Raw genomic sequence first — 69326 nt, forward strand, 5'->3', positions numbered from 1 at the left:
GGCTGGACACCCAGGAGACAGAGGATGTGCCTCTGGTGGCTGTTCAGGGAGAGAAATGTGGGACCCTCACTACAAAGAAGGTCTCAGGGGAGCAGGACCCCCACCAGCAGGAGCTGGCAAGTGGGGGAGCGTGGGTGCAGAAGCCAGGCAGGGAAGGGAGCCAAGCCTGCTGGGGGTGGAAAGTGACAGCATGTCCCCCACAGTGTGACCCCCATGGGCATGTCCCCCACAGCGTGTCCCCCGCAAGCGTGACTCCTCAGTGTGTCCCCCATCGTGAGACCCCCCAGCGTGTCCCTGCAACGTGCCCCCCCCCGCATGTCCCCCTGCGTGCCCCCCACAGTGCCCCCCACAGTGCTCCTGCGGCTCCTGGCTGCAGGTGCTGGTAGGCATGCTCTCCTGGGCTCCCCAGTGGCCCTTCCCCAGGAGACGCAGGAGCCCAGCCCCACTGCTGCCTCTCCTCCCTCCTCACCCCTCCTCCACCTGCACTTCTGGGGTGCACTCTGTAAGCCCTTGCTTCCTGGGGTGGTTTGGGGGAGCCCAGCCTAAGGCCGGCTTCTGTGCGGGGCCATGATACGCACGTGCCTGGAGTAGCAGCTGGGGCCCAGGCCCGGCCGCCTGCTCTGCTCGGGGATGCTTCTCCTGCTGAGTCATACTTAGAAGGCCACCAGCCAGGAGGGACGGGGCTGGGCTCTGTGGGGACACAGAGCTGGCACCTTACTTCACCTCAGATGTATGGGGTGGTACCAAGCAAACCCTGTTTTCACTTCCCGAAAGCAGTCGCTGCCCACCTCCCCTAGGGCCCCTCTTGGCGGGCTGCCCTGCCCCCAGCCTTGCCCTCTCCATCCACCTTGTGCGAAGCTGGTGGTCCCTCTGAAATGCACTTCTCATCCCCTCTCCCCCGTCCAATCGGTCGCATGTCGCTCTGGAGAAAGTCCCAGTTCCCTGACGTAGCTCCCAACACAGACTTCACAGAACCTCGCGGCTTCCCCACACGGCCCCCACTCTAGCCTCCCCACAGCCACCAGCAAGGTGCCGCCAAGGACCCCTGGGATCCAGGGATCAAGGGCGGGGCTTGGTGCTTATCTCCCTGGTCCTCCCCACGCCCAGCACACTGGGTTGCTGGGTCCCAGAACTGGTGGGTCACCCCCAGGCCTCCTCTGAGCTGTTTCCTCTGGGAGCCCTTCCCCTTCCATACATTCCAGAGACAGCTCACACATTGTCCAAAATTCATGCTCAATGCTGCCCTTTCTCGTCAGCCTTGGCAGAGCCCCCCGGTGGAACCAGTCTCCACAGTCGCCCGGCCGGCTCGGTCGGAAGAGCATGAGACTTGTGGTCTCCAGGTCATGAGTTCAAGCTCCACACTGGGCATGGAGCCTACTTAGAATAAAATAAAATAAAATCGAGAACCAGTCTCCAGCTACCCAGACGCCCACGGAGGGCCCTCCATAGAGCTGGGGCCAACAGGCCATTAGATGTGCATGGTTTTGCCACGGGGGCGTTCCACCCCCTGGCCTGGCCTCCCCAGGGCCCTGCTCGGCGTGTCTGTTTGTGGCCCCCTGGGACACTGAGTTCCCAGAGCAACTGGCTCCCAGAGCGCAGCATGGCCTGGAGCTCTATGGGAGATCAATCGGCTACTGAACTGGGTGCCCTGGCACTAGTCAATGCCACCCGGCTCCACGGTGACCCACATTCCAGCGGGGGCAGCCAAGGCAGGACGCTGGGGCAGGGGCTGACGGACGAGGCAGAGGGGGCCGGGCTTCAGTTTCCCCATCTCTAAAGCTTGGGAAGCTACATGTCTGTAGCTGTCTAGCGGGGAAGGAGGAGCCCAGGCAAATCTGAAGCCTTGAAAAAGTCTCGCAGTTCGCAGCTCGCGGGGAGAGCGGGCCGGCTGCGCAACCTTCTGGAATCCTGGCCGGAGTGGCACCCACCCCTTGGAGGCGTTCGTGGATCTGGTCTCCTCCCCAGCTGGACCCTGGAGTTGGGGCCAGCACCTCCAGACTGGCCCCAAACCAAACTTGAGCTTTGAAGGTTTGCTAGAAATCCAAAGGTCAGCTGTTCTCATGTTTCCAGAACGTATTGATTTTGTCTGGGCTGGAAAGGCAACAAAAAGGCTTTTTCTGCTCGTTTCTGTGACTGCTTCAGGGGCGCCCAAGAGGAGTGGCAATGCCCCCCCCCCGACCCAGCCCAGGGACCCCTCAGGCCAGCATTCGGACCAGGGCTGCCCCAGACTCTGCTCTCCCTGCCGCAGCGCGTCTGTCCCTCGGCCCTCCTGCCCCGCCCGTGTCTGTGAGCTAACAAGACTAGCTCTGCGGTACTTGGAGCAGGGGTCTACACCCTCTCCGCCCCCCTCCCCGGTTGAGCTGCCAGACAGAACGGGGTCTGCACCCTGACCTCCTGGCTCCCCCATCAGCCTCCAAGTTCTCTCAGGGGGCCCTTGCTAGCCCAGAGTGAGGGGGGCTCAGGATGCTGGACCCCACCGATGAGAAAGGGCTGGTGGAGAGGAAGAGAAGGGGCCGAGGGTGGGCCAGTGTGGGGAAGCCTGGACAGAGACCGGCACCCCGCTGGCATGGGGCCCCGAAATATCACTCAGTCACCCCCAGTCTTCCCACCCGAGAACCTAGGGCCGGGCAGCCTCCTGGGGCCCCTGTTCTTCCGGGTCAGCTCCTCGGCCGCATCCTTCCAGTCACAGGCCGGGCTGCATGGAGGAGCTGCCCTGGGGCTGGTTCTCCGTGTGTTTCTTTAACGTTCTCGTTAAACACACAGCCGGGGCCTGGGGGGCCGGGGCCTGGGGCCTACTCATCCCCACGGGGCCAGCTGCGGATTCTCACTGTTCGCCAGGTGGGCCCAGTGCTCAGCAGCACCCTGGACGTGCCTGCAGTGGCTGGGGTCAGGGGCGGGTGGCAGCTCCCGTGCTGTAGCCGGGCCCCCTCCTCCTGAGTCCCCTCCTTCCTCTGTGAAGTGGAAGAGGGCTGCCCCGGGCCCCTCTGACCCCTCTGAGCTGCTGATTCATGTGAGCCACTGCAAAGGACTCGCTGACCAGGAGCCAGGCCTCCCGTGGGGGGCAGCGGCGCCAGCCTGGCCCGGTGCACCTCCCCTCCTGGCAGCCTCCACTCAAGCCCCCATCAGCTTCCCGGAATTTCCCCAAGCCGCTTGGCACAGAGGCTCCTGACACCCAGTCCTCCTTCCCTCTCATGGGGTCAGGTCTATGTCCCCATCGGAAGGTGCTCCCTGCCCCCACCTGCTACTATCCCTTCATCACCGGTCCCCCCTGGACATCTAATCTCACACACCTGATTCCTCCCTGCATGTGCTTCTCGGGGGACCCACGGTGAGCCAGCGCAGGACAGCCTCCAGAGAGATGACAAGACTCGGTCACGGGCCGTGGGATGGTGCCCACGGGGAGCGGGTCACAGCCCAGCAGCTGCGCCCCCGCATGGGGTGCTGTCTGCTCAGTACAGCAGGTGCAGAGCCCTCCAGCTGGCACGGGGGGTCTGCTCCCCACCAGGGCAGCCCCTGCCTTGAGCCGGTGTCTGCCAGGCCCCAGCACAGGGCCTGGCGTTGAACAGATGCTCAGTAAACTCGTGTTGGATCGGGAACAGTGGGGCCAGGAGCTCAGCGGCCTGAACGTCAGACTGTCCGTCTCCAGAGTCTCGGCAGTGGGCCGCACCGGCACCGGTGAGCACCCCATCGCTGGAGGCGTGGAAGAGGGGCCTGAGGACCCTCTGGCGGGGACGTCGAAGGAACAGCTGTGACATGCGGGTCGGCACAAATCTTGGCTTCTTTAAACTGTCTTTCTTGGTTCAAAACAACAAAAAGTCATTTGCTGACTTAGAGTAGCCAAAAATCATAAAGACAGAAACTGCCGTGGTGGGTGCCGGGGGCTGGGGGGGCGGTGGGGAGAGGAGAGCTGGTGTTTATGGGGACAGACTTTCGGTTTTCTAAGATGAATGCGTTCTGGGGGCGGCTGGTGGTGGTGCTTGCGCGAGAACATGACTGCTTAATACACCGGAGTGTGCACTCCAAAACGGCGACGGTGGTAAATTTTATGTTATGTGTCTCTTACCACAATGAGAGAAAGTGCTGTGCTGGGCGCGTGGGTCCCAGAGGAGCAGTGAACGCCAAGCATGAGATCCTGCGACGTGGCCGCTGGCAGATACCATCCCCAGCCGCACCTTCCTCCCTGAGCCTAAATGAAAGCTGTTCATTAGGGACGACAGGTTTACCGTTCTGCAGTGGGAAGAGCACTCTCCCCGGAGGAGAGCGTGCAGGGCTGAGCAGTGCGGCGGGCAGGGTGGCGCTCCAGTGCCGGTCTGGTGGGAGCGCGGCAGGAGGGATGCTGGGGCCGGGAACCGTGCCCGTTGTCAGAGCCGAGCATTCAGCCCTCGTCGCCGGGTGCTGGCAGCCCAGCCGGGGGGCTCATGTCAGGGTCATCCTGAGGTTCCCGGGGAGGGGGGACAGCATGGATCCCTAACAGGCCGCGTGGCTGGGAGCCCAGCCTCCAGCAGCGTCCACCCCGGCCTGGAGCCCAGCAGAGCCTCAGCTCTAGGGAAGGAGAGAAGCATCCGAGAGGGGAGGTGGCGGCAAGGAGCCCAGCCCCAGGGGAGGTACCAGCGGTGTGGTCTGAGAAGAACCCTGTTCCCGCAGAGCTGGTGCAGAGACAAGCAGGGGCAGGCCGGGCCTTTCTGTGCACGAGGAAGAGCACGACCCTCCCAGGGGCTCAGAGTCCTGCCCTCGTGGAGCACATGAGGGTAGGGAAGGGACTGTGGGCAAGGACATCCGGACCCACAGTGGTGCGGGCCCCTTGAGGAGACAGCCCACAGGTGCTCCTGGGAGCCGGTGGGCAAAGCTGGGCCCCCGCGCGGCAGCCTGACCTCTGCGGCTGTCTGTCACCCTCCTGGCCAGAGCCCCTGGCTGTGCTGTGCAGAATCATACCCATTCCCACCCTTGGTCCCTGCGCTCGAGGGAGGCTGACCCCCTTCTGCTTCTAGGCCATGCACGGGACCTGATCTGACCCTTGCTTCCTGGGATTACTGAGCTGGGGCGGGCACATCACGCCGAGGCTGCTGATGGCCGTCCTGCCACCTTGAGGAGGGGACTCTCAGGAGAAAGCAGGCAAGCAGAAAGGGGCCTGGAGAGGGACAGGGCTGCCGACATCACATCTGACCACGGTGTGCCAACCCCAGCCCACCCCGGTCTGAAGCTGGTGCGAATGGAATTTCCTCCCGGGAGTCCCCACCCCAGCCTGGATGCACAGCGGACGCCTGTCGCAGACAGTCGCTGAGCTGAGCCTTATACCCAAGCCCTGTTTTCTAGCAAGCAGTCAGCTCCAAGGGCTGGGCTCCGAATAGGCCCGAAATCCAGGCACGCCAGAAGAACAGGTCACCAGTCTCCTCCGCCCTGAGCTCTCCCTGGAGCCCATGTCCACAGACGCTTCCCAGGAACTCTGCTCATTGGCTGAGCCCCCCCGCCCAGGCAGCGGTGGCCTGCAGCTCTGGGGGTACGGATCTAGGGGACAGCCCCATGCCTCCCTCGGCGTCCACCCCAGCCCCCAAGTCAGCAGCCCAGCTGGGAGACCCGGGGAACGAGGGGGCAAGGCACCTCCTGCTTCAAGCGCCAATTCCCAGGAGCAGGGGGCCCTGGGGTCACGGGTCAAACCCCAGCTTCCGTGTCAACGAGCCCAAGGGACCCCTGTTTGCCTGCTCGGTGCCTGGGCGAGTTTGTGGGGACAGGTCGGGGTGAGGCGCACGCGGGTCTGCTCGGAGTGTTCGCTGCGCTCCAACCTGGCTGTTGGAGAGATTCATTCAGAGACATGGAGGGAGGGGCTAAGGTCACACAGCTGGGCAGTGACCACCAGGACGTGAGCACTGGTCCCCAGGACAGGCCACCCCAGGCTCTTCTCCCAGGTTCCTGGGGCCCACCCTCAGCTGTTCTGTGTGGGGGCCCGGCTTTCGCTGCCCCTCATGGACAGACTGGTAGTTTTCCATCACAACAAACCTCACAGGAGGCCAAGCTGGCCTGGAAGATCCGTCAGCCTCAGCTCTGGCCAACCTGACTGGGGCGCCTTTCCAGAACCCACTGGGCCGGGCTCGCGGGCTGGCCTCTCCCACCATCTGCAAACCTCGTGGCCGGGCAGCCCTCTCTACTACGTGTTCACTGAGCCTCTGAGAATCACTCCGGCACATGACCGTTGATGGCGTTCCCATGGCCACGGCCTGGTCGGATCCCCCACCCCTGCCAGGCCCACGTCTGTCCGTCCGTTGTTCACCCCTTTACGGTTGCAGAACCCACACCGGAGAAGTCACCAGGTGCCCAAGGAGGCACACGGGACTCGCTGTGCTCTCTGCTCAGCCACGTCATCACCCAAAAACCTCTCCAAATTAGAAAGTCTAGAAAACAGAGCGTCATGGGAGTGGAGCCACTGAGTGGGGAGCCTTGGGTCCGGCCTCTCTCACACCCATGCTTCCTGGACACTCACATCTCCACGGCATCCACAGCGTCCACAGCAGGTCCTAGGGTGGCTGAGTCACTCTGCGCGGTTTGAGTGCACCATGAGGTCCTCCTCCACTTACCAGCGGACTTTTGGGTTGTTTCCAGGTGTTTGGCTATTATAAATAAAGGTGTTTTAAACATCAAAAAGAAAAGAAAAAAGAAAAAACAGCCAAGGTCTGCGGAGCCTCGCTCCCCAAGGAGCAAACCTCTAATCACACGGCTGGGGCGGCCTCGTGCTGCACGGTCCACGCAGGGCACGGCCACAGAAAGAGCGAGGAGGTGGACCACAACCCCACGGCCCCGTGTACCTGCCCTGGGGTTGCACCCCGGGTTGAGGGACCTCGCGGGCCCCCCCAGGCCCAGGGCCACGAGCACTTTTCCACACTGTGTCCTGTTAGCTCAGGGACAGGTGTGTGGGGCTCCCCGGCCCTGCCCCACTGCAGCCGCCAGTCCTGGCATTGCTCGCCGGCTCCCAGCCCCCCACCCCTGCAGGGTTGGTGTGTGGACTGAGAGCTGCCAACGATGGAGCCCAACCTCCCCTGAGGGCCGACTGTGGGCCAGACGCTCTCCCAGGACTTCCTGTGACCCTGTGGGATGGCACGTACCAGTCCTGGGGCTACAACTGGAAAAGCAAGGCAGGAGAAGAGGGGACCTTGCCCGCACCACAGCCGTGTGCGGGGCCGGGAAATGGACTCAGGGCATGTTGTGGGCCGACCTGCCTCCAGTTCCTGTGTTGAAGTTATGACCCCCAGGACCTCAAATGTGACTGGATTTGGAGAGGGTGTTTAGAGGTGATCTAAGTAAAATGAGGTCATATGGGTTTTATCAGTCTGACCAGTGTCCTTATAAGAGGAGGGGATGGGGACACAGACACATTGATGCACGGAGGGATGACCACGTGAGGACACGGGGAGAAGACGGTATCTACCCAGCAAGGAGAGCGGCCCCTGGAGGAACCAGCCCTGTGCACGCCTGGGACCCTGACTCTCCGTGTTCGGGACAGGGAAGACGCGCACTTCTGCTGTGCGAGCCTCCAGGCTGGGGCCCCGGGACACTAACAGGGCTAACCCTGGGGCGCTTGCTCCCAGCTGCCCCACCTGCAGGTGAGACTGTGTCCCAAATCCCTGTGCCCCGAGGAGATGGCTCACGTGTAGCCCCCGCCCTGGCCCCAACCCTCCCGCAGCGGCAGGTCACCCGCACACAGCCGCCCACGGTCTGTGATGCTCCATTCGCCTGCGTGGGTCTGTGGCCTGACCCCCCACGAGACGGCTCCACAGTCCTCGTGGGCAAGGGCGTGCCAACCAACCCCGTGCCAGGTGGTCCGCGCTCCACAGACGTTGTTGAAAGAATTGCCAACATATGTTGTTTTCGCCTGAATAGCAGTAATAACGACGGGGGCATCACACCCTCGTGGGGTCTCATCGGCGATGAAGCTCCTTGGGGCTGCGCCCAGGGGTCCATGCCTGCGGCCTCTCGGCCTTCTTAACCGCGGTCTGCGCGGTGTGCCGTGTGGCGCGAGCGGAGTCCGCTGGGGCAACAGAGGCTCCGGAGGCTGAGGGCCCGCCGAGCGTGGAGCACCTCAGGACAGCACAGAGGGGCACCGGGCACATCGGGCATGCAGGTCGCAGCTCCCTGGGGCCACTCAGCCACCTGCACACTAGGGCCCTGGGCCCACGGGGAGGGGAAACGAGCCCCCCACCCTCCCCACGCCTCATGCCAGCGTCTTGTGCTGCGCGCACGAGCGATGCAGCAGGCCCAGCCCTGTCGCCTGCGGCTGGTCAGCCTCCGTGCCCCGAGCACGGCCGTGGCTCTGCAGCCCACTCCTGCGGGCCGGCACCACTGCTCCCACCTGACCGGAAAGGACACGAGGCCCCAAGAAGGCAGGGAAGTCATGCAGCTCAGCCTTCCTTTCTCCCACCGTGTCCTCCTAGAGCCCAGCAGAAGTCAGGAATCTGAGAGCCTCATGACAGCAGGGGCCTGACAGCAAGCAGGCCCAGCCTGGAGGCCACTGATGACCCCATCACTGAGTCAGGGGACCGCATCTCTGAAGCCCAGGGGACCCCATCACTGACACCAGGGGACCCTATGTCTGACACCAGGTGACCCTATCTCTGATGGCCGGGGGGTCCCATCTCTGACACCAGGTGACCCCATCTCTGACACCAGGTGACCCCATCTCTGACACCCAGGTGACCCCATCTCTGACACCCAGTTGACACCATCGTTGATACCCAGGGGACCCCATCTCTGACGCCCAGGTGACCCCATCTCTGACACCCAGTTGACACCATCGTTGATACCCAGGGGACCCCATCTCTTACACCAGGTGACCCCATCTCTGACGCCCAGGTGACCCCATCTCTGATACCCAGGTGACTCCATCTCTGAAACCCAGGTGACCTCATCTCTGACCCCCGGGGTACCCCATCTCTGACACCCAGGTGACCCCACCTCTGGTACCCAGTTGACACCATCTCTGATACCCAGGTAACCTCACTTCTGATGCCCAGGGGACCCCATCTCTGATACCCATGGGACCCCATCTCTGACACCCAGGTGACCCCATCTCTGATACCAGATGACCTCATCACTGATGCTCAGGTGGCCTCATATCTGATGCCCAGGTGACACCATCTCTGACACCCAGGTGACCCCATCACTGACACTCAGGTGACCCCATCTCTGACACCAGGTGACCCCAGGTTAGGGCTTTCTCAGGCCTCCTGGCCACCCTGGTCTCTGTCCACTCCCACCGGTCAGCGGTGTGAGCCCCACCGACAGCCAGGGTGACTCCACTCTGGGTCATGACCTCTCCTGGTCTCCCAGCAGACTGTGTGCTCCCTGGTGCCTTTATGGGGTGTAAGCCCATGGCTTTCATTCCCACTCCCCAGAGCCAGTGCCCGGCAGAGCACGGGCTCATGCACAGTTAAGGAAAGCAGGGGAGGGGAGACACATACGTGAGTTCGGCCAGCTCTTTGCTGGCCTCGACAGTGTCTGTGGAAACTGCTCCTGACATCTGGGGTTGGAAGTTCAGGGGGCAGATGGCTTCTGTATAAAATGGAAAGGTCAGGGCAGTGCTTACAAGGACGGGACCATCCCAGGGGGGTAGTGAGCTCTCAGCCACCAGAGGTATGGAAGGGGAGGATCTGGGCTATGGGACCTGTGTGTCTCTTCCAGCCTCAAGGAAGCCTGTGCTCTTCTCCCCATCTTCCTGCTGTGGTCTCACACTCCCCATGTGGAGGCCACAGGGCCCCTCCAAGCCCACTCTGTACTCCCCTCTGTGGCTTTTCTGATCCTCTAGAAAGTCAGCTGGGGGAACGGGGAGGAGGACAACCCCCTGGCCTTGACGCTCCCTGAGTGCATATGTGGCCTTTAGACCAGGTCTCCCTGAGCCTCAGTTTCCCCATCAGTAAAATGGGTCCAGGTGGTCTCTGGAGGTTTTGAGCTTCAATCGTCCACAATTCTCAGGAAACCAGGGGCATTCTCCTCCTGAAAGCACAGAGGAGAAGAGAGGGCCCCTCATGAGCAGTAATCCCCCAGGTGACCCAAAGAGATTCTTGCAGCATTTAGTAAGCACCCACTGGGTGCTGGCCTCTGTGTGAGGTCTGGAGATGAGATGAAGGGACCCGACCCAGGCTGTGCTGGAGGAGGCTGGTGGCCCGGCCTGAACACCCCGTCCTGTCCTAGGACTTGGCCTGAGCCTCTGGCCACACGGGCTGTCTGGTCCGAGGGGCTGGGCCCACCACTGGAGCTGAAGGCCCGTCAACCCTGCACCCCCAACCTGTGCCCCAGGGCTCCGGAAGCCCCTCGCCTCCCTCCATGGTCCCAAAGCCCAGTGGCGGCCAAGGGGGAGAACCTGTGGGCCCGAAACCGGAGGGAAGCCCAGCTGAGCACCGGTCTCTGAGCCGGGCACTCTACAGCTGTCACAGGGCCCCCCCAGAAGCCGTGTGAGGTAGGAAGGCCAGCACCATTGCCTGTGCCCACTACCCAGACAAGGGATCCCACCGCTCTGTTCCCAGCCGGGTCAGGGCCCTTCGAAGCCTGAAGTCACCCTGAGTGCCCAGCCTCAGCGATCAGGAGAAACCCACCCCGGGCCAGCTGACACAGGGGTCACCTTGAGGCCACGCCCCCCACCATGCTATGGGGGTCCCCGCAAAGGCGTCGGTGCACCCAGACCCCGGGAGGGGGAGGCCTAGCCTGCCTGGGCATCGCTGACAGGTTGTCATTTCCAGCCGCTCCGGGCACGTCGGGCACCATCACTGGGTACTCAGTGTCAGCTGGTCGCACGGGCGCTGGGCCGCGGGCAAACCCCACCGTGGCCGCGAGGGCCGGGCTGGCGGCACCCCCAGCGGTGGAGCGGCGTCCACGGCAGAAGGGCGTCCTGGCTTGGCCTCCTGCGCGAGGCCGCGGCGACCCACCTGCTGTGAACAACAGCTTCGTTTGAACCAAGTAGAAGAGGGCTCGCTTTGCTTTAAATTCGATTTGCGACGGCAGGGCAGTCCAGGAAACGGGTGAGCGATTGTGTTGACAAACATTTCGGCTTCCTATATCCTGGGTGGGGTGACCTGGAGCAGCGGCTCCGGATTCGGAACCGTTTCTAAGACAACAAAATAAAAACAAAGGCGGCCTCTATTCGCATGGCGCAGGGACGGGGACCCTGTCATTTCACGGAGCGGCTGGGGTTGTAGAGCACGGATTACATCAGAAATAATGAAGCAACAGCAGAAAGGTGCAAATCCTGGGCCCGGTCTGACCTCAGCGGCTCAACGTTTAATCTCAGGGCTGCTCTCGGGGGAGAAGGAGCAGAGACCGCACAGAGAAGCAACCCCACTCTGCACACGACACCCAGGGCTCTGGAGGGTCGTCCCGCACCCCGAGCCTGTTTTCTCCTAGGAACATGAGGCTAGTTAACATGGGGCTACGGGTGGCCCATGGGGACTCAGTGTGCTACAAGGGTCTCTTCATTCGTGCCCTCTCTGGAGCTCAGTTTTCCTGTCTGTAAAATGGGACCGTCCTACCCAGCTTGGCAGAAGCGTGAGAAGCAGAGGGAGCGCCCCGCCCAAGGCTGGCAGGCAGAGGGCGCACGGCACACCCCTGCTGCTGGGCCCCCGCTCATGTCCGCTCCTTTTTATCATGATCCTTCATGGCTCCCGTCTCTGGGCCTCTCTGGAAAGTGGGGAGGGGGTTCTCGAACGGGGCCGCCCTTCGGGCATCTTCCATCCAGAGCTCTAGGAGGGCTGCACGGGGTTCTTTGGTTTCTGTGGGTGCTGCAGTCAGTTAAGAGCTAATTAAGTGCAGGGAGGGCAGGAGGGGGGGCCCCGCCCACCAACATTTGAACATGTGGCTTCAGCAGCCATGGTGCACGTGCAGTGGAAAGTCCCCCGCAGCCCCAGAGCCCAGCTGGGCGTGCCTGCCTTCCCTCCGAGTTTCTCCCCAGCGCCCTGAGTGCCACAGCCCCAAATGGCTTGGGACCCAGCACCCTGCACGGTGGGCACTCCCTGGTGGCTCTCGGGTAGGGGATTCAGGGGTGATCCTGGTCCGGCATCTTCGTAGGTGAGGAAGGATGGCCCTGCAGCACGAGGGAGGCCCACTCTGCCCGACCACCTGGCCAGGATGACACACTGTCCCCATGTTCACATCCTCGCTGGGTTTCCTGCGCTGGGACGAGGGGGCAGTGCCTGGCCCAGCCTTGGGGACCTGTGGCTCCAAAGGGCTTTCTGGATGTGAAGCCTGGTCTGAGATGGGACTGCTCCTGGCAGAGGGCACGGCCTGCATTAATAAAGGCTCAGGAGAGGCAGATTGAAGCCATGAGCGGGGGTGGGGTGGGGGGGTGGAGGTTTGGAGGTAGAGGGTGGGGGGTGGGGGTGGAGGAGCTGACCGCCTGCGAGCCCCCAACAGCGCGGGCTTGTCCTGGGGCCTCGGCGGCCCTGCGCCAGGTCAGCTAGGCAGCGCCAAAGCCTCTTGCTGGCACCATGTGTACAGGCTGCTGGCATCGCGGCTGCGTGGCCCCCGTCTCCGTCGCAGGGCCGGTCCCTCCCCAGGGACTGCCATGTTCCACAGCTGTACCCCACCCTCCCCACCCACCCCCCAGCCAGCTAGGGCCTGGCCCAGGGAGGGGCAAGCTCGGGGGTGTTGGTGGCATTCGTAAGGAATAGCCCAGTCGGGGCCCCTGAGCTTCCACTATCCCCCCCAACAGAGACCGGGGCTTGAATGCCCCTCCAGAGATCTCCCCAGGCCTGAAAGCGCCCCTCCAGAGGAGACTCCTCGGGGTCAGGGAGCCCTGTGGGGTGGCCCCCCAGCACAGGCTCGGGCAGGCTTCCACAGCCGCCCTGCCGGTCTCCAGCTCTTCCCATCAACCTGGAGGCTGAGCCTCGGCGCACGACCTGTTTCCTCTTTCTCCATCACTGCTGGGCAGCTCAGACCACATTTTGTGCTCAGCCAGGAGACCAGAATGCCCCCAAACGGGGCTTTCTGGCCCAGCGTTCCCCCTCTGCCCTGCATGGCGATCCTTATCTTGACAATAATAATCCCATTGTACCCCAGGCGTTCCCTGGGAGCAGCCACAAATCCTCTTGGCAAGAAAGAGACACGTTTTTGGTCCCCAGGGCTCTCCTTTGGCCCTGGGCTGGCGGTCAACTCTGCTTCCCAGGCAGACCTCAGAGGCATGGCACCGCACCCCCAGCCCCAGCCCAGCCAGGAAAGGATATGCAGCCCACTTATGGCTGCTGGGAGGTAGGGTCCACCGTGCCTGCTGGGGTCCCTCTCGGGCTTCTACCACCCAAACCCCTCACCCTGCTTCTCTGCCCCACCAACATGTGATGCTCTCAACAGCCCAGCTGGTCAAAGGGGAGGATGACCCTTAGGAATGAGGGAGGCAGCTTGAGGCCCCCTGGATACTCACGGCAGACCCAGGGCAGGGACAATGGTCCTCAGGGTGGGAAACTCTCACTGGGGCCCCTCCCTCCCCCACTGCTCAGCTCTGAGGATCTGGACTTCTACTATCCTGGGACTCACCCCCTCCCATTCCTGTGAGACCCGCATGTCTACATAGCACCCGTCAGATGCCCCCTGGTACGTAGGGGAGGATGCCCATCCCTGCCCACGGAGAGCCACAGGCTGACATGTGGCCAGATGCCTGTGTGGTCCCACATGGGGCCGTGGGGCCTGCGGGCACCCTGGCAGGGCCCAGGGCATCTTCAGCCTGGCTGCCCCCTGCCTCTCCCTTGCATGCGGGGGGTCTGCCTGCGTGAGGGTGGCTGGGGGTGGCAGGGATGCTGCGTTCAGCTTGGCCACGGCTGCCCAACCAGACTCAAGTCGGGCCTGCAGGCGCGTGTGTTTTGATCCGAGGCTGCGCTGGAATATTTGAGTCCTGCCGACGGATGTGATATAAAAACAGCCGGCTGCCAGCACAGCCGGGAAGGACCGCTTCCTCGCCAGCAAGTGCCGCGGCAACGTGTTCTCTCCCGCCCCTCAGCCCCCACCCCCGGAGCCGGGGGCAGCACCCAAAGAGTGGAGTTGCTTTGCTGAAGTATTAATTCTGCCTGCTCCGAGTAATTTTTTTTAAATTCCATACTGAGCTGTAATGGATTATTTGGATTATTCCTTTTTCCCCTTTTCTACAAGCTCAGCAATCGAATTAAAATTCAAGAATTAATTTAAACAAATGTATGTCTCTGTACGTCTCCTAAGAACTGCATCAGCGCTGGGCTGGGGCTGGGTACAGCGTTCGGGCCAACCCCCCACTCAGGGCCCGGCTCTCCTCGATCTTTTTGCGGATGCTTTTTTATTTTGTCTGCGATCTCCCGAGAGCCCAAGGGGAAGCGTTGGGCAGAACGGAGGCTGTGTGAAATGCTTCTCGCCCGGTGAGGCCCAGGGAACACCCGTGGTCACAGGACGTTGGAGCCAGGTGCTCAGGGCCTGGGCTCTGGAGTTGGATGTTTCTGGGTTGCTGGTGTGCCCGCCCCCTCACACCTGCGGTTCCCGGGGCTCCGTGTCCTCAGCCGCAGAACGGGGTCAGCAATGAGCCTGGAGTAGACGTGGAGATGCCCGGACGAGAGGAGAGCCACCGTGTGAGGGAACAGGGAGCAGCGGACTGACCGGAGGTCTGGGCCCCCACTCCGCGCACTGCAGAACAACCCCCCCCCCCGAAGATGGTTTCCGGGCCACGTCAGGAGCGGCCGGTGCTGGCGGGTGCCCTCAGGGAGCCAGCAGTGTCCCCGCGGCACCGTGCCGATGAAGACAGTGAGACTCCGAGCAAGCCGGCTGGCCCAAGTCCCTGCGGCAGGGCAGGGTGAGAAGCCAGGTTCCGGCTCTGTTTATCCAGCTGAAGAGACGGCCTCTCCAGGCGGCAATCACCATCAAGTGGTGAACATCTGCTGGCTGAATGGGGCATTAAGCACCAGGCGCCGGCAGGCCCAGCGACAGCCCTGGAAGGTGCAATTCTCGCAATCAGGGAGCAAGCAGAGCAGGCTGTGCTGACATTCTTCCGTGGGCCGCGTTCCACGCTGCGTGCTCCTGTGGCCGACTCGGAACGCGTGCCCCAGAAGCCCTGCGTGGGGGTGTCATTACCCCACAGCACCGAGGAGGCCCTGCAGCTCAGAGGGATTACCAGCGCCAGCCATGCCATCTCCAAAGGAAGGCCTCCTCTTGAGGGAGGCCCCCCGATTCAGCTGGCAGGTTGGACCACAGTCGGCCAGCCCAGCAGGGCCTGAGCTTCCAACACACACCCCTCCAACTTCACAGAAGGGTGCTGAGGCGCAGGGAGGGCAGGGCTTCGTCCGAGCTAGCTCAGCAACCCTACAACAGAGTCAGGCCTCTGACACAGGCACCCTGCCAGGCCCCTGGCCTGGGGGTGGGTCAGTGATGCCCGACTCAGCCGGATCGGCCTTTCCACGCCCCACCCCGCACACGCTCTCCGTCTCAGCTTCCCCACCGGCCCCTGAGCCTAAACGCAGCAGGTGTGAGTGCTCTCACATGAGTGAGTGTCGGCATGAGCCTGAGGAGTTCTTCCCGGGTGGGGTGTCCTGAGTACCCATAACTTGGGGTGATGGGCGGGGCAGCTGCAGAGGAAGGTCTCCAAGGGACAGCCTCCACACGTTAGACCAGGGAAGGGGCCTGCCCTGGCTCCTGATTCAGGGGATAGGGACTTGGGAATGGAAGGCAGGACCTGGGGCTAAGCCATCCTGGGGACACACGCACGGCCACCCCAGGTCCAGGACAGAGGGGTGGTGATCCGAGAGAGAACTCAGCTGGGCAGGTGGGCTGGCCAGGGGAGGGTGCATATGGAAGGCCGAGGGGAACCCGAGACGGAACGACAGGAGGGTATGACAGTCACGGCGGGGGTCTGCAGAATGGGCCCCCACCAGCCAGGACTCTCCAGGCTCTGTGATGGGGGCTGGAAAAGTCTGGGGGGAGGACTGCGCTACTTAATGCTGGCTTCTTCTAGCCACCCTCCTCAAGCCTCAGTGTGAGTACAGACACCCTGGGACTGTGTAAGGGGCAAGGCCTGGCTACATGGGTGGGGGGGTTGGGGAGGACAGACGGTGCCCGGCCCCCTCCCCAGCCAATGCAGGTGGTCCCATTGTTTTGAGCCTTAATGTTCCAAACAATAAGAAATTGGTAAAGGTGTCTGGTATGGAATAAGGGTCTGGGGACTCGTCTTGGCCTCCACCCCACCCCATATGTGGGTGGGGCCCCCTTCTGGGCAGCTCTCGGCCGCCCTACCTCCTCCAAAGGGGCAAACCCACAAAGTGTTCAGAGGCAGGGGACTGACCCAAAGTTACTGGGGGGCAGGCAGAATTGGAGCCTTGGGTCACAAGAGCCCTGCCTCCCTCCACTGGAGAGGGGCTCCCTGGCCAGGAACTGGATGGGGGGCAGGGATGGTGGGAGGGGGGACAGACCTCTAGGATCTAAATAGGGACCCAATTTGGGGGAGTTCTTGGTTTCTTTTGCATCTCAGCCAATTACGGCACAAGAACTTTAACTTTCCTATTAAAAAAAAAAAAAGACGCCCTTCCTTCTTCTTCAAGAGGAGATGTTGGAATCTGGAGACCGGGAGTGTCCTCCTTCCACCCCCGGGAGGAGGTTAGGCAGGGTGAGGTCTGGAAGGTACCCCCCACCCCCACCCCTACTGGCGGCTTAAGGACACAGCTGCACCCAACACTTAGATTACAAAGGTTTATTTAGAAAATAGTTTGGTTGTTTTGGCTGTCATTTTTGGCAAACATTTAAATACTTTCAATAACCAAAGATTGTCAGTGCCTCTTTCCTCCCCCAAGACAGCCGCCCCCACTAGGTCCTGGGGAGTCAGCCCTTGCTCAGAGGTGGATCTGGGTAGTGGTGTGGGGAGGGGGGGGGCTCCTTTTTCGCCGTTTGGGAGGTTGCGTTCACTTCTGCTTTCTCACAGCCGCACCTCTGCAGGGGCCCCTAGCGCCAGATCCGGGCCTGAAAGCCCAGAAGCAGCCCTTCGCTGAGTTGGGAAGGCAGAGGGATCGCCCCTCTCTCCTCCCCGCCTCCCCGGGGGCCCTGCTGTCTCTCAGCCCACACTCCTGCCTTGCCATACCCTCCCCTACGACCTGGAGGCCAATCCATCCCTGGGTCTCTGGGAAAGCTGCCGCCCGCTTTCTCCTGGGGGGCCAAGCCTTCCCATGCCGCCGCCTAGAGCTGTCCAGGGTCTGCCGGGGGCCGGGCGCGCAGCTCACTGCCTGAAGCCCCTTCTCCTCCGTCGGAAGAGGATGTGCTTAAAGGAACGCCGGAAGTCCTGGTTAAACACGGTGTAGATGACCGGGTTGAGCGAGCTGTTGCAGTAGCCGATCCAGAAAAAGAACTTGAACAGCGGGTCGGGCACCTGGCAGGCCTCGCGGCAGATACCGTACAGGCTGTAGCTGAAGAAGAAGGGGAACCAGCAGAGCACGAACACGCCCATGACCACCGCCAGCACGAAGGTGAAGCGCTTCTCGCGCGCCTGGGCCACCTTGCGGCGGCACACGCTGCTGCGCGCCCGGCGGCGGCGCGACAAAAAGAATTCGACGGAGCGCGAGCTGGCGCGCGACAGGCGCCCGCCAGGACCCGGGGACCTCGCGGCAGCCAGCGCACCCGAATCGGTCGCCCCTGGCCCGGGCCCCGGCATGTCGGCGCCACCCGTCCCGGCTCCTCCGCCTGCGCCCCCCTCTCCGCCCGCGCGCCGCCTCCTGCCCCGCCGCAGCGCACCCCGGCGCCGCCGCCGCTCGGCCGCCGCACTGCTGTCCTCCGGGTCCACGTCGGCGCACGGGCGGCGCGGGGGCGCGCAGTGCCCGTTCTCGCCCGCGCCCGCTGCCGCACCCAGCCCGTTCTCTGTGGTTGGGGACGCACCGTCGGGGCCCGCGGGCGCGCGCTTCTCGCTGAGCGTGCGCGTGCGCAGCTTGGCCACGCGGTAGATACGCGCGTAGACCAGGCCCATGATGAGGCAGGGCGCGAAGAAGGAGCCGATGCAGGAGGACAGGATGTACCACGTCTCGTCGTTGAGGCCGCACTGCGGGTAGGCGGCACTGTCGGGCTGGCGGTAGAGCGAGACAAGCGGTGGGAAGGAGATGACAGCCGAGATGAGCCACACGGCCACGATGGTCGCCTTGACGCGGCGCGGTGTGCGCTTCAGGTTGTACTCGACGGCCTGCGTCACCGACCAGTAGCGGTCCAGGCTGATGGCGCACAGGTGCACGATGGACGAGGTGCAGAAGAGCACGTCGAGCGCTAGGTACACGCCGCACCACACCTGTCCGAAGTACCAGTAGGCCATGAGCTCGTTGGCCAGCGAGAAGGGCATGACCAGCGTGGCCACCAGGATGTCGGCCGAGGCCAGCGACACCAGGAAGAGGTTCTGCGGCGCACGCAGCGCCCGGCTGGTCAGCACGGCGATCACCACCAGCACGTTGCCCACCACGGTGAAGACGATGAGGAAGCCCACCACGGCAGCCAGCCCCGCCACGGCGCCCGCCGAGTACTGGCCCGGGGGCGGCCCCCAGGCGTCCCCCGGCGCTGCGCCCGAGGCGTTGGCGGCCCCACCGCTGCCCCCCTCGCCGGCGCCGCTCGCGTTGGGGCCCGCCGCCGCCGCCGCCGCCAGCGCCGCCGCCAGCGCCGGGGACGCCATGGTCCTCCCGCGAGCTACGCGGTCCCGCCTGGAGCCGGGGCGCAGCCGCGGCAGCTCCGGCGCCCCCCAGCCCGGGTTGGCGCCCGCATCGCCGCCTGCTCCTGGGGCGCGCCCGCCTGGGACCGCGGCGCCCCGCAGCCGGCCCTCGGCCGTGGTGGCTCGGCGGGCGAGCGGCGCGCCGGAGAGCGTGGCTGCCGGGCTCCCCGCAGCTGCCGCGCGCGTAAGTGCAGAGCAGGAGGCTCCCGGAGCGAGCGGCGACGCGGCGGCGGGGGGGAGGGGGGCAGGTCCTGGGGTCCTCGCGCGGCCCCGCCCTCGGCCCCGCTCACGGGGAGCACCCCGGCCGCGAGCCCACGGTGATGCGGCGCCCGAGCGGGCGTGCCCGAGCGGCCCCGCGGCCACGGCACCCGGCCGGGGCGCAGGCTGCAGGCGGCGGCGGCAGCGGCGGCCCGGGCGCTCCGCCTCCCATCCGGCCGGCTAGGGCTGGGCGCACCGGGGCGCGGGCCGCCGCTCCTCCGGGCCCCAGCGCCCGCGCGCAGCCTCGGGCTCCAACTTTACTTTCCCGGGCAGGGCGCCGGCGCCGCCGCGCGTCCTCCTCCTGCTGCTCCGGGCGCGGGCGCCCCCCGCGGTCCGCGTTCGGCCGTGCGGGCTCCGCCTCGCCTGCCTCGCTCGCCTTAGCTGCGCCGCCGCCGCCGCCGCCGCCTCCTCCTTCGCCGCCGCCGCCGCCGCCGCCGCCGCCGCCGTGCGCTCGGCGCGAGTGCAGCCGCCCGGCCTCGGCTTCCAACTTGGGTAGAGTTGCGCAGCGGGGCGGGCGCGCGGGGCGGGGCGCGGGCGGGCGGGGGCGGCCTGGCGGGCAGGCCAGCGCCGCCGGCCCGGGGGGAGCGGGCCCGGGAGCCGGAGCCCGCGGCCGCCTCGGCGAACCTGCCCGCGCGGCGCCGGGGAGGAGTCCGGGGCGGTGGCGCGAGGCGCGCGCGCACGGCGAGGGCGCCCCCTCCAGGGCCGATTGCAGTCTGCGGGACGGGGTTGAGTGCCTGCTGGCCTGGGCGGTGAGTTCCAGAAACCTGCTCTTTCTAAGACAAGAGCCTCCTAGCCTCCCCCGGGCACACGCGCACGCACACGCGGGCGCGCACACTTGCGCGCAGCGCCGGTCGGCTTGGGGTCCGCGGCCTGATTGGAGAGCCAGAGACTCGCAGCCTGGCGGAGGACGCGATGCTGCCTGGGTGCGCAGGGGTCCTGCCGAGTGCAGGTCGGGCTCCGATCTCTGGTCGGTGTTCCAGGGCAGAACCGCGTCCCTGCCCCCGGCCTCAGCTCCCTTCTCTGCCCACTTCCAAGCGCTGCTGGAGCATAAATCATGACGGCGGTGCCAGTGGAAGCCCTGGGCAGGCTCCCAGGCTCTGCATCCATGTTGGCAATTATCAAAGTTTAATTCTCATGCTCCGGGGCCCTGCTTTTAAAGGGTGGGGGGGGGGTGTTCAAAATCACCGCCTCTGACAAACACCCAGAATGAAATTCCCGGATGACGGGCGGGTTTGCGTGGGTGCCTCATTCCTGCGGGCTTAGGGGCAAGCTGTTGGGGTATCTCCCCTACCCTCGGCTTGCGCCTGCCTTGTGTCTCTGTGCATTCCTTCTACGAACGTGCACTGTCGTTCCCCATCGTGTGCGAGCGCTGGTTCCCACCTGCAGGCAGCTCGAAGTCTGCGGGAGACAGACCCTGGGGAAGGGGTTGGAGTTCCCAGGCCTGGCATTTCTTGCTAGCAGGAGGGGAGGGCCTTTCCTCCCAGCAGTCCAGAAAAGCATGCAGGCCGGCCAGCACTTCTCCCTGCAGCCTCAGATGGGAGGATAGGGGTCATTCCTGTGACTGGTGGCCATGGGGTGGGACGCCTTTGGGTTCTAGGAAGGTGTCACAGGGAAGGATTGGAGCATCCCCTGTAGTGATGCCTAGAAATGTGTACGGCTTTGGGGCTGCTTCTCTTTTCTCTGAGCCCTGAGGCTCAAAGGGTCTTCTGTAGGAGAGCGCTGGTGTCTTTGCAGAGATGCCCACTGGGAGCCCAGCATCCTTGTCAGCCCCCTTACACGGAGGAGGGGGAGTCAGGCCAGGGCCAGGCCAGCCATCAGAGATTCTGGAGGGTGGGACTGCCCAAGGAGGGCCACACCTACCTTGCCAGTCCTGGGCTTTTATGCACTTTTTGGTAGCAAAGCCATGACTGCATGTGAGAGGCACGTGGCCCAGAGAAGGTAGGAAGCAACCATCCCCGTGAAAGGGCCCCCTGGTCTGGGAGGCCTGGAGTGTGCTTGCAGGGAAGACCCGCACACGTTGGTATCCTCCACGGTCGGCTTGCACCGGCCCTTGTCTGTAGCAGGCCTTTTGCTGTCTGGGACGGTTGGTGCCCCATGCTGCCATACTGCAGTGAATGCTCTCAGTGCCCTGGAGCTCTTCCCCCAGGCTGGGAGTGGAGCTGTCAAGGAAGGCTTCCTGGAGGAGGTGACCTCTGAACTGCATTTGGAGAATGGAAGAAAGTTACTAGGAATCGAGAAGCCCCTACGGGTTGTGCTCCCTGTGGCAGGGGGATTGGTTTTGTCCTGGAGGCAGGGAGAACCAGAGGACGATCCAAAAAAGGTAGTGGCAGGGGTCAGATGTAGGTTTCGGGGAGTTCCCTCTCCCAGCAGCTGGCCAGCCACGTGGGCCTCCTGCAGACCCTGGGGGTTCTGTCTTGTGAGGAGCACTTTGGGGGATACTTTGGGGGTGTTGGGACATCCAGGGTCCTGGCTGCCCCGGACATCTCACATGTTCATACCCAAGGGCAGCCTAGCATGAAGAAGTTGGAGGAAAAAGGACACAGAGCACCTGGGGCCCAAAGCAGACAGGACTTCCCGCTGCCCAGGAAGCGGCTCGCCAGGCCAGGCTGGGGACATCCGGAGCGCCTGGCTGGCCCAGTGATTCAGGCCCCTGGGGACGCCTGGCTGGCCTTTTGACCTCAGGAATGCTGGCAGCATCTCCTGGCCTAACCCAGGAGGAGGCAGGAGGAAGCGCCTCTCCTGTGGGTCGGGGCCCAGAGGGGGAGAGGAGAGCTGGCTCCCCTAAAGAGTCCTCAGGGTGGAGAAGCTCTGGGCTGGGCTTTGGGGCTGCACTGAACGCAGACCTGCGTGCGTGCGAGGGAGGCCCCAGGGACCGCAGCTTTGCAGCAAGGAACTGGAGAGGCATCTCACCCTAGACATTGAAAATGAGGCTTGACGAACCACTCCTGATTATCCTGTAACAAGCCAAACAGCACGTGCCTGGAAGGCTGCCTGTCCCCGTGAGTTGCTGGTGGGCAGGCCTGGGCTTGGCAGGACCCGGAGGGATGACAGGGAAGGTGTTGTAAGGATTCAGGCTGCACTTGTGGAGGGGGAAGGGGTGAGGGCCCTGGGGAGAGCTGTGGGACCTCTTAGAAGGAAAATCACATAGCTGTGAAGCATCTTGGGGCTGCCGAGGCCGTGTTGCCCTTCCTCCCACCCATGATGAGTGGGGCCCAGAGGGAAGGGTTGGTCCAGCCAGGGCCTCACAGCCACGGGACACTGGGGCCAAGGCCCTGGGTGCTGTGGGAGGGAATCCCGGTACACACCTGGGGGGCAGTGCTCTTGTGTTCCATGAGCGGCCTCTGTCCTGTGGACGGGAGCTTGTCTCCCTGCACACGGGTATGCGTGCACACACACAGACGTGCACACGTATTCAGTTGCACATGCACACACACACACCCATGTGTACGTGTACACACACATTTCCGTGCATGCCTATGCTGGCGTAACCATGTACAACATGGACACATCCGTGCATTCTGCATGCACACACATGCACACACAGCCACGTAAATGACACAGGGCATTCACATGCATATCCATGTGCACACACGCATACAGGTGCATGCTTCCACGAGCAGGTGTGCGTGAACACACGTGTGTGCACATGTATTCACATGCTGCACACGCACATATCTGTGCACACACATACACTCTGCACACATATCCACGCACAGGTTCGTAGACACCTATCTGCACACCCGCATAAGATGTACATGTGTTCTGTACACGCGTGTGCACATACATGTATTCGTGCACACGCACGTGCATATACACACGTGCACACACATTGCCGCACACAGCCACTCACATGTGCATTCACATGGATCAACACACACCTGCTCACGTGTCCACCCCCACATAGAGACACGCATGCGCACAGGTGCCTGCGGCCTTGCTTCCCCCCCCCTTCCCGGGCTGTAGGGAGGGTGCATTTGGCCGCCCCATCGCGGGCAGCTCTTCCCGGTTTCAGGCGGGGTTGTGCCGCCTCAGCCTGCTCACCTCCACCCAGCTCGTTCAGATGGCTCTTCAGCCCACTCCCTCCAGGCTGCAAGGCCATTCATCACTGCCTGCCGTGGACTCCCGGCCTTGGCCATGCTGTTCTCCAGGCTGGCAACCCTTTGTCTCGTCTATCCCCAGGGCTCTTCCCTTCCTTCAGAATGTTGCACGAGATTCCACAGCAGGCTTCCTTGATCTCCCAGGCTAGACCAGGAGCCCCTTCCTTCGCTGGCCTCCTGTGTGCCCATTGGGGGTGGGCCCTCGTCAGACCCCGTCCATCTCCACTGTGGGCTCCTGAGAGCAGGCCGTGTATCTCGCACTGTCTGGGACAGGGCCCAGCTATGGCTTACAGTAGGGGCTCAGTCAAAGCTGGCGCAGGGGTGGGGGGGGAAGGGTGAGGTAAGGAACCCCATGAAGGGCCTGATGTCCTCCGTGCCCCTTGGCCAGGCTGGACACCTGCAGTGTGCTCGGCACAGGTGGTCCCTGGCGGAATGCAGGGGCGCCTCGAGTGGGGAGCTGACGCCTCGACCAGGAGCTGCCAGTGCCAGAGCCCTGACCCCGCCCAGTGGCCCCCTTCTGCCTCGGTTCTGTGGCGGTTGCTCTTGCTGCATGTGGACATAATCTCCTGCTCGTCACTTCCTTGCTGTCTGGCAGCGCAAGAACCCCTGCCTCACCGGGCCTCAGTTCTCCCATCTGTAAGGTGAGGGTATTGGACTGGAGAGTTCTAAGGTCCATGCCAGCTCTGCCCCCACTTGGCTGTGAGCCCCCGGAAGTGGGTGTTGCAGCTGGTCTTCTGGGTCTGCTGGGTGCTTGCAGGGGAGGGGAAGGGCCGGGAGGCAGGCAGAGCAGCTCCTTTCACTTTTCCAGCAGGTGCGGCAACAGAGGGAGACTGGCCTGGCTTCCTGGTTTCCAGACCAAGAGGACTTGTTTCCTCCTTCGAGCTGACCTGAGGACTTTTTCCCCCCATGTTTATTTGAAATTTCATTTTTAAAGACAGGCAGGGAAAAAGGCTCGCTTCTCTGCCTGCCCCTCCCTGAAGAATTCCAGAACCGCTTTGTCTTGTTAGAACATGGCCTGGCTCTGCTGGCCCAGGGCCTGGCTCTCCACGCACTAGCCCGCAGACCAAGTCCATTGCAGTATCGATCACATTGATGGATTTGGCACAGCTGAGTTCTTACAGAGCTGGCAGAAGTCCCCTCCAGAGAAAGAACTGCTTCAGGGACCATCTTTGATTTGCAATGCGTGTAATAGATGAAAACAGTGGGTCAGCATGTCTCCCTAAGCACCAGCTGTGGACCTCACTCAGCCCAGGGCCTGCCGGAGCTCAAGCCCGCACCTGTCCCCAGCCCCTCCTGGCTGCTGCACGACCCTCTCGTGGCTTCCTGCCTCCAGCCAGCCCCTCTGCACCCCCGGGTCCAGGCTTGATGGCGTCCTCCCTCTCAGGCTTGCTGCTGCCCAGATGCCTGAGCCTGGCATTCAAGGCCCTCCTCGGGCTGGCCTCAAGTGCGGACTCTAAGGTCGTGCTGAACAGGTGTCCCCACAAGACCTTGGGAAGCCGCCCTTCCTTCCCAAGCCTCCTGGCCTGTAGACGGCACTAACAGAGTCCCGCCCCTAGGGCGGCCGTGCAGGCTCGGGCAGCAATGTCTGTGGGGCTCTGAGCCCTGGGCCTGCTCACCGCAGGGTCTGGGCCATGTCCGCCACTCTCCTGCCTCTGTTGCTACTCCCTGGGCCTGGAGAACCTGCTCTCACCTCCGCTCATTGCACACCTGGGCAGGTGGAAGACCCACCCCAGCACCAGGCTCCTGGAACTGCCCCCCTCAGGGTTCCCTGGACCACTGGGAAACGTCGAGATCCAGAGTCCAGCCTGGCCCCCCTCCTGCCCTCAACGGCTATGCCCAGGCTCCCAGAGCCCCCTGCCCATTAGGGAGCATCTCCCCCAGGCCGGGCCTGTCCTGAACAGTCCACAGGCCGTGGGCCCAGTTCACCTCTTTGGGGCCCTGCCGAGTATCTGCTACGGGTTCATCCCATTCTGCAGGAGAGGTCAGTGAAGCCCAGGGACCTGCGGCAGTGTGGCTCCCCTCCATCCCACCAAAAGCCCTATGCTTTTGCCTTGAGTCTGCCCCAACAACTGGCTTCTGCTACGGGTTCATCCCATTCTGCAGGAGAGGTCAGTGAAGCCCAGGGACCTGCAGCAGTGTGGCTCCCCTCCATCCCACCAAAAGCCCTATGCTTTTGCCTTGAGTCTGCCCCAACAACTGGCTTCTGTGCCGGGATGGCCTCGGAAGGGTTCTCTCGGGAGTGACCACCAAGCCAAGGCCCCAAGGCCTGGAGTGACCCTGTCCACGGGTCTGCCTGCCCACCAGGGGACCCTCCCCGGCCCCCTCCTCTAGGGCCAGATTTCAGGTCCGGCCCCTCATGTCACTCCCCGGAGATTCAGCATCTGTCCAGCAAAAGTCTACCGGGCACCTGATTCATGCCAAGTGTGGACGGTGTCTGTTGGCTATAGAGAGCAAGGCGCTACACGGGCCCCACACGGGGGACAAGGCACAGGCGGTGACCACCTGGGAGGTGCCAGAAGAGGGAGGAAGCAAGTGGCAGGGCCCGAGGGCTTCTGACCTGCCTGGGGGCTCGGCGAGGACTTTCTGGAAGAAGTAAGGGTTCAGCCCAGACAGGAGGAGGAGAAGGTACCAGCCTGTCCAACAAGAAGGCTGAGGAGTGCGTTCTGGGAGGGCGTGCTGTGTACCCAGCAGCCAGCACTCACTGTCTCCTGGCCCACTGTGCCCCCAGTGACCCAAGCCCTGGAATGATCCCCAGTCCTTGATTGTGAATATGATGGAGTGTCACTGCCTTAGGTCCTAATATGTTGACTGTGAGTTAAAGATTATCCTGGGTGGGCCTGACCTGATCAGGTGAAGTATCAGAGCTGTTCCGCTGGCCTCCAAGATGAAGCAATGTCATGAGAGGGGGTCCAAAGACAGGATCTAAGAGGGCCTCTAGTTGTGGAGAGTGGCCCCTGGCAAATGGCAACCAGAAAACAAGGACCACAGCCCCTGGGAACTGGATTCTACCTACAACTGTGCGAGCTTGGAGGGGCCATGGGCCTCAGGGAAAGCTCAGCCTCGGCTGACACCTTCATCTCGGCCTTCAGACCCCGAGCAGGGCACCCAGCCAACCTGCACCTGGACTCCTGGCCCATGGAAACTGTGAGACAATAAACGTGTGTTGTTTTAAGCTGGTCCCTTTGTGTAATTTGTTACGCAGCCTTGATAACTAAGACACCCCGCACCCGTTTTTTTCTGGTGGAGGAACAGCGATGGGCCCAGGAAAGGGGGACCCCTTCCCAGCACTGAGGGGAAAGCCATGATGCCACTAAGCATGTTACGATGGATCCATCTCCCTTCCCCAGTGGCTGGAGGAGAGGCCGCGTGGCCAGCCCCAGCCAATATCACCTCCCCGAAAATGAGCATGAAATGTACATGGAGGTCAACTGCCTTCCTTCCTGTTTGGTGCAGGGGGCGGGGCCAGAGCGGGCAGCTCTTGAGACCCGAGGAGCTGGACATCATGCTGTCATTCCAGAACTTCCAAGCGAGCCCAGCCCGGAGCCACCCTTGGCCAGGCTTCCTGCGGAAGGGATGCTAAGTGGCCTTGGTGTCTGAGCCCTTGGAGAGGAGGCTCTGTAGCTCAGGGCTGATCGCGTCCTGACCGACTTGCTGTCCACAGCTCCCTGCTGCCTCCTCTGAGAATCACCGTGTCGTTCTGCTACAGACACAATACATACACATCTGTGCCCTAACCACCCCGACTGCGACACGTGACCTGACACGGCAACACGGACCTGCGGATGTGTCCAGCCGAGGACCGTGAGATGGCATATAATCCCAGAGTGGACCCTAAATGTAGTGACGAGGGTCCTGCTTAGTGAAGGAGAGACAAGGCGGTCAGAGTTAGAGCAGATGTGACAGCAGAAGCAGAGGGTGGGTGACGGGAGGAAGAGGCCATCAGCTCAGGTCCCTTCTAGGCGCCTCTAGAAGCTGGGAAAGAACCAGGAAACGGGGTCTCCCCTGGAACCTCCAGGAGGAACCAGCCTGGCCAACCCATTTTAAACTTCTGCGTGAAGAGCCGTAAGATCCTACGTGCGTATCCTTATAAGCTACTCAGTGTCTGATCATTTGTTCCAGCGACAAGAGGGGATGAATACAGAGCCTGTAGGGGTTTGGGGAATGAATGCGTGAATGAACGAGTGAGCAGATGAACGAACAAACACCTGTAGGAGACAGGCATTTAGATTCCTGCTTTATAGGTAAGATCGCTGAGGCCCAGACAGCCCTGAGCCTGACTTCTCAGCAAGCCAGGTTCTGTCTGTCTGCTTTGCTGCCTCTCATTTGCTGAGCACCAAATGTGTGTAGGGCTCAGATGGGGGTAAAGAGTGAGACAGACTCTGTCCTTCACTGTAACCAGAGGTCCCGGGAGCCTGGGCCACGGCCTGCTCTCCCGAGTTAACTGGGGAAATCACAGCCTGGGCAGCGTGGAGGTGGGGCACGTGCATCGTGGGTGCCGCTAACCCATGCGGTATCCCGGCTCTCGCTCAGGGGCCCCCCTCCATCGTGAAGCCTGTCCCCCTGCTCCCTGTATCACAGTGGCCCCATGGGGAAATCGGGGAACGAGTCTGGAGGAAATGGTTCCTTAAATGAGGGCAAGTGCACGCCACCACCTGTGACTCCGCCGGTAGCAGGTACCATGCTGCAGAGGGAGGGGTCCAGAGATTGTTTCGTTTTGGTTGGCTTTGATTTTTTTTTTCTTCAGATTTTCAGAAAATGCAGAAGAACCCTTGAAGTGTTTGGGAAAATAAGCGAAGAATGCTCACATTCAGCCTGACCCTGTGAAGTTTACCCAGCTTCCTACGTTGACCCCGATTGCCGAGTATTTCCGGAAGGCAGGGGGGCAGGCCCAGCAGTGTGTGCCGCTGGTGGGAGCGCTGGAATGTTTGTGTTGGAACCTGGACACCGTGAGCTTGGGCTCGGCAAGATCTGCTATGTTTCATTCTTGAGATTTCCCTTCCCAGAAAGGCTCTGATTTAAACCAGAACTTTGTTAGGATTGTGACTCAGGGTACAGGCGATGCTTCTGTAACAAAGCAGCCCAGAATATAGCGGCCACAATGGGTGGGAGTGATGTCTCCCCCCGAGTCTGGGCAGGACCAGTATGACTGCCTGACGGGGGTGGAGGGTACTTGTGCCTTTGCTCTCTCCTTGGCCGTCCCCAGCAGGCATCTCCCACCTCCAGGTCTTGGTTGGCTGGTCCAGCCAGGGCCATTGCCATGACACCCACGGTCAGCCCTCAACCCAGCGGGATGGGTGGGCAAGGTCCTACAAACGCAGGCCATCCCCTCTGGAAGTTGCACACAGCCCTATGCTGATATCCCATTGGTCAGAATGTGGTCACATGCCCATACCTACTGCAAGGGAGGCTGGGAAATGTAGTCTTTAACAGGGCAGCCATATGCCAAGATAAATGCAGGGAGGGTTTCCAACCTGAGAACTGCTGACATTTGGGGCTGGGATCTCTTTGTTACGGGTGCCATCCTGCAAACTGCGGCATATTTAGCAGAATCCCTGGACTCCTTTGACTAATGCTAGGAGCAGCCCCCAGTTGTGATGACTAAAAATGTCCTCAGACATTGCCCGGGGTCCCCTGCAGGCATCATCACCCAGCCAAGAACCACTGGACCAGATCAAGGTCCCAAACTCCAGCATCCACAGGGCTGGACCAGAGGAGCGCTGGGGCTGGGCTGGGCCCATGGAGAATGCCCCGTGGGGGGCGGGGCGGGGACAGCTACCTCTCGAGCCACCCTGCAAGGTCTCATACAGAGGAGGACAAAGTCTGGATTTTCACGTGAAATACAATTGCTTGCTGATAGCATCTAAGTAAAACAGGAAAAAAGCTGTGTGGTGGCTACTGATTGAATTGTATTCCCCCAAAGATACATCTATGCACTTGCCCCCCGGGGCCCGTGAGGGTGACCTTATCTGGAAATACCGCCGTGGCAGATTTACTCAGGTTCACCAAGGTCATCCTGGACAGGGTGGGCCCTGATTCAATATGGCTGGTGTCCTCATAAGAAGAGACAGTGGAGAAAGGCACTCGAAGACAGAGCTAGCAGGGTGCTCCAATGCCTGACTGAGCCTCTGGGACCCCCCACCCCAGCTTGGCGGGCCAGTCTGCGGGTCTGGCTGCAGCGTGTTCCCAAGCCCCGCTGCACAGAGCAGAACACAGAGCTGTCAGACCCTTCTGTCTGGGGCTCACGGGGACAGTGACATGGGCCAGCTAGATGGCCCAGTCAGACCTCCACAGCCTGAGCCATAGCCCCACAGAGCCTGGGCCGGTGCAGCACGCAGAATTTCCCTCCCGCCTTGCCGCAGCCTGGCTGCGGTACTGCCGCGACCCCCTAGACCTTCGGTCTCCTCATCTAGCATATGCGGAGAATCAAATTTACTTGGGACAGGGCAAGGCCTCTCTGAGTGGGGAGTACTGCTGAGCAAGGGAGCACAGCAACCCACCATCAATGTCGTGCCTGCTGTTCACAGGTGACCTGCGGTGACCCACGGAGTGCCTGTGAGGCGCTGGGACCTGGGGATCCCTCAGCCACCAGGTGGACTCCTAGCGCCTGAAACTTCCCGGGACGCCAGAGCACGGGCCACCCTGGAGCTCTCCAGACACAGCGAGCCCTTCTCTGCTCTGCAGGTTCCTGGGTGGGGTTGAGATTAAGGTTGGGGTCAGGATTTACTTGGGGTGGAGGGTCCAAGTGAGTTAGAGATTAATGGGGTTTTCGTTGGGATTTGCGTTGGGGTTAAGTTTATAAACAGAATTTGTGTTGTAGTGGGTTGTGGTAAATTTAGGGGTTAGAGTCAATATTTGAGAAGTGGTTTGGATCAAGATTGGGTCCTGTGTCAATTTAATATTAGGATTTGGGTCAGGATGGGGGGTTCAGCGTGGGGTTCAGAATGAGGTCAGGGCGAGGGCCAGGGTAAGGGTCCAGGCGGGGGTGGGGAGGGGGTCAGGGTGAGGATAGGGTCAGAGTGGGGTCAAGGTGGGGGTGGGGAAGGTTAAGGCACAGCTGGCATTTGACCCCAAGCCAGTTGCTGTGCTGACCCTTCAAGGTCACCAGTGTGTCTCCATGTCCCTCTCCATCCTGCGCCTAAACTCCTGACTCTCACCTCAATCCGATGCTCTGTGACCTTCACCCTTTGCCACGCCCTGACCACGCGGCTTGGCTCAGACTGTCTCAGCTCTCGGAGCCCTTGTTAGGCAGGGTCCTCTAGGTGAGCTTGGTGACGAGCTGTTGTCCTGGAGGAACACGGGGCCACAAAGACGCTCTCACGACTGGGGCCAGGACGAGAGAGCCGGCAGATCCCAGCATCAGTGCCGGGAGGACACTTGCAGTCCCTTAAAGCCAAAGTGCTTGTTACTGCGGGTTCAGCGGGACTGCCCTGGGACACAGTGTTGGACTGTCCCAGAAGGTGTGTGTGGACAGGACATGTTCCGGCTCCATGTGTAGGAAGGAGGAGTGATGAGACGCCTCCCTGCAGATACTGTTTCAGTCACAGCAGAAAAAGGACATGAATCTGGGAGGAAGCAAAGACCTCCCTTTCCTCAGCGAGAAAGCACACTTTCCAATTCCAGAACAGCTGAGAATAACAGGAAGCCCCACCGGGGGGCCTGGGAGTCGGGCAGCCTCGCCCTTTGCTCCAGCACGTCGCGGGTTAGGCGGCTGCTGTGCAGGGGTGCGTAAGAGGGAAACTGGGTGCATTTTGGAAACTGAAAGCATCCGCACTCCGCACGGTTGCAGAGTGAGCCGGTGTCCAGGAGGGGGCGACATGCCGCGGCCCCGCCCCTACAGGCTGGTCCCCAGGGCTGGAAGCCCTGCTGGGAGGGGAGAAACACTGGGTCCCAGGCTGCGGACCTGGGCGCCACCTTCCTTCCCCGACGATGGCCTGGCCATTGGTTCCCACCCTCACCCCTCATCGGCCGCTGGTGGGAGCTGTCTGGAGCCCGACCAGGCTGGGCCTCCCCTCCAGCCTCCTTGATGGCCCAGAGGGATCCTGTCAAAATCAGCTCAGCCGCCTCTTCCGGGAAGCCCTCCTGGGGCTCCTGAGGACACCTGAAGGCTGTTGAGATCCCTTCATGGGGATGGAGCCTCATGCCTCATTCTCCTGGGTGCCCGTCCACGAGTTAGGGCTCTTGGGGGCAGAGACCAGGTGCTCCACCTGCAGCCTCCCAGGCTCCGCACCAGGTGGAATCCTTCAGAAGGACCGGCAGATGCGTCCATGAGCGAGTGACGAGCGAGCCAGCAGGGAACCCGGGGGCAGAATGCTACCCCGCGTGCATGTTTCCAGACCCAGGCCTGCCCCGGCTGCTCTAGGCCCCACCTGCCCCATCACTGGTCTCCCTGTGGGGTCCTGCCACCCTCCGTCTGCACGCACAGCCACCTCTTCCCAGGGACCCTGCACGTGCTCCCCCTGCTTCCGGACCCTGCCCCAGCCTACGCCAGCGAAGTTCCCGGCAAAATCCGAGGGCTGTGACATGGTCGCTAAGGGCACTTCCAGGCTTCTCGGCAACGGGAGGCCACCCTAACCGCCCCCATCAGGTACCTGCTATGAACTCCCCGCTGAGGAAGCCCGCTGTAGGGCACCTGTGAGGATTCGCTGAGACCAAGGAGGTGAACGCCAGCCACCCGAGTCCCTGCTCAGATTCCGAGACTGTCCCAACAGCTCTTCATGGTCGCTTCAGTCCGGTTAGGACTTCTGCGGAAGCCCGTTCCCCTGCGGAGGGCTTCCTGGGCACCGTGGCATCCTGGGCTCCAGCCCCGTGCCATCTAAGTGAAAACAGCCCACGCACTGGACTTCAGAAGGACGGCCAGCGCCCCAGGGGCCAGCCTGTGGGGAGGCATCCAGGATCGGGGCCGCTCTCTCCCCACACCTGAGCTCAGTCGGTGGAGCACCTGGGTTTGCAGCCCAGCCCTTGGGGCCTGCCCAGCTAGCTGCGCCAGGCTTCACCTGCAGCCATGCCAGCGACCCTGGCCAGTGCACCCCATCTGCTCCCGAGGTTCCCAACAGAGGCTGCACCTCTCATTACCTGAGGGGCAAACAGAAGCCCGGGTGTCTCCAGGTCCTGTGCAGACTTAGGTCGCAGGCCACTCAGCACGCTTCTGTCTTCTCTGCTCGGCCCACCAGCTCCCCGGGCACACACCGTTCCCAGCGGGTCTCTGGTTGGGTGCTGCCAAGGGCAAGTACTCAGGTGAGTTTAGAGGTCAGAGGGGCGTGACCCATACCTGCTCCACGGGCACAGGTGGGCAGACTCATGGGCTTGTTCAGACCAGATGCTTCCCCCGGCCCGCCTTCCTGGGAATGCCCCCATGCTTTCCCGCAGCCTCCTGACCCTGACCGTCACGTTCTTGGCGACTTTCCCTGAATATCAAAGGCACACGGAGCATTCCGGAGTCAGCTGGGAGATAAGCAGAGAGTCTAAAACCGGCCAGCATGAGAAGCCAGGGCAGGTCAAGGAGAAAGGTCAGAACAGGAGTGGGTGGCATGTTCCAGTGCCCCTTGACTAGTGCCCAGGGCTCAGGGTGAGGCAGGTGCACACACACTCACTCAGCAGGGCTCTGGAGGGCAGCCAGGGCCATGGCCACAGGAGGCCTGGGCTCCAGACCCCACACTCCCAGCATGTGACACGCGGGGTGCACAGTGGAAACCAGCCACAGGGAAAGGGAGGCGGAACGGTGCAGGTGCTAGTCCCGGTGACAGCGTGCTGGGCTGGAGCTCAGCGCAGACATTGCCAAAGCCACATGTGGGGAGAACTGATTTGTTTTGTGGGCCCTGCAGCCCAGGACCCACAGGCCCCCCTCTCCCTGCTGTTTCCAGGGAGAAGTCAGCAGGGACCTGCCCTGCGGGGTGGGGTGCTCACATCAGCGCTGGGGTGCGTGCCGGCCTTGGAAAACCCAAGCCCTTGTCTAATTAAGCCATTAGGAGTGGGTATCCATGGAAACTACGGTACTCGCATACCCAACACAGATGAATATTTATTCAATTAGCAGGGCCCAGGAGCTGGGGAACCTTGGCTTCCTGCTGGGACTGCCATGCGGGCTTCTGGGGGAGTCACGTTTTGGAGGACCCACGGAGGCCCAGACCTTTCACCTGCATGATCTCGATTTCACAGCCACCCCCTGCCCCTGCCGAGATGGTGCCTGCCGCCGCCTCTGTATGGAGGAAACAATGGAGCCGAGCAATGCAGCCACCCCTCAGAGCCAGAGGCGGGAAAGGAACCCCAGACGGTCTGGCCGGGCCTGCTGGCTCTTTCTACAGCCTGAGCCCTGAGGGAGGCAGGGCCACAGCCTTCTATGTCCTGGACACCCAGGCGGTTTCATCCGCGGCCATGCTGCCCATGGCTCCAGACGGTGTCGCCTCCACACGACGGCCATGTGACCTTGAGCGGTCATCGTGACTGGGTCTGGTCACCGTCCCTCAGTCCGTCCCGGCTGCCAACACTCTGGAGACTGGAGGTCCAAGATCCAGGTGTGAGCTCTGCCAGCACTGGTTGGGAAGACCAAGGAGAGCCAGGCCGCGGGCGGCCACCAGCCCCAGGAAACTTCCCGGCGGCTCTCCCGGAGGCGCGTGGCAGCAAGGAGCACATGTCATCAGCCGTCCATGTCTGGAGGCTTTGTGACGCACCGGCCTCTGCGCTTCTGCATTTGCTGCTATGTATGGACTGGGAGGGCCTACAGGATCCCTGCCTGGTGCCCGGGCTGTGGTCGGGGGCTGGGACCCAGCGCCCAAAGCTCCAGTGGGAACGCCGTCTCCCTGCAGCGTGGTGCACACAGAGGGCCCGGGCCCGCTGGAGGCCTGGAGCTGTGCCGCGGCTGGGCTCGAGCAGACCTCGCTGCTTCCCAGGGGCTGCTCAGATGCTACGTGTCAGGTAGCTGCACCTGACGGGCTCAGTGTGCGCGTGTGCGTGCGTGCGTGCGTGTGTGTGTGTGTGTGTGTGGGCATGCGTGTGTGCACGTGCTCCCCAAGGGCTGACTTTCCATAGCCACCCAGGAGCACGTCTACAACTGGTTTAGCGCCCATGAGTGTGCCCGAGTGACAGGGAGCGGGGAGCCCCTTCTCTGGCTGTACCCCATTTCCAAGGACAAGGGGCCCTCTGCCCTGCACTGCACCTCGGTCCTGGGTGAGGTTTTTTAAAAGGAAAACACACTCATTTTACCGTTGTTGCTTACCACCTAAAAAGTACTATCTGGTACATGAAAGTACCAAAACTGGGTTCTCCACTAAAAACCATCTTTGCTGGTGGAAGGTGAAGGTCACGGTTACGTCCCCTTCATCTACTGGGAAGGCAGGTGTGGCGGTACCGCCGAGCAGGATTTGGGGCCCTGGCTCTGCCACGTCCCTGCGCGGTCTCCTCTCCTGGGAAGGTGTGTGCGGACGACCCGTGACACTCCGCCAGGGATGCCAGAGGTCCACGGCCCGTGGGGCGGGCACCCCGCTGGGAGGGGTCTCCGGCTGCGGGTGCCTCTTTCTCAGTGGGGAAATCTGGTAACACTGGACGTGAGCCGCGCATGGTACCTCTCGGAAGTGCAGCGCGGGCGGTGTGTGCTCTGAGCGCCAGCCCAGGGACCCGGGAAAGGCCAGGCCCCGGGCTGATTCGGATCCCGGGAGACTGAGGGACCATAGCTTGAGAAATTCCCAAAGCTTGTAACTGATTCCACTTCATCTTTACCACAGCCCAGCAAAATACCTGGTGTAACCACCCCCACCTTTTAAGACTGTTTGACAACTTTACTAAGGCATAATTTATATATAACATAAATTTGACCCATTATGCGTGTATGTCAGGACCGCTGCGCAGATCGGACAGGGTCTGGTCAATGCTCCATAAAGTAAGTGCCGTGCCCCCGGGTCCATTATTACAGCAGGGCAAGGACCGTGTCTGGCTGCATGTTGTATGATTCTTACAGTGGGGCATTCCGGCATCATTTCTCTGAAGGACTCAGGCAAGGCTGCGGGCAGGGGTGCGGGCAGCATTCCGGCATCATTTCTCTGAAGGGCTCAGGCAAGGCTGCGGGCAGGGGCGCGGGCTGGCTGCAAATAGCGGAGAGTTACATGCATGCGATAGCCAGCTCCTCACTTACGCACGGTGGGAGGGCAGGTCGTTGCTTTTTTTTTCCTTCTAACATTTCATTTGGAAATAATTTCAAACTGCAGAAAAGTTACAAGAATAAAAATAGTACAGAGAACACCATATACCTTTTACCTGCATTCAATTATTGCTAACATTTTATCCCATTTATCATTTGCTCTCTGTCTTCCCTCCCTCCTGCCTCCCCCTCCCTCCTTCTCTCCCTCCCTCTACCCTCCCTACGTCTCTCCCCTTCCTCCCCCTCCTTTCTCTCCCTCCTCCCATTCCTCCCTCCCCCTGCCTCCCCCTGTCTCCCTCCATATGGGAGGATTTTTCTGAACTGATTCGGACCAAGCTGTGGGCATCATGGCCTTTCACCCTTGCTTGAAGACAGGGCTCTGGTCGTACTGAGCCACAGAGAGGTGACACCCGTCCGCAGTCCAGCACTCACAGTCCCATTCTGCCGGCTGCCCCGACAGCCCCTTTGCAGCCTTCCTATCCATCCCGGGACCACTCTAGGATCAGGCGTTCCTTGTCTTCTCTCCCTGGTTTCCTTTCATCTGGAACATTCCCATAGTCTTTTTTTGTCGTTTATGTCACTGACATTTTTGAAGAATATGGTGCTTTTCTTAACAGAACAGTGCTTGTTTTAGGTTTTCTGATGTTTCGTGATTAGACTCGGCGTCCACTTTCTCAGCTGCAGTGACACACAGATGATGTATCTTTCTCCAGGTTCCTCATCCAGAGCACAAGAGGCCTCTCACTGGTGGTGTTATTTTTGATGAGTTGGTCAAGGAATTGTCTGAGTTGTCTGCTATGTAATTACCCTTCATTTCCTTGCAACTGATGAACAGTCTGGGAGAGAGACACATTAACACCATGGAAATAATCTCCTTCTCAACAAAATGTCCCCCTAGATTTAGCTCCATTAATGATTCTTGCTGATCCAATCTTTAGCTGCAAAATGTTGATTTTCAAACCCAACACTTCCCCCATTTTAATCAGTTGGCTTCCATCACCCTACTGTAGCCACATCTCTCCCATCTCCTCTGCCAACCACCCACCCGTCCATCCACTTTCCATCCACCCATCCATTCATCTACCACCCATCCATCCATCCATTCACCATCCATCCATCCATCCATCCACCATCCATCCACCCATCCATCCACCATCCATCCATCCATCCATCCACCATCCATCCATCCATCCATCCACCATCCATCCATCCATCCACCATCCAACCATCCACCATCCATCCACCATCCATCCATCCATCCATCCACCATCCATCCATCCACCATCCATCCATCCATCCATCCACCATTCACCATCCATCCATCCATCCACCATCCATCCACCATCCATCCATCCATCCATCCATCCATCCATCCATCCATCCACCATTCACCATCCATCCATCCATCCGTCCATCCACCAGCTATCCATCCATCCATTTATGTATATATGTGTCCATCTTCTACCATCTACCTACTCACCCACCTACCCATCCCCCACCATCAGCAGGAGCATCTACAGCCCACAGCTGCACTTCATTATTCTGGTGCTCAGATCACTCTGAACTCTGGCTAGGGGAGCCTCACGAAGTTGGCTCCTGAGTCTTTGTGACACACCACTTTTTTTTTTTTTAGCACCTCCTTACTTTCTGGTATAATAAGATGTTCCAGTCTCATTTTGTGCTTTTCCTGCCCAGTCCTAAAATCAGCCATTTCTCCAAGAACCCCTGCATTCCTTTTGGTGGGAAATGTATTAGAAACCAAGCTCTGGGAGCCCAGTCACAGCACAGGGTCCTCGGGCCCTTGGCAGACCAACCTAGGGACTGTGGGTACATGCACACGTGTGCACGGCACACACACAGACACACACATGCAAAGCCCCACACGTGCATGTTTCCGAAATCCCGACTTCACACGTTGAACTCTGGCTCGGTCCCTCTCCACAGGGTCTCTTCCTGCCCTGCCTGCGCCGAGCCCGCCTCCCTTCCTCCAACCACAGGGATGTGTTGCCTCGCCTGTGCAATCCCATAATATACCCATAGTGTCTTCAGAGTTGCTTTGTCCCTTTCACTGCGAGAGGAAAGAATACCACCACTACACAGTGTTCCGGACGTGTGTTCACTTCCCCCCACCTCTCCCCTCCGACTGGGTGCAGGACGGAGGGGGTACAGACGAGCACCTTGCTCTCCTTCTTTCCCTGGCTGCTCTTTATGTGACATAGAGTCGGGTGTATTTTTTTCCAGTTTGCGTTCAGCTTTATTCTCCCCCTTCCTCACCCTTATTAACTGAATCACACTGAGTTGAGTGGAATATGCAGAATATTAGCTCACTTCCAAACGTCAGCGCTGCAGGAAAGGCGCGGCCGGAGAAGTGCCGCTCTCCCTGCTCCCTGCTAGTTTTCCCGCGTTTCCTCAGGCAGGATCGCGCACGTTTCCTTACTCCTGTTTCTTCACTGCACACAAGGCAACGCACTCTGTGTGCTGGGCTGCACTTGGCGCTTGTCCCTCGACAATATGCCCTGCGAGCCCCCCACCGCCCTGCCAGCTGACCCTCGGCGTTGTCCCCCCTGGGAGCCCGCCCTCAGCGTCGTCCCTGCGGTGCCCACCCACGTGTGCGCAGTTGGCTCGCCGCGACCGCTCCTGCCTGTGCCCCAGGTCCACCTGCCGTGTATTTTGTCGCTGGAGGTGTGTCCTCAGGGTAAATCCCTGGAGCTGGGGTCGCGGGGTCAGAGTGGCGAACACCTGTCCGTCTGTTAGATGCGGCCCTTCTCAGTCCGCCACTCCGGGTCCCACCACCGCGCCCGCCTCGCCCTGTCCCCCTGCAGCTCCTCCAGCAGCGCGAGCGCTCCCACGGCGGCTGCCCGCCGATCTGATGGGCGGGACACGGGCTCTCGTGCGGTGTCGCGGGAGCGAGGGCGGACGCCTCGTCACGCTTCCGAGGGCCGTTCACGTTTCCTTCGCTGGGAATTGTTTCTCATGCACTTCGTTCACGTCTCTATACGATTTTTCTGTTTTTGTTACTCACCTTTTATAAGATTTTTGCATGTTAGAGATGTTACCCTTTCATTTATGAAGCAAGTTCCAAACATTTTCTTCTAGTTTATTTGTCTTTTAATTTTGCTTATCTTTTTCCTGTGCAAGCATTGTGTTTTTGCAGACAAAATTGCTGAGACTCTGTTTCTGAATCTGCGTTTTTACTCACATCCGGAAAGCCCTTCCCCACGCTCTGCTTGTAGAAGGGTCCACCTCGGTTTGCTTCTAGGATTTGTATATTTAAACCTTGTGCGCCTAATCTCTGATTTCCTGAGTTTATTCTTATCTTCGTGTGAGAAATGGATCTCATTTTATCTTTTTCCAAATGATTATGTGCTTGTCCCAGCACGGTTTTATTTGAAAGATCACGGCTGCTGTGGGGCACTGAGGCACTTCCTCTGCCTGAGTGCCCCCCCACCCCGGGCCGCCCCCACCAAGCCGCTGGAGACCTGCTCCTGCCACAAGGCTCCCTGCCGAGCGTTGACTGTCTGCTGGGTCTGGTCCCCCTCCCGACACGGTGCTTCCCCTCAGCGTTCCCTTGGCTAGTCGGGCATGTTTATTTTTCCATATGAACTTTCGTATCAACGCTAGCTCCATAGAAAAATGTTCTCTGGAATTTTTATTAGGACCACATTAAACTTATACCCTAAATTAGAAAGAACTGACATCTTGATGATGTTGGAATGTCCCAACCTCCCTATTTTGGGGCTCTGTGTGCCTTGCAGGAGTGTTTTATGGCTTCGTTCACACGGGCAGCAAATGTTTCTCATTAAGCTGACGGCTGCAGGTTGGCCAGCAGGGGCTGGGCTGTGAGTCCGTTGTTCTCCGCACCCCCAGACCCTGCTCGCCGCCTGCCCCCCGGACCTGGTGGCTGCTGCAAGCGGGCCCCTTGTCCTCTTCTCACTGGGTCTGGCCAACAGGAAGCCCCCGGAGAGAGTCGGACGGGATGAGAGTTGAGGGTTTCCCTGTCGGGCCCACGTAGGCTGCAGCTTCTCTGGGGCTGCCCTGTCCCTCAACTAAGGCCACTGCCTTCTCTCCGGGCCCCAGCAATGCTCCCTGCGTGGCCCTCGGGCCTGGGCGGCCTGGCTCCCGTGGGACTAATGCCTGGATGCTTCCCTGTCCACTGCGAGTTTCCTTTGACTCACTGAAGACAGCCCCTTCTTCACACCCTTGGGATCATCTTGCTGGGGTGAGCCCCCCGCCCCTGCCACCCTCAGCCGGCCCCCTCACCTTTCTGTTCCATGGGGAACACACCCCCCTTCTGCCCTCTGATTGTACTCAACTGGACTGACCCCACTCCCAGGTATGAGGGTGGCCCGAGACCAAAGCCTGCCATGCACCTGCCATCCACCTGCCATCCGCCTGCCATTGCTGGTTGGAAGGTGGAGGGGCAACGTGACAAGTTCGGGCGGCCCTCAGATGCCAAGCGAGCCCTGGCTGACAGTCTGCAAGGAGGTGGGGCCTCAGTTCCGCAGCCGTGTATAATAGACCGATGGGATGTGTACGTACAGGGGCGGGGAGAGTTATTTTGAGGGATTGACTCACATGATTGCAGGGCTGGCAAGTCTGAAATCTTCAGGGTAGACCAGCAGGCTGGAGACCGGGGAGGAGCCGGTGTTGCAACTGGAGTCTGGAGGCCATCTGGAGGCAGAATTCCCTCCGCCTCAGATTTTTCCTTAAGACCGTCAACTGATTGGATGAGGCCCACCCACATTATAGAAGATAATCTGCTTTACTCAAAGTCTGAGCATGTAAATATTAATCTTGGTTTTAAAATACCTTCACAGCAACGTCTAGGAAAGCGTTTGGCTAAACATCTGCGTCCTGCGGCCCAGCCGAGCGGACACAGAACATGAGCCACCGCAAACCCAAGGAACTGAGTTCTACCCCGGCTGCGGAGCTTAGACCTGGATTCCCCTCACAGCCTCCAGAGAAGAGCACAGGCTGGCCCACACCTTGACTGTGGCCTTGTGCGTGCCACCGGCCACAGGGGAAGCAGTCACGTCCACAGAACCCGTGACCCACGGAACTGTGACGTGACAAACGTCCGCTGTCAGAGCTGCTGGGCTTGGGACAGTCTGGTACAGTGGCCACAGGAGAGGAAGCCGGGCGGTGTTAGCCGACGCCGGGGTGCTGCCCGGTTCAGTCTCAGCCCCGGCCTCCTCCACAGCAGGGCGGGGAGCTCCCGGACACCCTTCTGCTGAAACAGGGCTGCGGGGCCTCAGCCTGGGGCTCCCGCTCTGCTACTCAGCGCCGCGATCTCCCTGCAGGGCAGGCCCGGGCGCCCCGAGCGCCTGGAACCGCGTCGCCACTGCAGAGGATTTGAGAAAACGCTTCTGTGCCTGAAGCAGGCTTGACAGCCCCTGACGGGATCCATTTTCTCAATGACCTGGGAGAGGTGACGTGGCCCCGGGGGCAGGCGACCCCCCTGGGTACACGGATCCCGGCTGGGACTCAGTCGCGAGATGCCCACCCCGTGCTCTGTGTGCCGCCCCCCGGGGGGAGGGGTTGGCTAGCGCTGACCGTGTCATCCGTGTGCTGGCAGCGTGTGGATCGCTGGTGGGGGTCAAAGTCCACAAGTGGCGGGTCACACAATTTGCAGGCAGAGTGGCTAATTACAAGCAGAAGTGGCTTCTGTCCCATCGTTAATGGTGGCCATGACGTGCTTTACCGTTGATTCTTACCTCGCTTGGGAAAATGGGGAGACCCCCAACCCCCCGCCTCCCGTGGAAAGGTTCTTTGGGGAAAGAGCCCCCGGGCTGGAGGAGTGACGTTGCCTGTTCTGGCCCTGTTGCTGCTGGGCTTCCAGGCGAGCTCTCCCCGCACGTGGGAGGCAGCCAGGGTCACGGGCTTTCCCGGCAAACGCCACCAGGCGCCAAGGTCCACACTGCAGAGACATCTCCGGAAAAGGCAGCTTGCAGAACGGGGGCTATAACCCAGAAGGAGCCACTCGGAGGGCGGAACGGCAATGTCACAGAGTGACGTCACGGGGAGCCACGGGCAAACATGGGAAGGAGCACTGCCGTGTGATAGGATGAGAGCAGAGAAAGAAGCGAACCCCCTTGCCCTGCGGTCCCTGGAAGTCTCCGTGGAAGTCCCAGGGCTGTGGAAAGGGGATGGCACCTTCGCACAGGTGGGGCCAGCCCTCGACAGTGTTTCTGTGGCCCAACTGTCTAAAGCTCTGCAGACCCTCACGCTTTTCCAAGCCCAGCCAGGCTCGGGGCGAGACGGAGTCCGGGGGGGGTCACGGGGCTGGCCGTGCAGGCGGCAGCTTCGCCACCACGTCCCCACACCCCCAAGTCAAACCCACACACCCCAACGCCAAAGCCCACAGCTGGGCCCACCGCTCACAGGGCGCAGCCTGCAGTCTCTCTGCACCAGCCTCGCCCCCTCCTGAACCCCCAGCCCGTCCAGCTGCCCCTCTCTCAGCCACCTGGTATCTGCCTGCCCTGCCCACGCTGGGCCTCATCCTCTCGGGGGCGGGGGGCCCCCCGGGTGCCGGCCCCGGCCTGTGGCTTCTGTGAGCTCGGGGGCACCCGGGGCCTGAGGTTCTGGGACAGTGGGTTCATTCTGCTGAGCACGTGGGCACGTCGTCCTCCGAGCTCCTTCCACTTGGCCTCAGCTGAGTGGGGGGACCCAGCCAAGCACCACAGAGACGATTGGGTGAAGTCTCCTGACCTCTGATCGAGGTTCTCCTCACTTTCAAGACAGCACGCCAGGCTCTGGTTGTGATTATCCAGATTTTTGGTCCCTGCCTCCTGTGGGCGCCGAGCAAAGCCTGGCACAGGGCAGACAAAAGACAGGCGTGGTCACCGGTGGGTCTGAGCCGTGAGCCCCCAGGTGTGGACATGGCCAGGGACCGCGGTCTAAATGTTGGATTTCTCATCCTGCTGAGTCCCTAAGGCGCCATCTGATGGGGTGTCCTCTGCTGGGCCTCCTGTCAGCAGCGCAGGGCGTGAGGAAGTCACCTGGGAGCCCGGGCTCGGATCTGCACCCAGATGGCACACCCCGGGCCCATGTCTCTGCTGTAGGGTTCACTTCCAGGCACCCAGTCTGCGTGGCCGAGGACGGGGCAAATGTCATCCAGATGTGGGCGCCTAAAAGCCCCACGGGCTTTGATCGGAGTGGCTTTGTTGTGCCTGGGGTCCAGGGCATTGGGATGGTGCCGACACTTGCAGGAGGACAGGACACCCGACCCTCGCACCTCCCTCGGACCCGGGAGTGGCGTTGCGGGCCTCCCCTGGCATCCGTCCCCGGCTTCTGCTCCAGGCTCCAACTGCATCTCATTACTTGGAGAGATCTCTCCAAGAGGCCTATGAGATGCTTGATCTGTGAAATTTCCTCCCCCAAAATTCTGCTTTCGGAGCTTTTAGAAAAAGCAAACACCTTACTTTAGAGGAATGTGACCGTCTCCCTGTCCCTCAGTGAAGGAGCCGAGGATGCGGGGACGCCCGTGGGGAGAAGCTCGGTGCCTCCTCACTGGCCCCCCGAGTCCCTGGAGGCCTGTCAACACTGAGCCTGAAGCAGGTCTTGGGAGGTGGGGAGGGGGAGGTGATAGTGGTGCAGGTGGCCTTCAGCCCCGCCCCCACTGACCTCTGGGGCCGGAAGCATCCCCACAGTCCCCATCTTATGCCGAGCCAGTTCTAAGCATGCCGGCTACATGCCTGGGGCCGCATCACTGGCCGGCAGGGGCCCCGGGAGCCAGGCTGCACTGGCCTTGGCTTCAGCCTCATCTTACCCAGGACGGCGCCCACCGGCCAGCCCTGATCAGGCCGGCCCTGTCTCGAGGCCCTGCTCCCTCGAGCTCCGTTCCAGACCCGTCAAGATGTCAACCTTGTCGTCCCCAGAGTTTAGCATCATCTCTGCCCAGAGACCCTGTGGAGGGAGCCTCCTCGAAGAGCAGGTGTCTTCCCGGCAGGGCGGGTGTCCCTCCTTCACGGAACACTTACTGCGCCTGCCGTGTGCCTTGCAGCCATGAGCTCTCGGGAAGCTTCCCATGTCTCACCCTTCCCACCGGCGGATGCCTCATGCAGCCCGCTAATATTTACTGAGGATTCGTTCTAACCTGGGGACTGTCGTCTACACCCACTAACTTACTTGGCCTTGAAACCAGCCCCCTGAGGGAGACACTATGATCATCCCAATGTCACAGACGAGGCTCAGAGGCCCAGAGAGGTTCAGAAACTTGCCCGAAGACACAGCAAGGAAGTGCCAGAGCGAGCGGAGGGACAATCTACCTTCTGGGTCACACCCTCTCCCCTGCTAGTAAATTGGGAATCGCAAATTCTGCCTTTGGAGAGGCACTGGCTCCCGCAGGGTCCCTCAGAGCAGGCAGCCCGGCCAGCAGCACGGCCAGTCGGTGGCTGCCATGTCGGGACACGGCCCCCTCTAATAAGCACCCCTGTCAGACCGAAGGCCGGCAGTCCGGACTCCAGAAATATGCTTGCGGCTCCCGGTGTGGCTGCCTCTGTCCTCAGCAAGCCCGGGGAGGGGACGGGATGATGATGAACAGCCCATTGATGTCTGGAGAAGTGCAGACGTTTCCTTGGAAACAGAACCTGCCCTCCCCCGTCAGCTCCCGGGCCCCCAGCGCAGGTGGCTCAGCGACCGGCCACCAAGGTGCAGAGGATAACCGCAGGGGCGAGTGAGGGGTGAGGGCAGCTCCCCGCGCCGGCTCAGTGCAGTGGGAAGGAGCCCATGGCTTCCCCTTATTCAGGAAAACCAGAGCTCCGTCCTGGGCACCGTTCTGGGCGAGCTGTGCCCAGTCCCGGGAAGGGGTGCGGGCGGAGACCTGTCCCTCTGTCAGGGAGCTCGCAGTGGGAAGCAGACCACGGGTACTGGAGTCCCAGAGCACCAGGGAGCCGTAGCTTCGTGCAGCCCGGAATCACGTGCTGAGACCGGATGGGAGCCACTCCAGGCTGGAGACCCGCAATTTCCGAACACACTTTTCTGGAAGGACAAGCGAACCCAGACCTCCAGAGGGCCTGCGCCTGGCCAGGGAGGCGGCTCCGTCAGGTCAACCTCTTCTGAACCAAGGACCTGCTTCCATGGGGCTGGTTTGCTGAGCGCTGGTCCTGCGCAAAGCCCCACCCTGTCCGGCCAGGGCTGGGGTGTCACGGGGACGAGCCCGGGTCCCCTGGGAACGCTGTGAAGGAGACGGGCCGGGGCGGGAGTCAAGCCCGTGAAAACAGCTCTGCCTGTGAATTTGATTTCTCAATTCTAATTGCCCCTTTCCCCTAAGAGTGGAAGGGGGGACACGCTCGGCAAGGTGAGCACGCTGGGTAAGGAGACCCTGGTGAGGTAGGGCAGAGCGGCGGGTGGCCGAGAAGCCACGGTCGGTGAGCTTGTCACCTTGGGCCCCATTCTCTCCCTGAGTTGAGGACCACAGTGCAGCGGTGATGGGAGAAGCCAGCCCGGGGAACGGGCTCCCTCCTGCCCCAGACACACCCACAGGGGTCCCAGGCCCGCCGCCTGCCTCCCATCAGCCTTTCTTCAGGGTGAAAGGGCGGAGACCCCTCCTGCTGTGTCTGCCCGACGGGGCCTGGCCCAGGAGTGCTGGGCAGCTCGGCCCTTCTGCCTTCCGCCCCTACCCTGGCGCTGTGATGCAGACGCCCCCACGGTCGGTGGTGGGGGTCGTGAGGGGGGGCACATTTCCTCCCTGCTGTGTGGCTGCAGGACGAAAATGCCAAGGCCCAGGGGGACAGAGGTGAAAACCCAGGATCGTGCTGGGACAGGTTGCGCGTGTTACGTACGTAGGCATAATTTTCCAGAGCAGTTTTAGTCGTAACAAAGTGAGCGGAGACCAGAGAGATTTCCAGTGCACCCCCCCCCCCCCCGCCTTCCCCACCGTCAATGTCTCCCGAGGTGGTAGAGTTTGCAAACGTCCAGGCACGTCCGTGTCACCAGCGCCAGCGCAGACGGCCATGTGAGCAGGCCGTGCTCCCCAAGTCCCGGGACGGCGGACGCCCTCGGGGGGGGGCAGAGGGGAATCTGCACTGAGGAGGCGGGGGCAGCAGCCCTGTGAGTGCCTGCCTCAGGAGTGCAGGGGAGCGGGAGCGGCCAGAACCACGGAGTCAGGAGCAGAGGGTGGGGTGAGTAGAGACCCCACCTGCCCCCCATTTGTGTCTTGATGGGAGGAGGGTCTATGCGTGCTGCTCTCTGGGGGGCCTCAACAACAGGGGGTGGGGTCCCCGTGTCGGATGTGCAAGCAGGAGAGAACATCTGAGCTGGTGGTGGCCGTTGGAAAGTAAGTGGTGAGGAGCCCGAGAGAGACGTGCCGGGGCCCTTCCCACCCTCGCATGCTGCCGGGGGGGGGGGGGGGGAGCTGCGCTCTCAGGCACTCGGGGGCTGGCTTTGCCCGGCAGGGAGGAACACAGCTAGAAGCACACTGGGGACGAAGTCTGTGCACCGGGAATCCCAGAGCTTCAGGTATCCGTTGCCGCCCCCCCCCCCCCCCCCCGTTCTCCCTGACACCGCAGTGGCGGGCAGCGGCTCTCAGCCTGGGCTGAGGCAAACCTGGAGCTGCACGAGGACGGGAACTCAGTCTGCGTGGTTGTCGGCATCTCTACCTCTGAGATCTCACGGAAATTGGATGATCAATTTTTCAGGGACTTTAATGGAATAGTATTTCCTTCTCCTTTGCAATCATTCCACCAAGGCCGAAGCTTCAGATTAGGTGAATTCACACTGAAATGCGAGGGGTGGGATCCACCAAGAAACAAAAACCTGCTCTGCAATCAGCCTCAGAGAGTGGGGAGGGGCCAAACAACCGGGGAGCCATAGATGGTTCCGACGCCTCCGGAGAGAGCACAGCCTATGCTTCATTCCTCCATCCCTGATGCAGGCGGGTGGCCAGCAACCACTAGTGAGTGATGGATGGATGGCTGCTGGATGATGGATGGATGGAAGGATGGATGGATGATGGATGGATGTTGGATGGATGGACAGATGGATGGTTGATGGATGGATGTTGGATGGACGGACAGATGGATGGATGATGGATGGATGTTGGATGGATGGATGGATGGATGGATGGACAGACGGATGGATGGATGGATGATGGATGGATGGATGGATGGACAGATGGATGCATGATGGATAGATGTTGGATGGATGGATGGATGGACAGATGGATGGATGATGGATAGATGTTAGATGGATGGACGGATGGACAGACGGATGGATGGATGGATGATGGATGGATGGATGGACAGATGGATGCATGATGGATAGATGTTGGATGGATGGATGGATGGACAGATGGATGGATGATGGATAGATGTTGGATGGATGGACGGATGGACAGATGGATGGATGGATGATGGATAGATGTTGGAGGGATGGATGGATGGATGGGTGGATGTGGGATGGATGGATGGATGGATGGATGGATGGATGAGTGTGAAAAAGTGAGCCATATGGCCTTTGTCATGGGAGGGGCAATGCTGTTTTGCCTGTTTCCGAGGCATCCCGGGTAGGCCCCCATGACCATCTGGACCACCTCCAGGGGTTCGAGACCTGGTACGGTGAAGCACACTGTGGGTCGAAGCTGTGGGTCCCACTCTGGCCCAGAGCCCCAGGGGAATGGCAGGGGGATGGGCCGACAGGGTAGGTAAGAACACTCTGGGCTCCGTCCATGCAGAGAGGAGGCAGGTATAGTCCCGCCCCAGAGAAGCTCAGTCTAGTGGGGGGTGTGCATTTGCACAAACAGCCCTGCAAGCCAACAGGCAGGGCAGAAAGCAAAGTTCTGAGCAGCTAAGAGGGAAAGGGCTTCTGCCCAGGTGGGGTTTCTTTTCTGGGGGGAGTCGGAAACTTTCCTCTTGTTTTCTTGCATCCCTGGCCCTCGTCTCAGGGGAAGGAACGCCAGGTGAAGCCACAACGGTGCCCTGTGCCCTGGGCGGGGTACCCGGGCTGACAGAGGCAAGGAAGGGGAGAGGAAGCTACTTCCAAGTGCTCTGATGCTGTAAGGCCCCGGGAAGATCACTCTTCCCTTCCGAGCTTCAGGCCCTCCTTTGGGGAGCAAGGGGACCCTATAAGAGGCTGGATATCATGCTTGGGGTAATCCAGAGACAGGATGCCACAGTCCACTCTGAGGGGCAGACAGGGGAGGCCAGGAGGAGCAAGGCTATGGGAGGAGCCCGAGTACAGCATGTGCCCTGTGTGTGTCCTGTGTACCAAGGTTCAGGGTCACCAGGCATCAAAGAAGAAGTGACGAGGCTTGTGCCATAAACCTCCTAGAAGGAGGGGCTGGGGCATTCCCGCCCGTCTCTGGGTGCCAAGAGATAGAGGCCGCCTGCCCTGGCCCTGCTTGTTGCAAGTGTCCCCACCCCGACTGGATCGGGGCTGTATGGTGGCAGCTGGTGGGGAGGGCAGCAGAGTCCGTCTGTGGCGAGGGCGGGGGGAGGGCCAGCTGCCCCCACTGCTGACCAGCCACAGGCGGAGATCGGGAGCCGGGTCAGACCAGGAGTAGTGGCCCCACCTGGGGAGAGGCAAGGCCACTATGCCTGATCGGGGGTCATTCCAATCTCAGGGGCTGGGCCACGAGACCACCAGCCAGGGACGTGAGGCTGTCCCACGGGGCTGCAAGGAACGTGGTTCATCTCCATCACCACGAGGGTAGAAACCCTCATCTTGCTTTTTTTCTTTTCTGTTTGTAAAAATAAGCCAGTTCCATTGTAGAAACTTGGGAAAACATAAGAAAAAGCAAAGAACGTAAAAGCCACCTGCATCCCACCCACAATGAGTAGCTGTGGAGAACCCCGTGGTCGCAGCAGGGTGTGTCTCTCACGGCTGTGACCCGAGTGGAGGGTCAGGCCCTCCCGCCAGTGCCAGGCGCCGTGCCTCCCTTAGCGTGGCTCAAGCAGCAAATGAACTGGCAAAGTCACCGCGCTCAGTGAGAGCATTTGGGCCAACTCCCGTCACCGGGGAGAAGGGCAGATGCCAGATTCGTGGTCCCGGAATCCAGCCAGACGCTCCTGACCATGCAGGAGCTCTCCATGGCTTGTCTCCAGCCGTCCTCGTGCACGAGGCAGACAGTCCCCCCCCCGCACTCCCCTGCTGGGGCTGGGGGTACCGGGGACCCCAGGGTCCCTCCCTAGGTGGTGATCACCCACAAGCATCTGTGGCCAGAGGTTAGATCCCAGCAGATTGCGATACAGTCGGCCCCTGAGATCTGCCTTCTCGGTGGATGGGGAGAAGATGGGGACGCTGAGGCCAGAGCAGGGACTGTCTTGCCTGAGGTCACATGTCGGGGGGTCTGGCACCAGGAACCGGCTCTGTGCCGGGTCCCCAAGGCCTGTGAGTGGGGGTTCACGGTGGACGAGGAGGAGACCCAGCTGAGTCACGTGGCCGTGGGGACTGAAGCGTTCCTGAGGCATCGTGACTTTCATCCCCAGGAAGAGAGAGACGGTGGCCACACCAGCTGGGGAGGCTTTGATTTCAACGACACCATACATGAGAAAGAAGTTCTCACTGGTCAGTACGACCTGCCCGGAGGCCTTTTTTAATGACTGTACAGGACTCTGCCGTTGAGCGGGTCAAGGACAACAACCCAAGATAAACAGTCCGAGGGCCTACCCCAGACTAGTTCCACCCTCGCTGGTGTCCGCCGGGTCTCAGGTTCAAGGAGTGAAGGAACTGCATGCTTCCCCGTCACAGGGAACCGTAAGGAGCGCGTCTTAGGGAGGGGCTGCCGCAGGCCTATGTGCTGCTCAGATGCGGCCCTGAGACCCGACTCACGCGACCTTCCCAGGGGCGGGGTATGGTTCAGCCAGCCACACACCGTGAGGAAGAGTTCCCAGCCTGGGAACACTCTGAGAGAGGCGGGACAGCATGCTGGCGAGGGCCGTGGGCCCTTGACCTTGGCGGCCCCAGCACGGAGCCCGCCCAGTGTCCTCGGTGCAACGTTGCTCAAGGATTCCCGGCAGAATAGGGAGGAGCGTGAGGTGCTCGGCACAGGCTGGTGTCAGAGCTCAGCCCCCTCTGGTCACTGTCGTCCCTACTACTGGGCTCCTGGGTGGGTGGGACACGAGGACTGGGGAGGGTGTGGGTGTCGTGCAGAAGCACCCTGTCAGGCTCTCGGGGAGCCGGACCGTGGCGTGGCCCTGCCACCCTCCGCAGCCTCGTGGGAGGGCACCTGCCCAGCGTGGCCATGGCCCACCTGGCACACAGCCCTGCCTTCCGCGTCCCCAGGCAGGGACCGTCAGCCGGGCCAGCTTTATCACAGCGTGTGCGGTAGGGTTTTCTTGGGTCGGGGGAGGCGCTTGGTGCTGTCCCTCCCCCAGGAGGGACACGAGCCAGAGTGCGGTCATGACATTGGAAAAGGCCTGGTCTGAGCCGGGCCACGCCATTCTGCCACCTGCTTCTGAGCGGCCTCGGGCAAATGCCTTATGCAACCATGCCTCAGTGTCCCCCTAGAAATCGTCTCAGGCACAGGAGTGTAGTGGACGTTCCTGAGGCACACAGGGTCCCCTTCCCGCTGACCTCCAAGTCCAGTCCTGTCCGATGGCTGGACCCAGAGCGGCAACTTCTCTTCAAACTGCCTTTTCCAGCAGGACGTGAAAACCGGGGGAGGCAGTGCGTACTGGAACACCGTGACTGTGACCTGCCCCCGTCCCTCACCTTCTCCTGCCACGTGCGTAAATTGCGTCTAAGTGCTTCGGGGTGGATTCTCAGGTGTATGGTTACCTGGCCCCTTCCTGAAGTGTCTGCCCACAGCGTCGGGGGTGGGGGGCGTCCGAGGGGGCTGGGGCACGTTTCCGTCTGCGTCTTATTCCGCCTTCTTTGGGGTGCATGACGGAAGTGTCTCCAGAAGCTCGAGGCTGCTGCTCCCAACATTCCCCTGACTCAGAAGGCCAGTAGCGCCCAGCGCCGGAGAGCCGAGCGGGCGCCGTGGGGGGGTGCACCCTCTGCCGGCCCCGTGTCAGGTACTAGACGCGCACTTTCTTACTGACTCCCTACGAGAACCCGGTAAGGAAGGTTCTCGCCCCATTTCATCAGTAAGGACTCAGAGGCTCAAGAAAGTGCTTGTCATGGAGAAAATCACCTTTGCTCCCCCCACCCCCTCTTGTCCTTTCTCTCCTTGGACCGCACAGAGCCCCTCAGCTGGCCCAGTCCAAGCCACAAGGGGCCCAGCTCCCTCAGAGTGCAAGGGAGGCCGTTTCCTTGGCAACCGGGTCCCTCTGCCTCCCCGGGTGGAGCTGGCTTCATTGCCAGAAGCCCCTCCTGGGACCCCCCCCCCCTCCTGGCGCACCGCTGAGCCAAGAGTCCACAGAGCCTGCCAGATGCAGGCCTCTGGGCACCTCTCAGGGCCTCCACCCTTGGGGGCTGTGGGCGGAATTTTAAGCTCAAGAAGTATTCTTAAAAGGCACCCATGTGGCTTAGTTAAACCTCCTAAAATAATTGCAGTCAAGCAATTACTCCTTTTAAAGGCGTTCGGAGGTGTTGAGATCCAGGCTCACATTTTTCATGACAAAAGCAAGCCCCTTTGTGTGCAGAGCCTGGGGCGGCTCAGCTCCGTTCCACAGGTGCTGCCAGGACACCGTGGGTGCCCCCCATGGGCCTGCTCCCCTGCTCGGGGCCTGCCTCCCACACCTCGCGGGCAGAGTCAGGGAGCCTGAGGATAGAGAGGAAGTGAGAGGAGAGAAAGTCAGCTGTCTCCGATTGCCCGCAGAGCACGCGTTTCCCCACGGGCCGCTTCCCAACGCCAGACCTGGCTGGCACGGCCGCCGTCCTGCTCTCTGGGCCAAGCTGCCTCCACAGTCAGGGGCAGCAGCGAAAGAGCCCAGAAGTGCAGGTCCTCGGGCTCTGATCCCTAGGCTCTTGAAAGGCACCCCTCCCTCAGCCCCTGGAGCCAGACCTCCCTCCACACTCTGGTTTCTATTCCTCTCTGCCTGGGTCCCTGTCTCTCTCCCTCCCTCCTTTATTCTTAAGAAACACTGCCTCTGTGCAGACAGGGCGGGTCACAGTGCCCTCGGGAGCTCAGTGTGCCCACAGACAGATGGTCCTGACCGCAGGCTTGTACGGTTGTGATGGCCTGGGGGCCCGCCATTCAGAGGGGGTGGCTGTCTCTCTCTTGGGGACCCAGGCAAACTTTACAGAGGAAGCCGGTGGAACATCGGATTCCTGTAGGGCAAAGGCCCCTCCATCCCCCTGTGGGCACCATAGTGATGCTGGGCCTGGCCGTGGCCTTGCTTTGGCCGGTGGAGTACAGGTGGAAGTGACCGCAGGTGCATTCGGACCCTAAGCCTAAGAAACAGTGCATGCTTCTGCTTGTCTGTCCGGCAGCTTCCAACCCCCACCATTGGAAGGACATGCCTGGGTGGTCCACTGCTCCTGGAAAGAGGGACACACGGAGTAAGAGCTGACGTGAGCCCGCCGTCTGCAGCTAGGCCCACCCGTGCTCGGCTCGGAGCAGCCAAACCCTGGCCAACTGCAGACCCACGCGTACAGAAACACTTTCTGTCGTAAGCCACTGCGTTGTGATGATTCCTCGTGCAGGACTGTGGTGACCAGCGCTAACTGAGGCAAGGTGACCCTTGTTCTGGGCCTTAAATCCAGCAGGGCTTGGCCGGCGTGGGGAGAGCACCAGGCCAGGGAAGCATGCAAAGAGGGTGTGCTGCTCCCACGCTGGAGGGGCCCAGGATGCTGCTCTTTGCACCTGCCGTCCAGCATGCTGGGGGCAGGGATCATGCCCAGCTCTGCCAAGATGGGGGGGCGGGAGGTGCACCCAAACTCGGGCTCTGCTGAACCTCCTTGCTCAGGGCCCACCCTCTTACCTGAAGCCTTCATTTTAGGACAACTCAGCCGCCGTTATCTCCCCATGGGGAGTGTGGGTTGCAGCCCAAACAGACAGCCCTTGATTCTCCACCAGCCCCCACCCGAGTCTCTACCCCATCTTCTCACCCGAGTCTCGCTCAGATCCCACCTGACTCTCCACCCAGCCCCCGGCCACCGGGCCTTTGCCCGTGCTGTTTCCTGCACCTGGAAGGACAGTCCTCTCCCTGCCTTTCCTCCCATGACCCTTCTGCTTACGACACTCCCCATCCTTCAGAACTGCGTCCCCACTCTGCCTCCCATAGGACGGGCCTCCAGCAAGCCAGCAGTGGCCTCCCGCCACTCGGGGCATTACTCCCCCTGTCAGAAGGCGTCAGTCCACACGTCCATCATTAGAGTGACGTTGCAGGACAGGCGTCCTCGGACCTGGGGGAGCCCAGACCACCAGGGCCAGTGTGGGATGCAGATTTCCAGGCCCCCCTCAACATAACTGGTTTCATTTGGTTTCTAGGTGGGGCCCTGAGATCTGCATCTCGTCAACCGTAGGCTTTGAGAAACGGTGCCCCAGGCAGCAGAAGGGCCTGTGTCTGACTCACCCCTGACGCCCCCCCCCTTCCCACACCCAGCGGGGGCCGCAGCGGCTGTTTGTCCGATGACACTGGCCTCCTCCTCCAGCAGAGCTCTGTGCCCAGAGGACATTCCAGGCTGTCAGCCTTGGAATGGAAGAGAAATGAACTCTTCCCCCTTTAGAAGGAGCACTTCATCTTGGTCCCATCACTTGGCTGTGTCCTGGATCCCTGCCTGGCACCCAGAAGGGGGGTGGGGCACAGACCAGATGGACCCAAGCCTGCAGGCCTGCCTCGTGGGGTCCAGGCCCTCCAGAATCTGTTAGGCCCACCCCTGCCTCTGTCCTGAGGCCTGGATCCATTCCAGGAGGTGGGCCCTGAGGACCAGGCAGCCCCCAGCCGCTGTTAACTCGGCCCTTTCCTCTAGGCCGGCCCAGAAAGAGACCTCTCTCAGTTCCCTCCCCATGTCCAGCCCTCAGGTCTCGGTGTGAGAGGGGCTGACAGCAGCCGGGTCTCCTCCTCCTGGCCCTCCTCCTTCTGCAAGAGCCCACAGGTCAAACACACTCTCTTCTCCGGGAGCCACAGACCCGATCCAATCACATGACCCTGTGGACCTCAGGGCCTGGGTGGCCTTGGGTGATCACGAAATGTTAGCTCCCTCCTCCCCAGCCAGAGCTGAGGCCCCAGCAGGCCCCATGTGGGCGTGCCCCCACCCAGGACACGGCCACCCTCGGGCCACACCAGCCACCAGGCTGCTCCTCTGTGTGCTGGGGGCTTTGCGGCTGCAAAGAGGGTCCAGGTTTCCTCCTGCCGGCTTTTAGACACGGGGAGGAGACCCCCATAGCTCACCCTGAGGAACAAAACTTACTCCTGCAAAATAAAATCCGACTGCTAACGGCGTTTGCTGTCCCCCAGCCTGCAGCTCTAGCTGCTGCGAGTGGAAATTTTATGGCTCGGAAGCGAGGCCTTTTACTCCCAGGGCGGAGACAGAAAAGGCCTGAGTAATTCCAAAACAAATCAACTCCCAATTAACCAGCTTATCTCGAAAGGAGGGGGGAAAGGGAAGCAAACTCTAAATTGATTCCTTCCATGTATTTAAACATTACTTTGAACAATGGAGTGGCTATTTATACACATACACCCATTAAAATCCCGAGGTCTGAACAATTAGTCCCTGCCTCCCAGAACAGCCGCGTACAGACTTGTTAAGGAAAGCACCAATTTCCCGGATAAATAAACCATTCTTCACCCGTCTATAAACCAGTTTTTTGCATTTACTTCGACTGAACCGAGATTATTCTCGTACAGACTTCCGTCTCTCACCCAGAAGAGAAACGGGAATGCTAACTCGCGGCTTGCTTCCGTCGCTCTCATGTCCTAGTTCACACGCTCTCGAACACCTCTCCCCGGCCTACTGCGTCCTGACCACCTGCTCGGCCCCCGGCGTGTGTATTAGCAGAGAAATCCCTCGTGAGCCGTCCACGTGTCTTGTCCTGTTTGGAGCCCGTTGAAACAACCAAAGGACAACCCTTATGCCCAAGTCCTTACCCGTGCTGGGAAGTGTGGGTGAGTGGCCCCCCCCAGACCCCCAGTCGTGCAGTTCAAGTGGGCCCACGCTGGGGAAGGCCCAGGACAAGGCTGACAGTCAGCGCCCCCAGCCCAGGCACAGCCGGGGAGGAGGGGGAGTGCGATGACTGCAAGGACACAGGGTGCAAGGACCCGGTGAATCCGGGAGCAAGCAGGGTGGGGTTGGCGAGGGGGAGGACGTGGAGGGCCACTCGGGAAGTCTCCGCATGCCTCGTCGGGCTCCAGGACGTGCTTTCTGGGAGCCGTGGGGATCCAGCACAGGGTTTTAAGCAGTTAGGGAATTCTTCAAGTGCATGATTTTCTTTCTCCAAGATGAAAATGGCTTTTATAAAGCCTACACATGTTTGCAGGAAAACATGCAGATAATGCAGAAAAATACACAGGAGGGAGTGGACGTCGCCTCAAGGCTCACTACCCAGAAACAAGGATCATTACGAACTTTGCCATCAGCGTCCTTCTGGAGGCTGACCCCCGGGTGCGCGCACTGACACCCCCCCCCCGCGGGAACATGCTGGCACTCTCCTCCACGTTCTGCGACCTGCTGTCCCGCTATGCATCTCCGTGCCTGGCTGTGGGCCCAGGGCTGCCCATCGCCTGGAATCCCCCGGTATTCCCGGGAAGAAAGGACCCACATGCACATACTGGATCCTCAGAGACGCACATTCCAGCGTGTCCAGCTTCTCCACGTCGGAAACAGTCCTGCACAGAGCGTGGTGGGTGGGGGGACGGTGAGGGTCAGAGCAACTCAGAAGCTGCGCAGCTGGAGCCGAGGACCCCGCGTGGAAGGAGACAAGGTGGAGAGGGGGCGGGACGTGGGAGCTGGAGGCCCACCCCCCACGAGGCCCCAGAGATGGGGACCCCCGCACGTCCCAGGGAAGGCTGCGCGCTAGATCCCGAGGGGCCCCGAGCGCCCAGCACAAGGCACGGAGCAGAGCCACCCAGCACGCCGCTGTGAAATTGCACCGCTCGGGGAGCTCGGTTCCCAGGGGACAATGGAAATAAGCCGCAACCAGGATCGCGGGCTTCAGAAGACATTCAGACTGTCCACTGTCACCTCAGAAGGAAGCCAGGAGGGCACACCCACCCCAAATTCTATACCCCACTCTCTGGCCACACGGGCCCGCGGGAAGGCACTGCTCACGCACCCTTGGCCAGGTCATCCCGAAGGACGTGCCCCAGAGGACGGAGGGAGACAGCAAAGAGGAAGTCCCGTGCTCTAGGACACAGAGGCTCATCAGGGGAGACAGAGAGGCTTCCCTACGCAGGAGTCACGGAGCCACAGAGGGCAGGTGGGAGAAGGCGTCGCCGGGAGACCTGGGCTGGAGGAGCCCTGCTGCGGAAGCACGGAGGAGGAGCTGTGCTCCCACCACTTTGTTGAGAAGCCCAGGGAAGACTTGGTGACGGGACAGGGAGGACTCGGCACACCCAACGCAGGGCTTAACGCGAAGGGAAGTGCGGAAGGTCTCGCTCAAGGACGACCGCGGTTCACCATGAAGAGAGGGGAGTAGTGACGGCAACACGGCCATGATTCGACTGGAGAATCGACTTACTGATTAAACCCGGTTTAAAAGATTTACTCCTACGTTGACATATTGATAACTATTGAATAGTAACGTAATCTGTGATCCCAGTTGTCACACTGCACGGGGAGGTGAGTAGGACGGGGCGGTGGGACGCAGGGAGAACTCAGCACACACTTATCATTGAGGACGTCAAGAGGTGAGGTCCAAAATTAAACGTCAAATGCAGCAGAAAGAGCATGTCGTTTGGAAACAGGGAGGAACACGCCAAGCTGATAAAAGCAGACCCAAACCAAACCAGATGGGAAGCTGGAAGCCTCTGCTTCCAGGGACAGGGAGGCGGACAGATGAGGCTTCATGATAAACCTTGAAGCGCGATCTGGCTTTGAACGGTCACTTAGCATATTGTTTCAATGAAATGAAATTTCAAAGTCGAGGACAAGAGGGAATGTGCCGATTTAGAAGCCGGTCAGGACCTTCCTTTCCTTGGTCATGTGGCTTCTGTCTGAGACAGGGTGTGAGCTGGGGTGCCCCCAGACCCAGGGAGCCCGGGCCGGCCCACCGCTGCAGGCCGGCGCTTGACCCCCGTCCAGTCCTGCCAGACCGGAACCGACAAGCAAGAGCCGAGGGAGGGATTGCGCGGGCCCTGCCTGGAGCAGGGAGGTGACTGCAAGAGCCAGAAGTCTTGGCCGGTGCAGACAGAAGCACAGCGGATGCCGGGCTGGGCGGGGCCGGGGAGGCCGGGGTGTGGTGGGACACCCGAGGCTACCTGACCAGGGGGGACCTCGCAGGTCATTTGTTTAAGTGATCGCTGCTCTGCAAACCCACTCTCCTCCTGTGGGATCCTTCCCGACTTCGACTTCGGGGCTGGAAAACAATTGTGTAAATTGCTTTAAAAGTGGGTTTTTCAGAAACGCCTCCTGGTCACTGCCCTAAGGAGGGAGAAACGCTGACTCAGGGGTCCTTGCGGCCCCTCCGCTGGTCAGAGACAGAGGCCGCTCCCCACTCTGGATGCAGAGCGTGGTGGTGGCTTCCAAAATGCGCTCGGCCGGTGTCCGGCCAGCGCACCCCGTCTGACCTCCTGCTAAGGCCTGAGCCGGGTGGCCACAGCGTGCGTCAGCCCCAGACAGCAGACTGCATCCAGAGCTCCCCCCAGCTGTGGGAATCCGAGGGCCCCCGCTGGGCCGGCGAACCCCGTCCCTGCAGAGGCGCTCCCCCGAGGCTGTCACACTACTCCCCAAGGCCCTAGAGGTCCCCGGCCTGAACTGGGGGTCACCACAGAGCTCCAGACAATGGGATGTCCTGGGAGCATCTGGTCTCCCTACACAGTGAGACCACAGTCTGAGAAAACAGTGGACAAGGCAGGATCTCTGGGAAGGTGGCCGCACCAGCCAGGTGCCCCTACTCCGCCGGCGGCATCTCCACATCCCCTGAGCAGGTGCCCCCGTGAGAGGGTGTGGCCCTTACACAGGCAGGGGAGCTGACCCCAGTCTGGGAAGGTTCTGAGGGTCAGGACAAGTCCCCAGAGTGGAGGGTGGGCCAGCCAGGACCCTGCTCACACTAAGGCCAGGGTTCCCAGAGTGGGGGCTGTCCTGGATGGCGGGGGCTGGACCTGAGCCCAGGGCCCCTGAGAGGACAGGACTCTGAGACTCACTCCACATCCAGCTTGGGTCCCGGGCACGCACCAGGGTTAGAGTAAACCTGGCAGTCAGGGTTGCCTCCTCTGGGTGCTCAGGGCCTCTCCACACAGCCCTGGGGGCCACCACGTGTGCCCGGGACGGAGGCCCCACAGCCCTCCCCAGGCCACCACCTTAGCAGCTCAGAGCCCTGCTCTGTGAGCAGCGAGGAGCCCTGGACAAGGAAGGCCATGAGCAGGGGGCACAGCTGGAACAGCTCCGTGTGAACCCGGATGACACCTTTGCCTGAGTCGCTCAGGAATAACGAGGTGGGGGTGACCACCTATGACATTCGAGCTGTTGGTGGTAATTTCAGTGAGAACTTGCGGAGTGTGCTAAAAATGCAGGTTCCCAGGCCCCGGGTCTAGCAATTCTGATCCTGGGGGCCTGGAGTGGGCCAGGGATGTGCATTTAGTATATCGGTATTCAATAGTCTTATTGTGGATCAAGGACATCTAAGCCATCGTCCATGCTGTTCCCCCACCGGTAACACTCCTCCTCTTCTCGGTCCTCCCCTCCCCCTCCTCCCTCTCCTCTCCTCTCCTCTCCTCTCCTCCCCTCCCCTCCCCTCCCCCCTCCTCTCCCTTCTTCCTTCCCTCTTTTTCTCTTTCCTCCCCCTCCCCCCCGTCTCCTTATTTGTCAAATTTCAACTTTGCTTTCAAGACCAGGTTCCAACACCACTTTGGTCGGCCCTCTCTGGCCCCAGGCTGGACCAGGGGTCTCTGCAAGCCCCCCGTCTCCCGGCACCCCTCAGTCAGAAGTGGCCCCACGGGGTGGTGACTGCCATCGGGTCCCCAGCACGCAGTAGGCACACAGCAAAGGTACTGGCTGAATAGCCCCTTGTTTCCAACTCACAGATCCTCTCCCAGGACTTCCCCAGGGCAGAGGCCCCAGCAGATGCTTCCCGGGACCAGAATGCTCCGTCCCTTTGCGCCCCACCCACGACAGCACCCCCTCATGTCCAGGCCCTGTCAGAAAGGAGGAGGGGAGCGTAGGTGCGCCTGACACAGCCCGAAGGAGGGTGTGACTCCAGGCAACGCTGGGAAATTCCCTCAAAGCTGGGAGCCAGAGCCCCGCTCTGGGGAAGTACACCCTGTCCGGACGATCCCAAAACCTGGAGCACCACACACCTCCATGGGGCCCCAAGATGCTCTGTCCTACCCCAGAGGCCAGGGACTAGGTCAAGACTCAGGGCCGAGTGAAGGAAGGGTCAGACTGGGTCCCATTGCTCCATACTGTCAGCATGTGGGGAAACTGAGGCAGGCAGGGGAGAGGCACAGTGGTGACGATGACCCTTGGGTGGCCCTCACTCCATGCGCAGCCCGTGTCCCTGTACCGAACCCTCACAAGGACCCCATGAGGAGCAGGGTACCCAATAATGACTCCCTCTCTGGCCTACTGGCTCCCGGCCCTCCCTGAAGGGTCAGGGAGACCAGATGGGGGCTCTCCAGCCTCCACTGACCAGGACATTTCCTCAGGCCTGGGGTGGGATGAGTCTAAGTCAGGAGTGCCCTTGCCCACTGCCCCAGGGCCTTCATTCGGGAGAAGAGCAGGCCAGGGGTGGGGCCTGGGTGACGTGCCCTCGGGGCCCAGCTGAAGGGACAGGACATTGGAGAGCAGAAACCGCTCTGTGGGGCAGGCCCTGGGACCCCCACCCCCACCCCAGGGCTGCTCAGGGTGAGGCCCGGCGTGCGGGACCTCCGATATGTGAGGACTGGATGTGTTTTCGTCCCTGTGGTCTCACTCACTCAACCTCACCCACCTGCCCTGCTCTGGGGCAGCCGAGACCAAACACAGCGTTCTGTGGCCGGAGGGCACCAGGGGCGACGCCACACACATGCCCCCCGGAGTCACTTTAGAGCGTGCGCATTCGTGGGATGGCGGGAGGGAGGCCACGGTCCAGCCAGAAGTCAGGTCCCCCTCGCATCCCACAGACACACGACTCGCGTGTTGGAGAGCAGCCCCGAGTCTGTCCCCGGCCTGGGGGCCCAGCTGGGTCTCCTTTCCGGGGGTGCACCCTGGGCCCCTCACTTCCGCAGTGAAGGTGCCACTTCTCACAGGGTCTCCAAAGGCCTGCCTCCCGAGGACGCAGCTTCCCCGGAAATGACCTTGCGTGCTTGTCAAGCACACCTGCTTCCTTCGTACTGAGTCGCTCAGGCCACCCGCAGAGCCTCTGGTGGCCACTGCCAAACCCATGCTGTCCCGGGCCATCCTGACGGCTCAGCTGCCCCGGGTTGTTCAAAATCAAGCAGTTGAGAGGACGGCAGTGCGGGAGCGGCCCTGTGGTGACTGGGTACGGGGACATAACCCTTCTCTGCTGAGAGAGATGCTGGGGGGCGGCAGATGGAGGCCACCTGTCGGGGTAGGAAGAGCTTTGCCCTCCCAGGCACATTACTGTTTCCGTTTTCCAAACGGAGTGGGACTTCTTCATGGTTATAACCCGGCCATAAAACAGCTGGAGCTGTCAGCCCTCACCCCTGCAGACTCGGGCCTAGGACGCGGCCTCCACCCTGCGTGCGTGCGTGCGACTGTGCGTGTGTGCATGTGTGGCCTTCGTGATCCTGCCGTGCCATGCACTGGGACCATGTCACACCACTTTCGGAGCTGGCTCTTGTCCCCAGGCAGCTTGCGGGGTGCAAACCCTCTGAGCAGGGGAGCACCGTGCTTGAGCTGTATCTCGAGGTCCCTGACACCCAGTTGCTCATTCGCTCGGTTCACAGTTACTGGCTGCTCACTGAGAGCGTGGAGTGTGCTGCTGAGCAAACCAGAGCCCTCCCTGCCCTCTCGGGGCTCCCAGCCAGGGACAGAGCTAGCCGGAGCGTCCACTGGTGCACGAGCTCGGCTTATTAACAGCAAAGGGCACTCCGGTGGGACAGAATCTGGTTCTGGAAAAGCTGACTAGTGGCAGGGTTAGCTGGCCTGGGCGGGAGCTCCGGGACAGCTGGGGCAGGAGTCTGTGGGACAGTCCTGTCCCCTGGACCCTCGGCCACTCTGTTCCACCTCTGCTCCTGGTACTGCTGACCAGCTCCCTGTGCCCTGAAGTCTCCAGATGTTTCTACCACTCTTGACGTGGGCGAGGGGCCCGGCTGTGGTGGGCGGAGTCAGGTTTCCCAAGCATCTGCCAGAGGGGCCAGCGACGCAGCCTGACGCTAACTCCCCACAGAGCCATCTTTGATCATGGATGACAGGAGACGGGAGGGAGCCGGCTCATCCAGATAACCTGTCTGGAGACATCGCACGTGGCTCTGGCACCTCACCGGTAACAATGGCTAGCATGGTGATTCATTGCCTGGCACCACTCCCCCTCCTTCCTGGCCTCCCTTCCTGTCTTCCTCCCTTTTGTTGCCTTGAGATCGCACTTCCCAAATACACCATTGGTTCTTAATCCTTGCCTCAGGCTCTGCTTTCAAGAGCCCTCAGCCAAGGGATGCCTGGGTGGCTCAGTCGGTTAAGTATATCTGTTGACCTCAGCTCAGGTCTTGATCTCAGGGTCGTGAGTTCAAGCCTTGCATTGGCCTCCTCACTGGGCAGGGAGTCTACTTTAAATAAGAGAGAGAGAGAGCTCAGCTGAGGGTGGGGGCAGCAGAGGGAATTGCACTCAGAGGGAAGAGACCATGCAAGGACTCCCTGCAGGAGGGGTCCAAGCAGCTCAGGACTTGAAGGATGTCTGGTGGGACCTGAGTAATGGGGACAGAGCTGGATGAGGCCTGGTGGGATATGGGAACCAGGTCTGGGGTTGGGGCCAGCCATCCAGGACTGATCCCACTGTGCCACTTCTGAGCTCACTGAGGCAGTCTCCTTCGTCTCCTGAGTGGCAGTCACCTGTGTCCAGGAGCGGCAGTGACACCACTTCTTGGGGCCACTGGGTGGCTTGGGGGGGTCGGTCAGCAGCGAGGCTCGCAGGGAGGCCTGGCCCTCTGGCCCTCTGACTGGTTCCTCCCCGCAGCTCCAGACCCAGAGCCAAGGCAGAGACAGCCCCCATCGACCCGAGGAAGGGCAGCCCCCCAGGGCAAGAACGCAGGTACTCAGCACACACCCCTCACCTTCCCCACAAGACTTCTCTCCAACTTTCCGTCTGAATTCCATGTGTAATTCAAGAGACATGCAGACCATTTGTTTCTGATTTGTCGGCCGCTGTAACTGGCCAACGCTGCCTGGAGCCTTTCCTGCGATCTTTCAAGTTAGTTAGCTGGCTTGTTTTTGTTCTAAGTCAGGAAACTGTTTTCAAACCAAGACTAACGGACTGGAAAGTGTGGAGTTCAGGCCTGGGTCAGAATAACCAACTGCGACTTCAAGGTGGGCTCACGGCTCCAAGGAACTGGTTCTATACCTGCTCAGTACACACGCGTGCACACGCTCACACTCACACGCAGGAGCACACTCGCACGTGCACCCACGCACACAAGCGCCCACACTCACATGCAGGAATACACTCACATGTGCTCACACTCACACACGTGCGCACACTCACATGCAGGAGCACACTCGCACCTGCTCACACTCACACACGCTCACACACACAGGCACACAGTCACACCCACACACATGCTCACACTCACGCACATGTATACACTCAAATGCATGCACACACTCACATGCACACCCACCCACATGCACACACACATTCACACTCATATGCACGAGCACACGCCCACACGCACGCACACACCCACCCTCGCTTGCATGAGTGCACTCATACACACTCACACTCACTGTCTCATTCACACATCCTGCAGACAGGCACACACACAAGCGTGGGCCTGATCAGATCGCGGAGCCCCTCCTTCCCCACAGGAAGGCAGGAAGGGCTGAGCGGGAGCCCCAGGGAGGGAGTGGGACTGAATGATGACCCCTCAGGCCTGGCCCCGTCCCCGTGAGTTGCTGTGGCTCTGGATGAACCCCTCCCACCGTGCACTCCTCAGTCTCCCATCTGTGAAAGGGATCATCCCGCCTCCACCTCCCCAGGTGCTGTGAGGGGCCGTGGAGAAGTTACAGATCAGTGCTTTGCCAGCTGCTACATGTCCTGCCCTGCAGGGTCAGAGCCCAATGATGACCACGCTGCCACCCTGTGCTGGGGCCCAGGGCACAGATGACAAGCTGTGGAACAGCGGCTCTCCCAGCCCAGGTGATGGGACCAGTGCCGTCAGGACCTGCCGTGTGATCTTACGGAACGTTACCCTCTCTGGGCCTCGGAGTCTCTTTACCATCAGAGCCGCCTCTGCCATTCTCATTGCTGGGAGAGAGCCTGGGGTGCCAAGCCCCGCTGGGGACACAGCCCTTCATCACTGTGCCACGAGGGAATCTGAGGCTTAGTGAGGCGAAGGGACAGGACAAGGCCAGGGAGTGAGGCCCGAGGCCATGGCAATGGTTTCCACCGTGTCTGTAAGTGTGATGGTGGATTTATATGTACTGGACTGGGCCACAGGGTCACGCATGACTCTGGGTGTGTTCGGGGGTTCTGGGTGAGATTAGTGTTTGAACAGGTGGACTGAGGGAAGTGACTCGTTCTCCCCAGTGGGGGGCCTCGTCCAATCAGTTGAGGGTTATGACAGTGAACAACAGTTACCGCCTACCTTCACAGCAACACCTTGGTGGGGGTTTGATCGAGCACTGGGGACTATGGCCGGGCCAGCCGATGCATCAAACTCACTGGCTGGGCAGAGGCCACTGCTTAGCACGAGGAGGCCCAGCTGCCAGGTGCCCACGACTGGGAGAATGGCTCCAGGTGCGGCCTCAGGGTCCTCAGCAGTCCCTCAGTAAGTGCTTCTGAAGGGCCTGCCCTGGGTGGGGACAGCAGGGAGGACAGACCTCGTCCACACTCTGGGTCAGGGTGGGCCTTCGGGTTTGGGTGACTGTGTAGGAGTCCCTGGGCAAGTGGGTGGGTGTGCGGCAAGTGGCTGGGTCGTGGGGAGGAGCACGGTGTGGAGAGAGCAGTGCTGCCCCCACATCAGCCCTCCCTCTCCTGTCGGTTCCACAGGCACAAGCTGGCTCCTGGCTCCTCTACTGACACCTGTCCACGTGTGCAGCTGGGGAGGGACGGGCTTGTTCTCGACCACATAGCTGACCACGTGATTTCCCAGTCTTAGCCTCTCAGGGGCTCCTGCTCACCAGGACCCGGGACCCCACCCGGGAGGGAGGGAGCACATGCAAGTGAGTCAGGCCTGGCTGAGACCACGGAAACCAGGCAGAGCCCTGCCCCCAGAAGTCCTGGCCTGATGGTCCCCCAGGATGAGGGTGATGAGACAGGCCAGTTCCCGGGTGTCTTCACATGGAACAGGTTTGGGGCAACAGTGCCTCGCTTCCTTCACCCAGGACTTGGAGGGCCGAATAATGTCACTGCGTCCAACAGCTCGGCCAGGTATTAAGAGGGAAGGACCAAGGTCAGGCCTGGAACTTTGTGAAGAGGGTACAACATATCCACCATCAACCCTTTCACCCACCCACCTACCCACCCATCCCCCACCCACCCATTCATCTCCCCACCCAACCATCAACCCACCCATCCACCACCCATCCACCACCCATCCACCCACCCACCCATCCACCCACCCAACCGTCCATCCATTTATCCATTGAACAAATAGATCTTGAGGTCCTGCTGAGGCCCTGTCCAAGTTCTGGGGAAATAAAACAAGCCAGCGTAACAGGTCCCCGCCCCATGGTGCCAACCTTGAGGGGTCGAGAGGGAGAAGACAATGATGCGACAAATCAATTCATTACAGAGAAGAAGAGCAGATGGCGGGGACGGCTGCTCTCCTTTGCCTGACCGGTATCTCTGTTCCTGTCCTATTTCTCACCCGAAGGAACGGTGTTCAGATCCAGTGGCTCATGCCTGTGCCTGCCTGTGGGGGAGGGCCTGGCTCTCCACGGGGGCCCCAAAACCTATGCAGGAAAGCAGCATCCTGTGGACCAGTTAAACCCTGCGGGGGCTGCACGGCCACACTGTGGGAAGTCCGTGAAGACTTCCACAGCCAAGTGCTTCTCCAACGTTCATTGTCTTCATTCTTCTCTCAAAATGTCAAATCACTCTGAAAGAGGCTCCTGATGGGACATGTGACAGAGCTGTTAGAGAAGCATTTTTGGAGGTGCTGACAAGCTGGAGAGTTCGCCCCATCTGAAACAGGAGTCACCTCTCCCGGGGACCCTGACAGAGTGTGGAAGAACACCACACAGACTGGGGTCCTGGGGAAGTTCTGGAAGCTTCCCTGGCTGCCCTGGGGGCTCTGCCACTGAGAAGCCAGCACAGAAGGCCATGCCCCATGCCCCTGGACATGCCCATCTCCAAGCCTCTGGCCCCCGGTGTAAAATTGGGAGTCCGGCAGCCATCATCACCACCGTCCTGGTGAATCGCCTAACAGGACCTCAAATGCCCATTCGACACCTGAGGTCCCACCGACAAGGAGGATGGGAGCCTTCTCCTCCTGCTCACTCTTTACCAGTAATGACTCAGCTGGAAGAGGAGCCCACCAAGACATGGCCTCCCCTCGCCTCAGTGTGACCTCGCTGCCACACCACAGCAGGTGGTTGGCCACCATGGAAACCCAGGCCTCTGTGACACCCCCAAGGACGGTGCCGGATGAGGTGAGGGAAGGGCCAAGAGGAGCATCGGTGGGGCAAGGTGGGCTTGTCAGAGGGGCGTGGATGACAGAAGACCCCTGAAAACACAGAAGCTTCCAGAGTCTGGACAAACTGTCTCTCCAGCCCGAGTCATGGTGCCAGTCCCTGAATTGGCTCCCTGTTCCCCAGGTGCCCCCAGTGGGCTGGGGTTGAGTCCAATGCCTGTGGGTGCCCCTGGTGCGGGGCATGGGGATGGTCCATATTTAGGGGCCGTGGGGGAGGGGGAGGGCCACTCGAGAGTCGGCCTGCATACAGTGCCCGCAGGGTTTGCTTCAGCTTCTGAGCCAAGGCCGCACGCCTCCCCAGCAGCTCCAGCAATGACAGAGGACTGCAGGGAGCAAGGCTCGCCACCTCCCCGCAACGCTAGTTCCTCTGAGCATCCTTGACCCTGGGCAGCCACGGGCCAGTCAAGGCTTTCCCAGAGCTGTACCACAGCCTGAGGCCCTCTCCCTCCCTTGTGTGGGTGGTCGCCCTACCACACCTGCCCCTTTGCCCTTCCACAAGCATCACCCCACCGAATCCCTGCACTTCCAACTCTGTCTGGGTGTCTCCTTCCCAGAACACCCGAACCATCACACTGCTATGAAGAAAGGAAGAAATACAGGAACAGGACTCGTGACTCAGAGAAGGAACCACCTCGAGGCCTGTTTATCCTGCCATCTTCCAGTTCAAGGGACAAATTTTGGTAGAAGGGATGGGAGGCTTGTGATGGGCGAGGAAACACGCAGACAGGCTGAGGAATGTAGGGTGTGAGACTGTCTGTCTCAATCAGGTCCCTGAGAAAGCAGAGCCTGAGGCAAGGGTTAAGTCACTGCCACTTCCTATGAGAAGCACAAGGCCAGGACAGTGAGGGGAAGGAGAAAGGGAAGCGAGACAAGGAAAGATGCTTGTGACCGATGCGTTCCTGCACTGGCTGCCACTTGACAATGAGCAGCAAGAGACCTCAGACATGCCCGTTTAGTACGTAGGCTCTTCTCAGGAGCGGCTCAACAGAGGAACCGTGCTTGGGATCGTCTTTGGAGGGGAACTTGTTTGCTCAGCCTGCCCTGGCTCCTAACCACGCCCCTGCACTCTCCGTGCCGCTCAGTAGCCGCTCAGGAAACCAGTCCGCAGGTTCACGGTGGGGTGCTGCGTCCACAGCGGATAATGGGAGGCTGCTTGGCACAGGCGGGATGCCAGCCGAGAGACAGGAGGTGCTGCAGGATCTGAGATTGTGTCCCGCACGCTGCCCAGCTCCTGGCCTCGAGGAGCTCAGAGCAAGGGAAGGGCTCAGCCGCATTGGAGCCCTGTGTCCTCGGGCAAATCACGTTGCCCCTGTGAGCCTCCTGCACACTGGGCGGGGCAGAGCTTTCTAATGGGCGTGTGTTAGTGTCCTGTAGCGGCTGTCACAGATTACCACGGGGCGGGGGCCTGACGACCACAGAACTCCTTTCTCTCACAGTTCTGGAGCCAGAAGTCCGAAATCAACATGTCGGCAGCACTGAGCGCCTTTGGGGAGCTCCAGGGAGGCCTCCTTCCTGCCTTTCCAGCTCCGGCGTCTGCCTCCAGCCTCACGCAGACTCCTACTCTTCCCTCAGCGTCTTTCCTCCCGTGTGTCTCTTACAGGACTCAGGTGCCGGACTCAGGTGCACCCGCGTCACCCAGGAACCTCACCCAATTACATTCACAAGGACCCTTGTTCCAAGTGAGGTCACATTCTGCGGTTCCAGAGCTCAGGACATGCACACATCTTTGAGGGCCCATGCAACACAGCGCAGGAGATGAGAGAGGGACCCGCGAAGGGGAGCGCGTAAGCCCCACGATGGTGACTCGCTCACGCATCTGGATGAAAGGCCAGGGCCGGTGGAGAAAGCCAGGCTGCCTGTGAAACGAGGCCAGGCCTGTGGTACAGATCAGCGGGGTTGGGAGCCGCAAGGACAGCCGGCACTCTGCCAGGCGGCGGTGGGGCCTTGAGTGACGCGTGCAGTAAGAGCCGCGGGGAGCAGCCCGGCAGGGCACATAGCAAGAGCAGGAGAAGCCATGGACAGGAAGCCCGCCTTCCTTGGACACACTCGGGCACACGCCTGGGCCCGTGGTCGGGGCGCTGTTTTGGGGCCAGTCACATCGTCCCTACTCGGTCTCTGCTGGCCGGGCCCTTGTTCCTTCCTCCAGGGCTGCTGACCCTGGGTGGAGGGGAGCTTTTGCGCAGGGACCTCCTCCCGCCAGTGGCTCCAGGCCTGGCTCACGGTGGCCGAACACAGAGGAAGTGCTGCAGGAGGCCCCATGCCGGCTCCGTCCTCCCGGCCCAGGGCGTCCACCAGGGCTTCTGCTCTTCTCCCTGACTTGGGCATCAGCTTCCAGCTCTGTTGTCTGCCGCATGGGGATCCCCATGGTCCCCTGGTGTGGCGACTCTTCCCAGGGTGGAGTGAGCTCCTCTACGCGGAAGCCTTTGGAATGGCACCCGCCACGTGGTGGGCCCCGTGGGAGAGCTGGCGTCGTCACGAAGGGTTTGGAAACCTTCACAGAGCCTGACTTTGAGCCTGACTTATGGCCAACGGTCCATAAGCTCCAGGGGCTGGAGGTGTGGGGCCCACAACGTCCGGCACCTGAGCCATGGGCCGAGTGGGGAGCACCGAGGGGACTGAAGCTGTCGGCCCAAGGGCCCCCCAGGATTTGTGGGCCAACTGGCACCCAGGGTATCCCCACCGTGCAGTTTGCCCCTGACACCGGGGCTTGGGCGGCAGGACCCTGGCCGTCTGTGGCTCCCCAGCCCTCCACCCAGCTCCCAGGGACGCCTGTGGGTGCCCCGGGTTCTCCTACTCAGCCAGCACCCCATTCTCCTTGGGCCACAAGAAGCTTCCTGGGCACCGAGGCTGGCTCCATAAATAAGAAATCAAATCATCGAGCTGCTGTCTTATTTCCTCCACGAGGCAGGTCCCTGGGAAAAAGGCTCGCTCTCTGCCTGTTCTGCTGCCAGACTGATTTCTCAAAACTCATCTATACAATTATCCTAATTATATTACCTAAGATTTAAGACTTTTCATGCAAAAAAGAAAAAAAAGTCAGTCTCCAAGCCCCTTCCAATGTGCCGATGTTCTGGGAGAGCTGGCCCTGCAGGCTTCCATGTTGGGGGGCAAGCCCTCGGGGGGCCTCCTCCTTGTGGGAATGTTGCTGGGGCACTAAACACACTCTCCCCCACCCGGTATGCCTCCCCCTGTGGTGTGGGTGCTGTTAGGATCCCCATCTTAGAGTGGAGGAAACGGGACTCAGAGAAGTTGAGCCGCACGCCCAAGGACACACAGCCTGGAAGGAACAAAGTGGGGGTTTCAGACTAGACAATTCCCTTTGTCTCCCACCCCCTGGCTGTGGCTCTTTCTCCAGCATTCCGGGGAAGGCGGTGCCGCAGACAGCCCCTAGGTATCCCGGGAATCAGCACGAAGTTGTGTAATTAGTTTGGGAAATAATAATTATGCACACCCTGGGGTAGGGACCTTGGTTGACTAGAAATTCAGGTCAAGATGGCTGAGGCTGTGTCTAGGTCTCCTCCCCGCAGCGGAGCGCTCCAGCACCATCAGGTCGAGCTCGCGTCCTCTGGCCTCCGGCCCTTGGCCGCTCCGGGGTGTCCAGGGCGTGGCCTCCTGACTGTGACTGCAGACATCCCGTTTCTGTTTCCCCCCATCTGCCCAGAGGCTCGCTCCCCCTGCCCCGGGTCCTGGGGGCGTCCAGGAGGCTGCACCCCTTCGTCCTCTCCACCAGCTCCCCTTACACAATCCACCCCACGGCCAGCCACTCTTGGCTGCCCTTCCCTACCGGAGACCCCCTCACCTCCTGCTCCCCACAAAGTGCATCCAAACCTGGGGAGATGCTGAGAGGAGCCTCCTTTCCACACTCCTCTGGACCCCGTGAGCACAAGGCAGCGCTGCCGCAGTCACCCTGCTTCCTGGACCGAGGGTGGTCAGCTGGTCCACGGTGGAGTACCCCTCCCCCATAGTCCACACGGTGGCCGTGGGCGGGACTGTATTGTTCCTGCTGCTTCATCACTCCCAGCCCAGCGCCTCAACGCCCCTGCTGCATGACTATCACAGAAGGAACCCCTAAGACGAGAGTGGCAATGGCTCGTATGTGCCAAAACAGCCCACTTCGGGCTGTCTCCATGAGAAATTCCATTTGCGTTCTAGAATTCAGTGACTACCACGAATGTCCCCACCCCCATCGCTGATTCTAACAGAGAAATCCTGGAGCCCGTGCTCCACTGCGAATACCGCCACAGACACGTGGATAGGGTCACTGTGGGTATCTGGATACCGATCGGGGTCCCCAAAGCACACTACATAACGAGCAGGTCTGATGCTCTGATCTTCGCCTTTGCCCTTGAACATGCGAGTGAGACAAGCCTGTAAACAGGTCCGAGTACCTGGGATCCAGGCAGGCCCGGGATGGAGCA

The 69326-nt window shown here is 60.9% G+C and overlaps 2 protein-coding genes and 1 long non-coding RNA gene across 3 annotated transcripts; 2 read left to right on the top strand and 1 right to left on the bottom strand.

Moving 5' to 3' along the window:
• Positions 1–16650: 16650 nt before the first annotated feature.
• Positions 16651–19150, bottom strand: ADRA2C (adrenoceptor alpha 2C). The gene has a single exon (XM_045770871.2). It carries the CDS (start codon positions 18611–18613, stop codon positions 17186–17188), a length of 1428 nt encoding a protein of 475 aa, XP_045626827.1. The 5' UTR covers positions 18614–19150; the 3' UTR covers positions 16651–17185.
• LOC148109613 (uncharacterized) lies at positions 18612–20046 on the top strand. Its single transcript, XM_087863923.1, has 2 exons — positions 18612–18833; positions 18946–20046. The coding sequence occupies exons 1-2, from the start codon at positions 18612–18614 to the stop codon at positions 19963–19965; spliced, it is 1242 nt and encodes a 413-aa protein (XP_087720049.1). The 3' UTR covers positions 19966–20046.
• A 55-nt stretch (positions 20047–20101) lies between these two features.
• Positions 20102–26181, top strand: LOC148109614 (uncharacterized). Its single transcript, XR_015725602.1, has 2 exons — positions 20102–23645; positions 23816–26181. It is a non-coding gene; the product is annotated as an uncharacterized LOC148109614 (long non-coding RNA).
• Positions 26182–69326: the final 43145 nt, after the last annotated feature.

Source organism: Ursus americanus, chromosome 8 (assembly GCF_024610735.1).
Source record: "Ursus americanus isolate L20-20 chromosome 8, mUrsAme1.1.p, whole genome shotgun sequence".
Lineage (NCBI taxonomy): Eukaryota > Metazoa > Chordata > Mammalia > Carnivora > Ursidae > Ursus > Ursus americanus.

Bases quoted from the DNA above. Each gene is read 5' to 3' on its own strand.
- LOC148109613 (XM_087863923.1), top strand. From the start codon at position 18,612: ATGGTCCTCCCGCGAGCTACGCGGTCCCGCCTGGAGCCGGGGCGCAGC. The intron at 18,834-18,945 runs GTAAGTGCAGAG...GCTCACGGGGAG, and splicing joins TCCCCGCAGCTGCCGCGCGC to CACCCCGGCCGCGAGCCCAC.
- ADRA2C (XM_045770871.2), bottom strand. From the start codon at position 18,613: ATGGCGTCCCCGGCGCTGGCGGCGGCGCTGGCGGCGGCGGCGGCGGCG.